At 60.2% G+C, this 68183-nt stretch overlaps 3 protein-coding genes across 5 annotated transcripts in view; 1 reads left to right on the forward strand and 2 right to left on the reverse strand.

Moving 5' to 3' along the window:
* Positions 1-16596: 16596 nt before the first annotated feature.
* On the reverse strand, positions 16597-33482 carry YTHDF1 (YTH N6-methyladenosine RNA binding protein 1). 3 transcript variants are annotated; one of them, XM_037811797.1, is made up of 5 exons: positions 33149-33481; positions 32960-32984; positions 31827-31906; positions 21940-23460; positions 16597-17880 (listed from the first exon to the last, which is right to left on the reverse strand). In XM_037811797.1, the coding sequence occupies exons 1-5, from the start codon at positions 33173-33175 to the stop codon at positions 17854-17856; spliced, it is 1680 nt and encodes a 559-aa protein (XP_037667725.1). In that variant the 5' UTR covers positions 33176-33481; the 3' UTR covers positions 16597-17853. The 3 variants fall into 3 exon arrangements, with proteins under 3 accessions (XP_037667725.1, XP_037667724.1, XP_037667726.1); XM_037811796.1 differs by having other exon boundaries at positions 32960-33482; XM_037811798.1 differs by lacking the exons at positions 31827-31906; positions 32960-32984; positions 33149-33481 and adding an exon at positions 24544-24878.
* Positions 33483-43339: 9857 nt separating this feature from the next.
* On the forward strand, positions 43340-49863 carry BIRC7 (baculoviral IAP repeat containing 7). Its single transcript, XM_037811181.1, has 9 exons — positions 43340-43690; positions 43803-43867; positions 44825-45819; positions 47209-47308; positions 47664-47733; positions 47846-47891; positions 49007-49078; positions 49319-49512; positions 49649-49863. Exons 1-8 carry the CDS (start codon positions 43340-43342, stop codon positions 49507-49509), a joined length of 1890 nt encoding a protein of 629 aa, XP_037667109.1. The 3' UTR covers positions 49510-49512; positions 49649-49863.
* Positions 49864-51848: 1985 nt separating this feature from the next.
* The window catches only part of NKAIN4 (sodium/potassium transporting ATPase interacting 4), a 16511-nt gene continuing 176 nt past the window's right edge, over positions 51849-68183 (reverse strand). The window contains exons 2-6 of the mRNA XM_037811910.1: positions 59876-60013; positions 58383-58463; positions 57902-58069; positions 53216-53276; positions 51849-51934 (exon numbers count right to left, since the gene is read on the reverse strand). Of these exons, the coding sequence (XP_037667838.1) occupies positions 51849-51934; positions 53216-53276; positions 57902-58069; positions 58383-58463; positions 59876-60013 (534 nt within the window). The remainder of the gene's footprint in view (positions 51935-53215; positions 53277-57901; positions 58070-58382; positions 58464-59875; positions 60014-68183) is intronic.

Here is a 68183-nt window from a genome sequence, read left to right on the forward strand (position 1 = left end):
CTCTGAGCTTAGAGGGTGAGGGGCTGCCCTGTTCTCACACCCACCCCCTAGTTATACTAGGCAAAGCAGCCAGGTAAAGCCTCGTGGGGCTGGAAGGGGGCCCCAAGAGGAAGGTTGCACGGCTCCTGGGCCTATACAGTTCCTGGGGCACCCCACTTGGCATCAGGCACAGACCCTGGAGTCTTCGTCCCACCATCAGAAGAGCTGGGCAGGGAACCCTGGCGGAGCTCGCCAGGCCACCACCACTGTCTGCTGAGGGGGCTCTAAGCTCCCTCCTCCGCCCACCAGCACTCAGAGGCTGAGGCCCAGAGGCCCGACGGGACCCCCGCCCCTCCACCCACGTCCAGAAAACTGTCTCCTCCACCCTTAGGCTGGCAGCCCCTTCTCCCCTGGCACATATCTGCACTGCCGCACCCGACCCCCAGCCTTCTGCGAGAGTGTCGGGGAGTCCCGGCGGCTGAAGACCCCCACCCCAGCTGTTCCAGCTGCGAGCCGCGGCCCCGCCCCTTTCTGGAGGAATGACAGCCGCGCTCGGGAGGGCGGCGCGGAGTGACGGAGGAAGCGCGAGCGGAAAGGGAGGGGGTTCTCCGCGGGTTTCTGTTGATTTGTTTAATCCCGCGCTGTTCGCAGCTTTCACCCAGCGCCGAGGGGAGGGAAGGGGGGCGGGGGTCCCAGCCGGTCCCCTCCCTTCCCCTTCCCCCGCTCCCGCCGAGGCCACCTGACCCGCCTCGAAGTTGCCGGCCCGCGTCGCGCGGGTCCTTTGTGCGCCCCGAGGCTGCCGCCTGGAAACCGGGGACCTGAGTGGGGTCCGCGGGGCTGCGCCCCTCACTCGGAGCCGCCCCCGCGCCCCCCGCGCCCTGCCTTCCCCTCCCCCAGTTCTCCGCAGACCTGGCAAATAAATAAATCCACAAACAAATTCTCCAAGTGCTCGAGCGAGGCGGCGGCGGGCAGCGGCGGAGAGAAGGAGCGCGGAAGGCGAGCCCGGCCCGCGCCCGCCCAGGCGGAGCTGAGGCTGGAGGCAGCAACCTAAGCTGACTTTTATGAATCCCCCCGAGCCTCTGGGGTCGCCGAAGGGAGGCCCGGCCAGGCTGGGGCGAGCTCCCTTTCCCACCGGGCTCCTACTGGCCAACTCCCCCTACCCCAGGACAGGCCCTTAACCCCCCAAGGCCCGGGCGCCGGACGCTGGGGTGAGCGGAACCCGGTGGGTGCGCCGGCCAGAGGAGGCGCACAGCAGGAGGAACCGCGCCGGCTGCGCTGGAAAGGCTGGTCCACATGCTGGCCCGCCTGGGGGAAGGGGTGCGACCTCCACCTCCCTCTGCAGCCCACCCGTACCTGCCCCAGGGACCTCCAGCCGACGGTAAGAGACAGATGGAGGGAGCCAGCCTGTGAGGGGCAGTGGTCCTCCCCCAGCCTCGGGGGGAGGCCGCCTTGTTCAGAAAAGAGGTGCTCACCAAAAAAAGATTCAGGGTCCCTAAAGCTGAGGTGCTGAGGCAGGGATTGCTGAGGGGTCCTCACCCTTAGAATGCAAATGAGGTCTGGGGAGGTGGTAGTGAGGTGACTGGGGTAGGGGCTGGGAGTCCGCCCTCGGTGACCCACGTCCCCGGGCACCTCGAGTGGGAAGAGGGAGGGGAGAGTCTAGAGGCCGGTACACGGGGAAGGGGGTGAGTCGTGGGTTCAGGGGTTGGTTTCAACACCATGGACAGCGCACACCGCGCCACGGAGCCCCAGCACCCCCGCCCCCCCCACCCCCGCTGTAGAGTGAGGGCGGCCCCTCACCCGGACCCAGCTGGGTCTCTGACGAAGCCGAAACTGAAGCTGCCAGAGGTCCTCTGCCCTCCACACTGCCAGGGCCTGCGGGCTTGGGGCAGCTTCCCGAGCTCCCAGCTGGGGGTCTCAGGAAGGTGTGTGTTTGGGGGTGGGGGGTGGCTATGGGTGCAACATGAGAGAGAAGGGCCATCTTTGACACCTGCAAAGGGTGAGAGGGTGGCTGGGGAGAATCGGCTGGAGCCGCAGGGCAGGGGGAGGGCACCCTGCCATGGGTGGGGACTGGCCTGGGGAGCGGAGCGGGCAGGGCCGACAGGGCTCCTGCGCTGGGGCAGGAAGGAGGGCCGGGCTCCAGGGCAGGGAGGGTCGGCCCGGCCTGGCTCTGAGGGCAGATGGCGCAGGGCCTGGGTGAGTGGCGAGGAAGGAGAGTGGACAGGGGCTGGGTGGCAGGGCCTGGGCCTGGGCCTGGGCCGGAGGCTGGCAGCGTCTTTGGAGTCTGCACTGGGAACAAAGGCCTGCGAGGAGGAGTGTGGTGGCGGAGCTGCCAGTCCCTGGCCCTAGAGGACGGGTCAGGGTCCGCCTTCTGGAGGGCTCTGAGGAGCAGGCACTGGCTCTGCCGTTGGGTCGTGGAGTGTCACCGAGGCTTCCATGCTCCCTGCAGGCAGGAGTTGCCCCTCCCAGTGGGAGACCGTGACAGGGAAGCAGTCCTGGCTGCAACTCCCTCCTCTATCCCCTCCTGCACGTGAAGAGCCCAGCGGCGCAGGGAGCGGCCAGGCCGGTGGCCCATGGGCCACACTCTCCCGGAGCCCTTTCCTTCCTCCAGGAGTGAGTCTAGAGGCCGCTGGGGGGTGAGCTGAGCCGGGGAGTGTGTGGATGGGAGGGCGGGGGTGCAGGGGCTGGTAATCGCCCGGAGGTGTCTGAGGGAGCGCCGGGCGGGCGTGGTGAGATGACAAGGCACAAGGTGGGGCTGCTGCGTGCGAATGCGGCCAGAGGGGCTGTGTGCGCCTCCCCAGGAACCAGTGGCGGGTGGGCTGCGGGAGGGGAGCAGCGTGGGTTCCGGGGAGGGTGAGGGGTTTGTGCGTGTGAGAGACATTTTCGTGGGCGTATTTGTGGCCGCAGGGCCCCAGGTACGGTCGAGGGCGCTTGAGGGCGGCGTCCTTGTGCGTGGAAGAGCAGGCGGGCGGCACCATGCGTGTGTGCGTGTGTGCGCGTGTGCGCGGCGCGCGTGCCCCGCAGTTCTCAAGGACACCTCGGGGAGGCGGTGGCGGAGCCGGTGTCCAGGTGACGTCACCGCGCGTCCCAGTGATAATCGCCCGGTGCCCGAGCCCAGCGCGGATACGCGCAGAGGCGGCGGCGGGCGCTGGGACAGTCGCGCCAAGGCCAGACCGGGTGAGCCGGAGCTAGGATCCCTCATCCCGGACCCCAAGGAACCTTGGCTCCCAGCCCGCCAGGGTTGCCAGGGTATTTGGCCCCTTTTGCAGCGCCCCCCACTTGCCAGCCTCTGGCACTCGCCCTGCGGTCCGGCGCCCTCCTCGGCGCTCGTCCGGGCTTCTCCGTCCAGGGCAGCGGCGTGTAGGGCCCGTGGGCACCGAGGAGAAGGCGGGAAAGGGCAGCGCGGGGAGCAGAGGCGTCGGCGGCCGAGGAGCACCAGGTGGCAGCGGCGGCTCCCGCTTGGGACGGGTAACTGCACTCTGGGCCGGGCTGGGGCAGCTCCGGGGCGCGCCGGGGAGCGGCATCTCCAGGTCTCCAGTCCTTCCCTCTGGCAGCGGCTCGCGCGCGGGCAGGACGTGCTCGCTGGGTTGTAAAAGAGACTGGATTTCGTCTCCGAACATCGAGATTCTTTATTTTAATCGGACTCGGTGCGTTCTCGTGGGTCGGGTGGGGGAGGGGAGCGCAGCAGGGGGAGGGCTGCCGCGGAGACGCTCCCGCTGCCCCGTCGCAGCAGGCTCTGAGCCCCTCGGCAGCCGACGAGAGGCGGCACACACGCGCACACAGTCGCTCCCTCGCCCACTCGGCTCCTGCGCCTCCCTCGCCGCTAATCCACGGGGCTCCAGGCTCCGAGGGCGCCCCGAGGGGCTGGCTTGTGCTCCCCTCCCTGCTGCGGTTGGGAAGAGTAGAGTGGGCTCCTCGGAGTTGGGGGCGGACCGGGTCTGGAGCCCGAGGAAGCACGGTCTGCTTAGCGCAGCGCCTCCAGCTCGCCGGCACCGCGAAGACGTCGGAGCGTTCCCGCCCCCTCGGAGAGGACCCCCCGCAAGCGGGAGCCGCGGAGCGGACCCCGACTCGGCCGTCCGCCGCCCGCTGCAGCCCTGAGGGCCCCTCTGCGTGTTCACAGCGGACCTTGATTTAATGTCTATACAATTAAGGCACGCGGTGAATGCCAAGAGAGGCGCCTCCGCCGCGCCTTTCTCATGGAAATCTCCCGCGGACGGAAGGCGAGTCCGGCCCCGGCGGGCCCTGGCCGCCCCTAGCGCCGCGGACAAATCCAGCGAACAATGCGCCCTCCCAGAGGGCGGCCCAGCTGCCGGCCGGGGATCTGGCCCGCGGGACACAAAGGGGCCCCCATGCCTCCGGCGTCGCGGGGCGGGGGGGCGCCGAAGAGGGGGCTACCGCCAGGGGGTGGTTGCGGCCACAGGCCCGGGCCCCGGCCACGTGTGTCCCCGGCACAGAGCGCCGCCGGGCCCGGAGAGGGCGCCGGGGACCGGGAGGGCGTCCGAGGAAGCGCGGAGGTTGGGAGACAAAGGAGGGTCCGCGGGGAGTGGCGGGGGCGGGGGAGCCCTGCGGGGAGGGACGCGCCCGCGGAAATTCGGCGGCGGCGCGGCGGGCAGGTCGGGCGCTGTCCGCGGTGCTGGCGGCGGGGGCGCCCCCGCGGGACAAGACCGCCGCGGCGCACGGAGCCGTCTGTCCCGGGTGTCACTCTCGCCCAACCGCCGCGCGCTGGGCAGTCGCCATGGCAACGAGGGAGGGGTGGACGGGGTCTGGGGTTCCTGCAAATCTGCCCCCATCAGTCCGCCTCGCCTCGCGGTGCGGGGTGGGGATGGCGCCCCCGAGGGCCCGGAACGGCCCCCGCGCCGCCGGCCTGCGCCTGGGATTAGGGGCTGGCCACGTCTGCACCCGCGTCCACGGTCCACACCAGGACAGGTGGGTGTTTCGGCATGCATCTCGCCCCCGAACCTGGCGCTTGGCTGTGCGGGTCTGGAGGCACAAGTGGCTTTGCAGCCGAGAGAAAAAATGACCAATCCCTCCCCCTCGCCGCCATCTGCAGCCGCAGTGACACCCACTCGGGTTTGCGGCAGGGATTTTTTCCCTGCTCTCGGAGGCTGCGCCACCTGCCGTCGTCCTGGCCGGCCCTCCGCGGGGCCCCCTGGCCTTCCCTTCCACTGTCCGAGTGACCCATCCCCAAGAAGGGTCACGCAGCTGCAACGCTATGTGGCCTCGGGGCAGAGGGGGCGCGCAGGGTGAGGGCTCGGTGGGGTAGGGCACCCCCCAAGCACCCCTCCTCCCCTGCCGGCAAGGCCCAACCCTGTGTTTGCGGCTGCGCAGTTTTACCTCTTAACTGGGTCAAGGATGGGAGCCCCTTTGCCAGACTCCAAGCCTGGGCAGGGGCCTTGGACTCCCCGCAATTCTCCCGGCCTCGGGCCCAGGGCAGAAAGTAGAAAACCAGGACAAAAGGAATCACTTCACCCCTGGGGAACCCACGTCCCTGCCTCCTCTTCCAGCTGGGGCCCGGCTGGGGTGGAAATGGCTACTTCCAGACCCTCCATCCTGAGGCACAAGCAGAAGCCCTGTGGGGCTTCCATCTTCACACCCCATCACTAAATCGGTTCACTGTAGGACCAAAGGCAGCCCCTCCAATCTCCTGGCCCTGGCAGGATGGGTGGGGGGCAGCTAGGGCTGCCCCAGAGAGCCCAAAGAGCATGGCAGAGCTGGCCACAGCCCTGACCCTGGGGTGGGGTCCCCTTCTCCTTTCCTACCAGGGGCCGGCATCAGCATAGCCCCCAAGGGCTGCTCCGATCCTGGGGAAGGGGGAGGAGCCCATCGGCGTCCCCAGGCCACTCCAGGACCCTGCGCAAGGGTGTGGAGAGCGTGGCCTTATCCAGCCTGAGCTTTTGCTTGGGCCGCTCAGACCCTCCTCAGAACCCACAGCCCAGGCCTCCCCTCGGGAAGGAGCCCCTTATCCTCCACTCTCTGGGCTGGGGACTGGGGAATGGGCTCCATTCTGGCACCACTTCCCTCCTGGCGCCCAGAACTTCCCGTCGCTGTGGAGCCTCCTGGCAGGCAGTCGGGAGAGGAAGGGAGAGGCTGCAGTGGAGGAATGGCCCAGCCCACTGCGTGTGTCCAGGCTCCGTGGGTCTCCCATGGGGAGGCCCCTGGGAAGAGCTCCTGCACTCGGCAGCATGGAGAGCCTTGTCCTCTGGGAGCCTCCCCGCAAGCACCCCTGGACCTGAGGTCACAGTGCCCCAAAGGCCCCTGGGCAGGGCTGTGATTCGGGCCTAACTCCTGACTGGGAGGAGGGTGCTGTCAGGGCCTGGGCTGGATCTCTGGGGCTCCCAGCCAGCAGGGCACTCACAGGGAGCTCATCCAGGGCCTGGAAGCCCAAGGGTGCGCGCAGACCTCGGGGTGGCTGCGGACAGCTGGGGGCCACTGCGCGGGGCGGGGACACAGGGCTGGCAGGCCAGGAGCGGTGGCTGCTGTGCTTGGCATCCCGCAGGGCTCCACGTCGGTGCCCAGCCTCCCCTCCTCCACAAACATGCACATTCACAACACATTCACACCCACTCACCCTCCTGCTTGCTCACACTCACACTCACCTATTCATACACACTTGTATACACAGACATGCGCTCACTCATTTGCACTTACACCCACCTGTGCACACTTGCATGCCCTCACACACAGCCCTGCCTCCTCCAGGGAAGAAGCTGGCTCGGCTGCACCCAGCTGGGACCTGAGCCTTACCGAAGGCAGGTACATCAGCGCGCAGAAGGAAAGGGAGATGCACCACTTTGATGGGGTGCACCCAGCCCCCAGGAACTCCTGAAGGAGAAGCCTGAAACCATCTTGCTGGAGCCCTCCGGCAAGGGGGCAGCTCCCCATGAGGAGAGCAACAAGGGAGAGTGCTGTAGGCTGCGAAGAGACAGCCCCGCCTTGGCCTCCCCAGGAGCCTCCCCTGTGGTGAGCTCTGAACAAACCTGTAGAAGCTCCCCTGGCTAGTGCCGCCTGCCCCAGGCCCTGTGGAGCCCCCTGCCTGCAGCCCCCACGGGCCCACCTGGGATGGGGCCCAGAGGAGGGAGGAGCTGCAGGTGCCAGGCAGTGTCAGCAGACCTTGGCCCCCCGACCTCACCTGCCCGCAGGGCCGCTCTGTGGTGGGCTCCCAGAAGCCCCTGCATCCCTGTCCTCCGCTCCAGACCCCGCATTGGTCTCCAGCCAGGACACAGTTGAAGAGCTGGGCCCCCCGCTCCCAGCCACCTCTGGCCGGGCCCACTGCATGGGCAGTGACGGTGGGCGACCCCGCAGAGCGCAGATCCTCAGCAGTCCCGGCCTTAGCTCTGGTGCCCAGAGCTCTCCGCAAGGGGGGGATTTGGGGGAAAGAATTAAAAATCAAAAATGAAAACGGGGAAGTGCTACTCCCCCAAATTGTTAGAGGACTGAGAGAAAAGACAGAGGGACCCCACCTCACGCAGTGACGAGTGGTGGAGGAGGGGTCTGCATCTACCAGGTGACAGAAAGTGAGGGGCCTGCATGCACACATCTCCTGGAACCTCACTGTCCCCCAGGAGTGCCTCGAAGGAAAAGCCAATGGAGCCTGAAAGCAGGAGCCTCCAGGCACCTGGACCCAAGGTGTGCCCCTCACCCCACCCGGGACTCTGGCCTGGCCAGATGGGGACTCAAGATGCCCCTCGGTCTGTCCCTCCCCGCACAGTGTCAGCCCCCCTAGACCCCACTCCAATCTGTTTCGCCTTCTGCGAAATGGAAGAATAAAACCCGAGTGTCTTCCGGTGCCTGGGATTTCCTGGTGGGCACTGGGGTAGACGCAGAGGGGCCCGAGGGAAGGGGGGTGCCCTGTGAGGACCCAGAGAGGCTCCCCTGGGAAGCCGAGGCCAGGGCAGACCCCAGCCCAGCCCCGGGAGCAGGGTTCACAGGGACCCGAGAAGGACCCCAGGCAGCCCCTCCCACTCACTCTTGGGGCCTGTTGTTGCAGAACTGGGGTGCCTAGTGTCCTGGCTCCTGTTTAGGGGCTCAGCATTGGCCAAGACGTAACTATAGCCACAGAGACGGCCACGCACCTACACTTCCAAGCTCCACACATGCGGGACACTGATTACGTGCTTCAACTTGGCGGGCCTGGGCTGGGGGACCTAATCAGCCCCTGGGGAGGGTGGTGGGCACGGGCGACAGCGCCCTCCGCAGCCCCCCGGGCCTGGGAAAGTGAGGCCGGAGGCAGGCCCCATTTCCTCACCCAAAATACCACTGTTAGGGGAGGCTTGCCGGAGGGAACCGCCTTTTCCCCACCCCCTTATCTTGCCCGGACACTCCCCGTTGCCAGTGCAACTCCCATTACCACCAGTGCGCATACATTGTTGCCAGACACCGTTACCGGAGCAACTCTCGCCCCTTTTCAATCAACCTCCGCGCCCTCTCAGAACCAATCCAAGCCTTTAACCTCTACAGCTACCCCGCCCTCTAAACGCCCGATATAAGCTTGTACTCTCCCCTAATAAACTCTCTCTCTCTTGGTTTCTTCACCCTAAAAAGAACCGTGTCCCGCCTGTTCCTTTCTCGCCGCCCTCCATACTTTGCACGCCACCCCGCCGGGGACCTGGCCAAGTCCCCCGCCTCGCCCTCGCCTCCGGGAAAGAGCCCCCGCCGCCGGTACCCTCCGAGCAATCCTGGGAGCCTAGGATTTAGCAACCGGCCGCCACCCCCCCCCCCAGACGAATCAACTGCGACCGCACACACGCACCCATCCCATCTGAGCTGGCCGGGCCTGAGCCCCGCAGTCTGCCTTGCGGCTGATGGAAGCCTCCCCAGGCCCCACCTCCAGAAGCTTGCACTGGGGAACAGGGAGCCGACTCCACAGGCGCCCTGATGGGGTGGGGGCCAGCTGAGCCGACCTGGGCCAGGGCAGGGGCAGGGAGGTGGGCCAGGTGAGTAGGTGTTGCCTGTGGGGGAGCTGGGCTTTTCAGCTCCTCTGCCGCTCCCAGAAGACCCATTCCAGCTGTTCCCCAAATGCCCACGGACCCCCTGCAGCTGCTCCCCTCGCCGGCTCCCCTCCCCAGGGCCCAGGGCAGCTGGCACTCCAGCCTGGTGCCTGGGGCTGCTCCTCCACCCGATTAAGCCAGGAGCTCCGAACCCTCTGGGGGGACACCTGGGCTGTTCTGAGCCGTGACCACTCTGGATACCCCTACTGAAGACCCAAGCTTGGGCCAAGACCCTCAATCAACCCCACGGGAGTCCAGCCACTGTGAGCCCCTACACCCAAATACCCAACAGGGGCTGGGGACACTGCAAGGCTGGGTCCATCCGGGGTCAAGAGATCAGCCTGGTCAGTGCTCCCCAGTATCCACCCAGACACTCCCAGGCAGTCTCGGGGCACAGCCAGGCGGCACCAACCACGGCTCCGCGGCACACACTGCTGGCCCCTCCACCAGGGTCCTTGCCCACCACACGAGGGCAGCGGACAGCGATGTGGAGGGTCCTCGCGGCCAAACCAGGCCTCTAACCCCAAGGCCATCGGCATGAGCAGGGACAGGAGAGGCAGTCCCTCCCATCAAGGAGACTTACAGGCTCAAGGGCGAAGCCATGGCCCCCATCCCAAGGTGCCTCCAGCCATGCGGTGAAGCCTTAGCACAGCTGGATGCCCTTTGTTCATCCACTCATCCATCCACTACATTCAACAAGCATTTCTGAGCCCCTCCTAGGGGCCTCACCCAAGTCTTGCCGAGGTCTAGGTGGGCCTGAGGGGAAGGAACCCTGATGGGTGGAGAGGGCAACACGGCTCCTGCACTCCACTCGGGAATCTAACTGGAAGAGTCTGAAACTGAGCAGGAGCCTCCCGAGGACAGCTGAGCAGGAAGGAGAAGCCCACCTCAGCCACAGGCATCCCCACGTGGTCTCGGGCTCCCAAGTCAGGGCTCACCCAGATGATGAACACAGACATGCTCACGCTCAATAAATGTGAGCAGTTATCACCACCACATCACCATCACCATCATCATCGTCTTCATCACCATCACCATCATCACATCACCACCATCACCACCACCACCATCAGTGTTCTCACCATCACCACCACCACCAGTTACCACCACCATCACCATTATCACCACTACCACCGCGACCATCACCATTATCACCACTGTTATCAACACCACCACCACCACCACCTTCACCACCACCACCATCATCATCAACCCAACAGGCTAGGACCATGTGAACTCCCTCAAACTGGTCCTATTTTCAGTTCTTTTAAGCAGTAGAGGTGGCAGGCCACCAAAGGTCTGCAAGTGCAGCCACCACAGGTCACTCAAAAAAAACCATTTGCTCCAAGAAAGGGTGACTGTGTGCCGAGGGCACAGGGGTGGGGGTGGGGAAAGTCATGGACCTGGGCCGAGCATTTATGTCTAGAAGCATGGGGCCCAGGGACAGATCAGCTGGGTGGTTGACACCCAGGTCCCTGACCCCTGAGGCTTGCCCCAAGCAGGGCCAGTCCTCTCCATGCCACAGAGGCCCCCAGCCATCACTGCCCAAACAGCCCTTAACCCAGCTGGTCCTTCTAGGGCATTCTCCAATGTCCTTTCTCCACAGTCTTCCAAAATGTCCAGAGAAGACCCCTGTTTGACATTCAAATTGCATTTCTCCATCACTTCACACCCAGGGAGGTGCAGAACCCACTGGGGTTCTGGGGACAAGCAGTCCTGCATCCTGGTGACAGCCCCCCTTGGAGCCCATCTGCCCAAAGTTTAGGGACATTGTCCCAAGAGCCCGAGGCCCAGAAAGAGGCCACAGGAAGGCCTGTTTCCAGGTGAATCCCACCTGTCCCTGCTTGTAGCTTCATCTCTGTGTCCAGAGGGAGAGGAAAACCAGATTCTCCCCCAAGGGGTTCCTGTTGCCATGGGCCTCTACCAGTTCTACCGAGGCCCATGTATGCATGTGCGTGCATGGGAACATGTGTGCTTAGTGCATGTGTGTGCATGTGTGCATGACCGGTGGGAGCATTCATGGGCAGTGTGTGTTTATATGTGCCCTATGTGTTATGTGTGCACTTTCATGCATGTGTGCTTACCTTTATGTGTACACACACACATGCATATGAGTGTCCATGTGTTTTCATGCATGTACACAAGTGCATGTACATGTGTGCATGAGTGAGTATGTTTGCACATCCATGGATGCAGTTATGCATATGCACATGTGGGCCTGTGTGTGTCCATGTGCACGTGTTCATGTGCATTCATGCATGTGTGCACATTTATGCAATGCATGCGGTGTGTGTGGATGTGTGCATTTGTGTCCTTATGCATGTACACTTGTGCATTTGAATATGTCTGTGTGCATGTGTGCATTTGCATTATGTGTGTTTGTGTTGGCACATATAGTGTGCATGTGTGCAGGGAACAGAGGGTAGCTCAGAGAGGAAAGTGCCACTGAGCCCTCTGGCCTTTTCACTCCCAAAATGCTCCATGCTCTGCCTGCTAGTCTTTTTCTTCTCCGGATCCTGGCTCTCCAAGGCTCTCCTCCCACCCACCCCTCCTGCCTCACCGACTCCCCCTCCAGGCCTCTGCCTGTTGTCCGTCTCCCAGGAGGCCTCCCTGAACCTCACAAGGGCAGGGATCAAAACCCAGTGTTCCAGGCACGGTTCTCCGTGGGGTCATACCCCCACCGCCAAGGCTCTCACACCCCCTGGAGGGCAGGTACCCCACTGGTCACCCAAGGTGTGGGCCATCCGGGGGCCCCTGGTGGCCATGGCAGGTGGCCGGGAAGCCTGGCGGAGGGCCAGCCCGCTGCTCCCGGGACAGGGCAGCTGCAGCGGCCAACCAGGCCAGCAGGTTGTCTCCTGGGCCACTTGCATGTTTTCTCCATCCTCCTGGTGATCGGCCCCCGGGCCCCATGCCCTTTGCGGCCCCTTGGAGGCTGGGCGCCTGCCTGCTCCGCAGAGACGTGCATGGCCAAGGGGGGGGGGGCAGCGCAGACCCTTGCCTTCCCACCCCAGGCCCTGGCAGCCCTTGGCCGGGCTCCCCTGAGCCCTCCCTGCCCAGCACCCTCCCTTGCCTTCTCCCAGCTCACCCTGGAAGGGAGTCCATGAGTGCTGCGTGTGGTGGGGTGCCTTTTTTCCTGTGAAGGCCACATGGGGCTGGAGCCCCAGGAGGCCGGTGAGAGCTCAGGTTCCTTGCGGACTTGGGACCTGGGGGAGGAGGGCAGGGAGAAAGGCCTGCGGGACTTGCTTGAGGACAAGTCTCTGCTGACGCGTTCCATGCAGGGGGCAGGCTTCAAAACCGCACCAGGGTACCCTGGGGTCCTACACCCCAGGCCTGTGCAGGAGGAAAGGGCTCGGGCAGCTCCCAGCCTCCAGTCCCAGCCTCCCCAAGAAGCCCACACGGCGGCCAGGATGGGGGTGGGAAGAGGCCAGTGATGCAGCCGGAGGGGCTGTGCTGCGGGTGCTGGGGATGCAGGGCAGCCGGCGGCATTTCTCAGGGCTCTGGGTGGAGCTCAGCGACCCCAACCACCCAACCGGCCATGGGGGACCTTGGCCTACGGCGGCTTTAATATCGGGTCGGAGTGAGGAGGTGCCGCGCTAGTCCCCACTTTCCAGGCGGTCAGGGCAGGGCCACTCCCCAGCACCACCACCCCCCAGCTGTGGGCGGGCTCCCGGGGCGGGGGGCCGGTGACAGCTGCTGCCCCCTCAGGGCAGCCGGCAGACCAGCCCAGGCCAGTGTCACCGCGGGCTGCCAAGCAGCCACCCAGGCGTCCCGGACCAGCCCCGAGCCCCCCTCTGCTGGGGGAGCAACGTGAGCGCCTCTCCCTTCCCTCTGCGGAGCCCGGGGCCATTGGCCAGGCGGCCCAGGGCCTCCCCGACCAGCCACAAGCACAGCGCCTGGGACAGCCGCCCGCCAGACCGGAAAGCCCCTCGCAGCCAAGGGGGCTGACCCCGGCTCCCACCCCAGCCCTGACCCCGTGGCCACCCGCAGCATCCCCTCGCCCTCTCTTCCCACACTTCAGGCACCTTCTGAGGGCCCCCCAGGCACCGCCCTGCACCCGGGCTTCACCCTCCCCCACAGACTGCTGTCGAGGCAGCCTTGGGTGACAAGACAGAAGGGTGTCCCAAGTTGCCCCTGGTGGGGCCCCCCCTGGCCCAGCAGCCCTGGTCTCAGGCCCCTTGTCTGAAAGGGGAAAGTCCAGGGCCTTTAGTGGGGGTCTTGGCCAGAAACAGTGGGCACCTTTGATTAGGGCAATAGAGCCTTTATGAAGGGATAGGAGCAGGTGGGGAACCCACGGAGGGTGCCAGGAGGGCGGCTCTGGCCTGGCCCCGGAGAGCGAGGAGGGGCCCAAGCAGGACCTGGGAAAGTGCCAAGGGTTCAGGCCCAGAGCCTGCGTGGAAGGGGCAGGAGAGCTCGGCAAATCCCAGGGCAGCACCCCAAGCCGGTGGGAGGACAGAGGGGCCTGGCCCGGTGCCTTTCCCATGTTTGCACCGTGTTGCCCCCAAAGGAAAAGGCAAACATGCTCGCCTCCCCCTGCCGGGAGCTGCCGCCCCACAAAGCCTGACTCAGTCCCAGACGGAACAGGGCCTGAGCGGCAGGACAGGGCGCAGATCCCCACCCCAAATTCTGTGAGGACATTGCTGCACCACCTGGCCGACCTGGAAGCAGACGGACAGGGTGCAAGTGCTTTCGGGTTCATGTTTACAGAATGCAGAACTGCTGGTGGGCATCTCGGGAAAACGCACGCGGGCAGGTACATGCAGCTGCTCCCGAATGACACGCTTGTATGCTCACATGCGCGCACGCACACTCCTCTCGTGTTCTCACACACGTGTGCACCCACACTTTCATAGGCAGTCACCTGCTCACAATTTGCACATGCTCAGTTTCACCAACATAGGTGTTCACACATGCACGCTCACATGTCCATTCACACGCTCACACTTACACACAGGGTCTCACACACAGAGCAAATGATCAAGCAAATGGGGCACAATGTTAAAATCTGGGCAAGGGCATTCTCTGTACATTTATTCTGGCAACTTTTCCATAGGTCTGATGTTATTTCCAAATAAAAGTGCTGTTTTTTGTGTGAGCTGCGATGTCCCGTGTACCTGAGCCCCGGCCTGGGGGCAGCTGCCTGTCTGCTGTCCCCGAACCTCCAGGTGCTCCCAAAGTGGTACAGGAAGGGAGGGGCTTCCCCCCAACACGGGCCTGGCACAGAGCCCGGCTCGGCCTGGGTGTCCTGGGGCCTCGTCAAGCCCCTCCTGCTGACCTGCTCTGTCTGGGCTGGTCAGGGCGTCCCTCTCATCCCTGCTCTCAATCTCTCCCGCTGAGGTATGAGCGCGAAGCCCTTCCTTCCACACCCCAGCATGGCTGTGGCGGAAGCTGCTGGCAAACTGTCCTACCTGGAGAGGGTGGCACACGTGAGGCCTGCATCAGCCAGCACAGCAGGCGAGGGGACCAGCAGCATGAGGCTCCCCTCGCTCCTGCCAGGGCCGGCTGCTGCCTCCAGACTTCTCGCCAGAAGTACCTGCTGCATGGCACTGCTCCCCGGACGCCCAGCTTCGCCAGCCTGGGGCCCCCGTGGACATGAGCGCGGCACGCGGGCTGGGGACAAAGCTGCCGGCTGCTCTCCACCCCAGAGGAGCCCATCCTTCAAGACTCCCAGCCCCTCAACTCCAGCAATCCACCTGCGTCCCTGTCTCCAAACTCCCACATCCAGCTGTGCTCATCCATTCCGGGCCCCACCAGACAGGGTGCGTGGGCAGGGCAGGGGCTGGGCTAGAGGTGCAGGGCTCCTTCCTCACAGTAACTGTCAGAGCCGCAGCAGGAAGCAATTGCGTGGGCCTGAAGCTGGCGCTTCCGTACTAAATCCAGCCTCAACTGTCCGTGCGCGACGTGTAACACCCCTCTGACCTTCAGCCCTCAGGAACGAGGGGCTGTCACTGCTTCAAGCGGCCTCAGCACAAACCACCGCACCAGGAGGCAGCCCTCCTAACCTTACCCGGCCCCCACGCCTGGTAACCCCTTTCAGACCCCTCTGAAGGGCACTGAAGACTCGCGACTTCCACTGAAGTCTTTAAACTTAAGGAATTTTGTACATGTGGCTGTTACCCATAAATAAAATAATTACATTAAGAATGTGGAGGATAACTGTTCAAATATTCTTTCTGACACACTGGCTTGGGGAGGGATAAAAACGGCAATCTCAAAAGCGGCTCCAGGCCGCAGGAAGGCGGCAGCAAGCCTGAGAACTCAGCAGCAGCGAGCGCAGGGTCCCGACCCACGGGGCTGGGGTGGGAAATGCTGCTCACGTCTCTTTACAAAACAGAACGGATGCATGTTTAAAGCTGTCTTCTGTCCCCTCAAATTCTCTCCACCACCACCGAGGCCTCTCAGGACCCTGGCCTGTGCCCGGCGTGGGCTCTGCCCCGAGGGGACAGACGGCAGGGGAGGGGCTGCTGAGCCCCCTCGTCCGGAGGGTGCCTCGTGCAGGTGCGACTCGGGGATGGCTGTTCCTGACACACGGGCCTGTCAGCACTCGATGCCCAGACACAACGGGCCCGTCGTTCGCTCGCGAGCGGCTCTGCTGCACGTTACTCCAACGCTGACTGACATCCCGCCCTCCCTGCTGCGCAGACTCAAACTGAGAGCACAACGCCCTGCTGGAGAACACTACCCGAGTGCCTCTCTCACCCAGTCACCTTCAGCTGGAAATTACTCATCCTTAAAGCAGCCCAACAATCAAACACATAAAATGGCCTGCAAACACAAGGAATATTCACCACTCAAGGATTACAACTTTCCAAAATAATAATCTGGAGCAAATTTGGAGCTACTTTTTAATTGCAGAATACTCACCAGGCTGGAGAACACCCCACCTTCATCTAACCTGTCAATACAACGAGCTTTCCTGTGCTCTCATTTTCTTCATTTTTCTTATACTAATTATTAAACTCTAAGTGGGGATAGTGATCGCCTAGGAAAGGGTTTGTGAGCATTTCCTGGGATGATGGTAATATTCTATTTATTTTGCCTTCATCTCACCTCATACTTGTCAAAACCATGGTAATGTACACTTATGATGTGTGCAATTCACTGTATGTAAATTTTACCGCAAAAGGAAAAACTGTCCATGAATAGCCAAACTCTCACTGCTCTGTGTAAACTACTTAGAGGGACTGTGTACTGCCGTCTCCAGTGAGAACAGAAGATAAGAAGGACTGAGGCTCAGAAGAGGGGTGGCCAGGAGAGACGCCCGCAGGACAACGAGTGGAGGCGCCTGGGGGGCGGGGCCAGTGCCCACGCGGATGCACTTCACCGTATGCATGAAGATTCCTATGATAAAATGTTGGGGGGGGTGGGTGGCACTATAAATTCTGCGATCTAACTTTAGATCTTTTTAAAATTCCTCTATCTTCTCAACAGGACAAAAAGAGGGACAAGTGACAATCTGAAGTGACTGCTGGTCATCCATCCCCCCACAAATGACCTTCTACCAAAGCCAAGAGGGCGAGACCCTCAGACGTTAAGAAACAGACAATGGCTTTTCTAACAGCACTCCTTTTACTGGCCTTCCAGTTAAAAGAAGATAACTGCGCAGTAAGGATAAAGAATGAACTGACGCCGCACCTGCTAAATAGGTATTGTTTATTAAGGCTTGTATTCTCCTAGAGGAAGTTATCTGATGTTGTCCATTACTCCACACAGGCTCAGAGAGTGACACGTTCTAAATACAAGTCTAAATAACACAGCTTAAACTGAACCGGAGGGTCTCCTGGAGTCCCCAGTTTCAGAAGACCCCTGCTCCGGGGCGGGAGACCCTCGACAGCAGACGCGTGCAGGCTGCGTGCCAGGCAGCAGGCGTGAGCACCATTTTCATGCGTGAACGCAACTCCAGGCAGTGGCGAGTTCAACGGTTCCCTCATGCCACAAAACAGGACGGCAAATTCAGTTTTTACGTCTTTTTTGTTTCTGTTTTGCTTTTTTCACCCATTCAACAGGAAAAAAAAATTGGACACATGGTCAAATGTACACACCAGAGGCATTATCTGTCACACTGCCCAGCGGTTCTGACATTTAAAGCTCAGCATTATTGGTATAAAAACTAAGATGGCATTAGGATTTGCAAGTGAAAAAAAAGGGAAATTAAAATGATCGGCAAAAAACGAAGAACACCTCAGCACCAAACCCGATTCAAAACGCTTCCGAAGCCTCTGCGAGTCTCTCACTCACTACCTAGCTGTGTCACAGCCCTGAGCAAGCAGGGACTGCAGACACCTGCAGACCAGGCCCCCGGGGGGAGGGGGACTCCAAGAAACACTTCACCAAAGCGTAAAAATTAAAAAGCAGATGAGCATTTCAGATAAATGGCAAACTAGCCAACCAAGGTGATTTTTAGCCTTTTGATTTCAGTATTCTGAAGAGAAGCATTTTAACAGAAAACTCTAAATGACTACACAATTCATGGTTTCTTCTGTGTGCTCTAAAGTAATAAGGGGGCAAGAAATAAGAAGTCATATAGAGATAGCCAATGAATGAATATCAGAATCAGAACATAATTTCTGCCAAAATTAAAAATAATCTTTGGGATGTATTAAGCTTTTTGTTTTAAGGATATTTATATTTTGTATTAGGTCAGTCTGAATGATAAGCTGACGAAAAATAACAACCTTTATTAGTGAATTCTACAGTATCATAACACACAGAAAAATACAAACAAATGCCGATCCATCGGGGCAAAATCAAACGGCAAAGAACTAACAGACGCAACACCTCAACCCCTGCACAGACAACATGTGGCCTGATGCCCAAAGACTGCACCAAGCATGTATTTTTTTAAACTGTTTTCAAAGTCTAATATTAGAACACATAAGACACCCTCTTGTTCTTATTGTTTGTTTCGATTCTGTCGTTCCTGTAAAAGAAAGAGAAAAAGAAGTTTAGCACTGAGTAAATGGGCCACACAGATGAATTCCCTCAAAAGTGACCCCTGGGGACGGCAGGGGGACGGCGGGCGCCCGCCCTGAGCTCCAAGTGCCCACGCCACTGGCGCCATCTGCAGCCTCAGGGGCCCCGGCCAGCCCCGTCTTCAGAACGCCCATCGGGGCAAACCCCACCCCTCCAATGGCCTGGAACTTCAAGAGCTTTTCTTTCAGCCAACAACCAACAACCATTACAACCAGAGAGCCTGCAAGCCGGGAGCTGGAACTCCCTCTGCCAGCGGCTTTTCAAGCCCTTCCCACATGGAACTGAAATTCCAGACATTCCAGGAAGCATTTTAGAAATAAAAAATTAGTTGTGTCCAGAGGAAGGACCTGGCACGTACTGGGCACTGACTCGTGCAGGCACACGCTGCCAGAGGAGCTGCTGGGCCCTGTGTCGCTGAAAGCCCGCGACAGCCCAGGGAGTGCGGCGCTCTGCCCGCCGGGCTACAACAGAGCTCCCACCAGGGGCCGAATGAAATGTGGACCCAGGCCTCGGAGATGCCACAGCAAACGTGGCCTCTGTCAGCATCTGCTTTCTCTACACGAGGCCCCTCCAGCCAGGCTGATTTCCTGGTACTACCAGGAAAATTCCCTCTTCCAGAGCAGGCTGACATGGAAGGATGGCTCCACCTCAGAGACGCTTCCCAAGCCTGCCTGTTGGGCTCTAACGAGCTGCGTCTACAAGCACCTCGGCCTCTCCCCGACAGGGGACGCCTGAATCCAGTCCAGACAGGGGTTGCCCGCTCCAGACACCACCCTTCCCATCCCCGCCCCCTTTCTACTAAAATGCCAACTAGTAAACGGCTGTGGGAGGAGCTTATCTATGACCCTCACCTTGTAACACCCGGAGACAGGATTACATTTCAAGTATGACTTAAGTAACACGCCGAGTCTTTCTCTTTTGCTAAAACTGAGCTGCCTTCCGGTTAGTAAAACACACCAGGCCTGCCCAACCACACCCTCCCCTGCTGCACACTGCAACACGCCCGCGGCTCAGTGCCCAGGGCACGGGCACCCACCCCGGCTGCCCCTGGGAAACAGGAGGGTGCCGTTTACATCGGCTCCCTGTCCTTAAAACGCTGGAGTGTATTCGGATTAACAGGCTAGGTCGGCAGCCCTAATCCAATAAACATTTCCTTGAGCTCTCAAGCTGGAAAAATTAAGAACTCTTTATGTTGCATTTCCTTAAACAAAATCCCAGGTATCGATCCTCCTAGAAAGCTGATGCCAACATCTCCTTTGAGGTCAAAATGGCTCTTCTTAAAGTAATTCAGAGTAAAACCCTGTACTTCTCCCTTCATCTACTAAAAAGACTGCAACGTTCGCCATTTTAAAGTATCTTTTAAAAAAAAAATGTCTTTACTCATAAAATTGGGAGCATCCTTTTGCAAAAAAAAAAAAGTGACAAAAGAAGTGTAGCTGTCCTTCAGGACATTCCAGCACAAGCTCCTTCGATGGTCTCTCGTCTCTCCCAGAACCCAGAGTCACAAGAGGTTGCTGAGAACCTCAGCAGAGGCGGGCGCTAGCAGCCAGGGCTGGGGCAGAAACGCACACACCACTGCCATCTTACTCTCAGGAAACGATCTATAGAGTAAAAGCAAGCAAACAAAAACAGTACTTGTCAAATCTAGGACCTAACCTGACATAGCTACCATAAAAGTTAGTGCTTTTCTCAGAAATCAGTGTTTTAAAATTTAAAGTTGAGGTGTAAGTACAGTAATCCTAAAAAACATTGAGTACATTTTAGTTTCTGAACATTAACACTTTAAAAATTCTGATCTTTTGGACACACTGGATTCTAACTCTAAAATGATCAACTCCTGGAAATCTTGAGTGCGGGGGGGCCTGGGCAGCCTCACAATCGCACTCAGAGTTCCAGCAGGGAGTTGTTTCAGTTCACTTTGTTGTTAAGATGCTAAACCCCTCTGTGGAAGTGTCTGGAAATCCAGAGGGACAGAGTATTAGAGATCCACAGTCCCGCTCCATACCGGCCAGAGGTCTGACTTCTGAACGAGCCGAGTGCCCCTTCTGATAATCCCCGAGTGCTGCCTCCACTCCGACTGGGTGGGATCTGGGGTGCTGTTCCAACACACATCCCGTCAGCCTGAGACACCTGAGATTCCACCAGAACTAACAGACAGGGGTTCTTACTTGTCAGTTTCAACAGTGTGAACTAATGCCACATGGTGCACAGGGCCGAGAACCCTCCGGCCTGGCTAACAACAGGGTGGGGGCTCACCTGAGCCATCCACTGAGTGGGAAGAGCACATCGGTGGGTGGGCAGGTGGGGGTCCGGACCGGCAGTCAGGATGCAGCATGGCCACGAGGGGTCCCTCATCAAGCTGGCGTGACACCATCTCAGAATACCCAACACACAAATCATGTAGTTTTCCTTAGCAGTCGTTGGAAGGCAAGTTTTAGGACACCAGGATTTTAAAAACACCAGCAAGATAACAGGTGAGCATTTATCCCCAAGCTCATCATGAAACTTGAGGGCTACAGGAAACAACCCAAGTATCAGTCTTTAAGAAAATAAACTATAGACACAAAACGCTAAGTGCTGGTTTAAAGCCCGCTGAGGAACTGAAGTTTCATTAGCAATTATCCCTATAAATTCAGGAAGTCAACATTTTATTGTACCTTTTTAAAAAGCTGAAATACAAAATTTCAATAATTAGAAATAAATGACAGCCCCTTTTCTTCTCATCACAAAAGTGAAATATGGACCAATGCTTTTTCAGTTTTGCAAACCATGAGTTGTTTACAAATTTTAAAAATTGCTATTATTGCTATATATCCCAATTTACATGCCTTTCTGCTAAAAATGCTCCAAGGCATTTGGAGTTCACGGAGAAAGGGATACTTTTTTTTAATATGGAGGACTGGTAAAGAATAAAAAACCCATCTATTACCAACGGACACTTCAGGAAGTGAAAACTCTGAGGACACTCTCTGAACTAGGCGAGCGTTAGGGCAGCACATCACAACGCCCAGCCTCGGGGCCGCACTATGGATGGCCGGGCACCAACCTTCTAAGGAGCAGACTAGCCCCGCAGGGTCAAATCTCTAACAACTCAGACCAGGCCCTAGAAGTTTCTCCACAAATACAGCAGGAAACGAGGACTAGCACAGAGGCGCAGCCCAAAGCTTTTCACTATTGGTTCTAAACGTATACACACACACACACACACACACACACACACACACACGCACATATATACATATGTCATCACAAAATATCTAGACCCCAAATCCCCAATTTTCTCACTTATTATTAAACACCCCCCCCCCGCCCCACTCCCTGTATTACCTAGACAGAACAAGTTTAAGTTTCCAAAGCTGCCGGATACTGGGAAATGACCGCAGGCCCGAGCACCCTGACTGCTGAGTGCAGAGCCTGGGAAGCCCCCCGTGGGCTACGAGGGGCAGGCGCCCTCAAGTTGGGGGGGTCTCGGAGCCCCAGGCCGGGGCCTCTGGCCCTGGGTAGCCTCACCTGTGCACCCCAGAGCTGCTGACTCTCATTTCTATGTATTCCTGACTTGACAAACATCAGGAAATACTGTTCTAAAATCGAAGAACATTATTCAGAGAGAAAAAAAGAGAAACAGAAAAGAGAGTGAATTATCCTCCAATCCTTTATAACAGAGGCTGTACACTGTGATCCTGATTACCTCGCCCAAAAACTAAAAAAAGATCAGAAGTCACAGCAGCTTTCACTGAAAGGTCACCGCCGGCCACTCCTCGGAAAAAGCCCAGGCGGGGTGGCCCCGGGACCTCTGCCCTGCCCCCCCCCCCGAGGCCAGATGGGGGTCCCACTGGCTGCAGCCCTCCGCTGGGCCCAGTGGCCCTGGCCTCAAGCAGCCGGACCGCCAGCACCCGCTCGCTGCCCTGAGGGTCGAGCCCCAGGGGCCATTCTGCCCAAGTGCCAACAGGCCCCCGCCCGTGCAGCCCGACGCCCCTGCTCTGGCGGCCGCCTGGGCTCCACTCACCTTGCGCACCACCTCCTCCTCCTCCTGGCGCTTCTCGTAGTGAGAGAAGTCGTCGAAGATGGAGGTCGTGTGCTTGTAGGAAGCGATGATCTTTAGCACTTGCTTGGCCTTTTCCAGGGGCACCTCCTGGGTGTCACGGGAGTTTGTGACTGGCTTGTTGTCGTTGTTCTCCAGCCGGATGTGCCGGAGCTGGTTGTTGGGCACGTCCTTGACAAATACCCACTGGACATCAAACTTGCCCTTCCACTTGTCCTGAGACCAGACCCCCGCGCTGGTGCCGTAGTCCACGGGCGACTTCATCTCCGCCGCGCCGCAGAAGTGCCCGCTCCCGTTGACGCTGAAGAGCAGGTAGACGGGCCCCTTGCCGTTCAGGGCGCGGAACGCACCGTCCAGGCGCTTGTTGCCGTGCTCCGTGCTGCACCAGATGGAGTACTTGATGGAGCGGTGGATGTCGTCCTCCGAGTAGCTCTTGATGATGAACACACGCCCGTGCTTGAGGTTCCAGTCAAAGTCCTTAGGGTTGTAGCTGTGGGCGGCTTTCAGTTTCTCCAGCACGGGGTGGGCGTCCAGGCTTGGGGCAGGACTGGGCTGGCCGCCCCCAGCAGAGCTGCTATCGCCGCTGGAGCCTCCGCTCTGCCCAAAAGCCGCGTTCCGGTTGCGAGGGGCTGCCCAGCGGGGCTGGGGGGGCTGCTGAGGGTTCTGGTACTGCGGCTGGGCCAGAGGAGGGGGCTGAGCTGCGGCAGGCGGGACAATCTGTTGCGGCAGTGGGGCAGGCTGGGGAGGGGGTGTCTGCTGAGGAGCTGGGGCCTTCGTCACGGGCCCCTTATTATCCCAAGTGCCAATGTCCATGTTATGTTTTATAGGCGGTGGGGGCAAGGCACCTCCCATCACAGGCCCACTTTTTGCTTTCATTTTAGGCTGTGGTTTTGCGGGTTTGCTGGCAATGGCAGCCCAAGAGGTTGGTTTTGAGACTGGCATGTTTACGTTTGCTCCACCGTTCCCAGCAAGGAGGCCAGTCATCGCCACACTGCTAACCACGGACCCCACTGTCTTGACTGCAGATGTCGTGACGTCCCCGATCTTCAGGCCCACCATGCCCTGCTCCAGGCTGTTCATGCCGGGGGCCTTGCTGAGGGAGTCGCTGTGGAAGCCTGTCTGTCCGTCAACAATGGTGCCGCCCAGGGAGCTGGGCGGGTACGTGTAGCTGCTCCCGTAAGCTGAGCTCTGAGTCTGCTGCCCTTGAGAGCCACCTGTTCCCCACGCTGAGAAGGCAGGATTTTCGGGGAAAAAATTGAACCTATGCTGGTAGATGTTGTTCCCCAGACCCCCAGGCTGCCCGAAAACAGCATCGTGCATGAAATGGTGGTCTCCGTTGCTGAGCTGCCCATAGGTGGTGAGGTACGGGATGGGGGGGTCGCCCCCAGTGGACCACGGGGCTTCGCTGAGGGAGTACGGGAACCCAATGGACGGCGGGTAGTAACTGGACAGGTAGGGGTCAGTCATCGAGGGGTAGCTGCTACTCTGTGAAAACAGAAACACGAAGAGTGAGGCTACTTCGGCCAAACAGAAATGACCACTTAAAATGACAGTCACCTACTGCCGTGCTGCGTTAAGCACAGACTGTTTGCAAACAAGATTTGGACAGCACTAGGCTCTAGCTTCTAAAAGGGAAGCTACGAGAACAAAGTAAAGACAAAAAGAAATTAAGAAACACACAATCCAGGTTGTCATCTCAAAATACAGAGCCCCACGTGAATGGTGTGAACCCCAGTAAGCGACTGAACCCAGCACGGGGCTTCACTGAGGGAGTAAGGAGATCTGACGGAGGGCGGGTCACAGCCCCCGGGGCCGTGGCTCAGGTGCGCCCTGCCAACCTCCTTTCCCACACCTCCAGCCCAGGAGTCCTCCCCACCCTCTTCGAGGGCCGCCTCAGAGGCCTCTTCCACCTCCACACACCCTTGTTCTGACAGCCCCTCACCTCTGACTGCGAGGTCCCCTCACACCCTCATGGTTTCCCAGGCACATCCTTGGGGGTCTCAGGGTATCTGGCAGCACAGAGGTCAGTGGGCTGCCCCGTGCCCCAGCACGAGCAAGTGGCCTGGGCGGAGGGGCCTCTGCGCCCTCAGTTTGGACTCCATCCCCCAGGGGCCGCCTTACCAGCAGCACGCCTAGGTGATGGCCAGAACCTTAGAGAGGGACTTAGGCTGGAACACGAGGCAGTAGGTGTGGCCGAGAACAGCATGTTTCAGAGCCTCAGCCTGGGACCTGCTGAAAAGCTGTCCAGGGTGCAGGTTTAGGCCTGGGGTTAGCACATCTGGGAAGGCCATCTCCCTGGAGATGCTCATCCAAAGGTCTGCTTGGAATTGGACTTCCCACCCCCACGGCGCTGTCTGAAGCTGGGAGAGGTGTCAGGGGAGGGCCTGTCTGAGTGGAAATGCCATCAGGAAACAGTGGTGACTGGGAGGTCAGAGTAGAGCCCCCAACCCGTAACACTCACTTTCTTATTCCTCTTTCTCTTGTCCCCCAAGTAACCAGACACAGCTGTCTGTACAGAGGGCACTGGCTAGAGACCCCCTTTACGTGGGAATCTGCTATTTCACCTACCTCTAGCAGGGGCTTCGGGTGGGAGATGTGGCCTGAGGATACGGAGGTGTGGGATACCCGACAATAGAGCAGAACTAGCGTCACTTAAAGGAAAATCAGAGCAACTCTCTGGATCCTTTCCTGAAGACCTGCGGAGAAGGGGCCACCCCCTGTTCTTCTACGCCTCCAGCCCCGGGCAGCTCCATCCCAGCCCAAGGCCAGCACGGGAGGCCAGCAGGCCGGCAGACTCAGCCACCTGGCCGCCAGTCTCCCCTGCCATCTCCTGCTTCTCCAGCCCCACTCGCAGGACTCTCAGAATCAGATTTCTTCCTAATTTCCTTCCTGCTGGTTGCTCCATCTGTCAGCAGAATATTCCAGAATCATCTTTTAAAATGCAGTAACTGCTTCTCCATAATAAAAATTCTTGAGGAAAAAAAAAAAAATGGTGGACAGTATTAACATTCTCTACAAGCACTGGAACAGGGAGCAACTGAGGCTTCTCTCCCCTTGAAAGTACTCATGATTCCGGCTCCACTCACCGTCTCTCCCTCAAGCTGCCCCCACTGTCCCACATCCTCCCTCCAGGCAGCCTCGGCCAGCGAGGAGCCCAGGAGCCCAGGCCGCCCTCCTCTGACCTCAGCCTCCACAAGACAGAGGACAGTCCTTCCATGGGGGGCTGGCCTGCCCCCCCCCCCCACGGGCACACTCTTCTCAGCAGCCCTGTGTTCACACGCCCACGGCCTCCCTCACACAGAAGAGTGGAGGAAAGGAGCTGCGTGGTATCCTGACCCACCTGGCCACGGACTTGCCGGAAGCCACCAGAAGCTGCACTCTACAGAAAAGACCCCAAGCAGCCAACACCATCACTCCTGACGTGTGCAACTCTCAAGTCGCGACCAAGGCAGGATCTAACAGGACACGAGACTGGGCACATGGTGTTGGGCCCATCACCTCCTGTGAAGTCCATCTGACGAGTCACCGTTAAAGGACAAACCAAACACACCGGTCGCACAGACACGGAGCAGCACAAAAAATGCCGTGTGTGGCATCCCGCCTCGGTGTAGGGAAGGCCGTCCTCACCTGCTCCCAGGTGAGGGAGGACATCACCCGCCCAGCACCTCCAGCCAGGCAGGCTCTGGTCAAATGTCACAAGAAAGCCCCAAAGAATTCCCGCTCCTTCGTTACACTAACTCAAAGACTTTATCTATCCTTTTCTCGCTGCAAAAACCACCACAGCCCAGGACAAGGGTAGCACAGGTTCAATAAGGAGCATGCACACCCCCACAGAGGAGAAACAAGGCCCTCTGGGCCTCTTCCTGATTTGTCAAATGGGGACGGGTGTGAAGTAGGCAACAGTAAAGCTGCAGCTGACCCAAAACTCCACGAGTTATTCATTTCACCATCCTTTTATGGACACTGAATCCATACAATAAAAGGAGAACAAGATCCTTGGTTTCTAGCTCCCAGATAAAAAAAAAATTGGAGCTTTACAATTTCCCGAGAACACAGCTGCAGACCACCAGCAGCTGCCCCATCCTGACGCTGCACTGCCAGTCCTCCTGCTCCCACCACACCCCTGAGGTTCCCCCTCAGCGTGCAGCCGACTAGAAGTACAAGATCCAAACGGGACCGTAAGTCAGCTCAGCCAACAGCTCCCCAAACTCTTATTGACAAAATCAGAACGGTTATGTCTGTATATGTTACCACCATAAAAAAAACAAAAACAAGCAAAGCACCTCCGGAGGCTGCAAGGCTGCAGGGGCCAGCTGTGTGCCAGGGACCTTACTTCCATTTCCACTGCAGCCCTGCCAAGAACCCACAGTCTGGTACCATCCGGCATATTCCCTTCAAAACTCTGAAAGCAAAGCCGCAAACTAATTTCCAAGGTGAGATGAAATAAGCCCTCTGGACCGTAAGAGAACCGGAGGCTGTTCTTGCCCGCATTCTTTTCATTCAAGCTAAACGCAGGCTGCATTTCACCAGGATTCCTTCCCCCCACTGTGAGGGAGAGGAAGCTGCTCCTGACCAGTTTGCAATACGTGGGGTCAACTGAACTGGCCCACGTGTCCACGGAACCAAAACCACACTTACGGTAAGTGTCGCGTGAAACTTGCCCCCCACCACGGGAAACGCACGCTCGTGGCTACCTGTGAAACACGCTGAGCCCCTCCTGGCCCTCGATGGGCTGTGGAAAACCAGCCCTGCCCTGCCTTCTGCAGGGCTGTGCCCAAGCCCGGCTGGCTGCCACTCGCCAGGAAGTTCTCTGGAGACGAGCGGTTTGCCATCGAGTCAGTCCTTAGCTCAGTGCGGCTCCCAGCCAACACCCAACAGCGACCTCATAAGCCGGAACAGGATCGCGCTGCTGTGAGGGCACAGGCACATCCACTGAAGTTACAGAAGCACACCCCAGACTCTGTCAGTACCTCTGCCTTTTTTAGAGCAAGAATATTTCTGTGCTAGCAGGAGGAGCAATAGGGAGCAGATCCTTTCAAGGACAGAACAGGGAAACAACAACCCTGCCTTCCAACTCTCCAGACGACCTGTTCTCCTCCAAAGACATGAACAGCTTTCACATCTGGGACACTCCAGTTACAGCCTGTGGGGTAAGAAGGGGATGCTGACACAGCTTCAAGGCAAAATTAGAGTCCACTGACATAGGAAAGCACACCCCCAACCTCTGGAGTCTTAAGGCTCCTCCAGTGACCACGTTCAGGGGGTTGATGGGGCTGTGATGACACCGGGAGCCAGCAACCGGCATCCAGCAGCTTCTACGCTGTGTGACTCTCTCTCAATAAAACCACATTAAAGAAAAAATGATTGTGAGGGGGTTGGCAGGTCAAAACAAACAAATTTAAAAGGATCAGTGTCTATTTTCCTTTGAATTAAGAGCAGATATTCTCCATACTTCTCATCTTCTCTTTATTGCAGAAGCAGTGGGTTTAGAGAACCATCATGCATAAAATACTCAAATTGAACCACGTTAAGAAAAAAAACACTCACTCTCAACAACCAGACCATTTAAGTTCAAGTTGAAAGGTCTACTTCCTATCTCCAGTTTTCTGAGAAGGCAGGAATTCCAAAATTACTCAAATACTTTAAGCTACATAAACAATAAAGTGACTCAGCCATCAGTTGAGGGGAAACAGAAGGGAGCCACCGCCAAAGCCCAAGACAACAGGACATTCAGAGTGTGTCAAGGAGTGTTTACTACTACTAATAATAACAAGCTTCAATAAATTGTGAACGGAAAACTACCAAGGGCAAAGATGAAAACAGTGACAAAGTGACTGGAGCCCTTTCACGTGAATCCACTCGGGGCCCAGGGCCAGCAGCAGGGACCCCGAGTCCTCAGGAGAAGCCCTAGGAGGTGCGTAATAGAGACACCCCAAACCCGGAACCTTACTTGGCTGGAACTTCTCATACACCGTTTCAAGGCTGGTCTTTGCACCCCCACTCCCACCCAGGTCGGGCAGCACAATTCGCAGAGACAGCAATTTCTGCACTGGTTTCAGGCCCCAAATATGCATTTAGTTTTGAGAAACTTGCCAGCAAGAATTATGTTAAAATGCAACTGTAACCTTCCAGCTGCATTTCTGATAAAGCAGTCATGGTAGTGAATTCCTAGTAAACGTGTACTCAAGGAAGTCCCTATTTTTTAGAGATCCACACGTACAAATGCCCACAATGAGCAAGGGCGCGTCTTCTGAACTCATGGGTCTCCCCGGCCAGCCAGAGCCGCGGGCGCATCTGCAGGTGCCGTGCCTGCCCTCCTGACCTGGAATGTCGTGGGGTAACAGTCACCGCAGGCAGCCTGATGGAGCACGGCATCTATTTGGCCTGGCTTTGTGCTGCTGGGTGAAAAAATGGCCCAAAACAATAATTGTAACATAAATCCTGGGTAACATGGTGACCTCAACTGTCAAGATGACGTTGTCTGTTTTAAAACTGAAATATCCCTCAGGGTCAGAAGCTTCTTGCAAAGAAAAATACATAGGTACAAATGCCGACATTTAAGGGATGGCATAGAAAAAGGGCTTTAAGAGACACCACACTGAAAGCCCCACAACATCCTATTAAACCTGAAAACACACTGCCACCCCTAGCATTTCAGTCTCTAAATCCACTCCTTAGAGAAGAGAACTTGCTAAACAGTGTGGCTTTCTAGAGTTCAGAATAGACTAACTACAAATTACCAGCAGTTGAATTTAAAACTTTGACAGGAACTTCTGAATCAGCTGTGCCTTTCCTAACCTTTCAGATAACAACAGATCCGAGAAACCAGGAAGTGCCTGGGCAGGCAAAGCATCCAGCACCCAGAGAGACAGCCCCTTCCCTTCTCCACAGCCCTAGAAGCTTACTAATATACACCTCAAGCCTTGGAGCAGGAAGGGGGTACAGAGAGGGGGTCGGAGCTTCTAACTCAGGAAACTCCCCAGGGGCAGCTAGGAAGGAAGACTGAAACACCATCAGCAGCACCGTGAGGTCCTTCCCGAGGGCCCCAGTCCCATTCCAGTGCCTCAGGAGTTAAACTGTGCTTATGGTAACCTCAAGTCTCTATCAGAACGATTAAAAATCAAAAGGTTGGTATTTAGAGCAAAATAGGGATTCTGAAAGGTTAAAACCTTATATACATACAGAAGACAATGAGATCTTCAAAGTACCCAATTTTTAAAAGTTCTTTTTTTAGGTTGGTAGAATCCCATTTGCAAGAAACAAAGGCCTTACCTTCTCACTTTCCTGCAACATAACGTCAAAATAACTTTTGAAAAAAGGAAGCTTGTCTAGAGATCTATACGCAACTGCCTTACAAAAAATGTAAAAGGCCTGCTCTTAAATAGTTTCCAAATCACCCTAGGCTTTAAGGTTTCACAAAGCAGAGGACCTTGGTAACTTCCAGCTGGCTACTGCGCCCTGTCTGTTTTCTAGAGTATTCCAGGCCTGACGGACATGCTCATGATCACAACTGTCGCGGTGATTTCATCAGTTTAAACGTGCAGATTTATCACATACCAATAACACCTCAATAAAGCTGCTAAACCCAACACCCCCCGCGGCTCCACCTACTGCCTCTGGGTCCTGCCCAGGGCTGGCTTTCAGTGCAACAGCCACAGCTTTCCGTCATTGGGCCCCAAAGGGAACCTGGGCCCGCTGGTGGAAGCAGGCGTAGAAGGAAAGGACAACGCATCAGGGAAGCCGTCATCTTCATTCAACCCCATGTTAAACCAGATCAACTCCTGTCTGGACCCCTCTCTGTACCCACCTCCAGGGTCTCCGGGGGCCCTGACCAGGCCCCAGCCCTGCCTCCCCATCTGGCTTAGGCACCCCCGTAAGGGCTGGCCCACAGGTCCCCTGGTGGGTCTGCCTGCCTCAGTCATCCTCTGGCTCTCCCCTTGGCCTGCGTGAGCCAGCAACCCACCCACCCGCCTGCCCGACTTCTGGACGCTTCCACCCGCCCAAGCCTTGGGGGTCCACATTAAATGGGTTACTTAAAGAAAAAAAAAAAGCACACACACCACAAAAACAAACAACACGAGGTCCCTGAAAACATCAACAATAACAGCGAGTGGACTGCTATCGGCCAAGCAACCAGCTTCTCTGACACTCACTGGCGACTAACTGGATGGGCAACACAGCACATCCTTAACCTAGAACCAGGGAACCAAATGTAAGAGAGCTTTTCTAAACCATAGGAACTCTAGACACAATAATTTCCAAATAACTCGGTGCTGAAATAGTCTAAGGCAGATCTAGGAAAGGAGGCAAAAACTGTATAACTGCTCCATCTTTAGTGAGGAGCAACACATTATAAGATAAAAAGGTTGGAACTGCTCAAAGCTTCAGAGAAAAACACCCAGTTGATCAATCAGGAGGCCCTGGTTCTGCACAGACTGGCTCCATGACTTTGAGCAAACCATAGGACCTCTCTGGCCCTCAGTTTCCTTGTCTGTAAAATAAAGGGACCAGAAAAAAATTATGATTATAGAGCTCTACCATATTACATCCTACCTACATTCTATAAATTATGTAATTCCAGAAAACCTTATATCAGTTGATTGAGAGCATCTATTTACTCTTAAATAACATGCTGATCAATCACCTTGGTGAAAAGTGCACATGAAGGATGAAGGAGCCACTTTAAGGTCCTTCACTGGGAGCAACCTCTGCAGGGGTCTTTCCACATGGCCTCCCCAAGGGCAAAACAGAGCTACGATGATGCTGTTGAAAATAATCCATTCCATTTTTAAAGAAATCCACCCACATAACACAAAAGCTCCTCGTTTATAACAATGTATTTCAAGTACAGTAAAACCCCAAGACCCTCCTTGGTTAACGTGTGGTATACAATACTCCTACAGTTTATATTAAAAATCGTAAGACATTCAAAGAATAAGTCCACCTAATTTCTTGGAGCCATTAACTGCAGCCAAAGCCCAACACCAAGGGCAGCTCAGCTCTGCTCTGCGGCAGCCTCCTGCTGGGTGGATGGGTCCCAAAGGGCAGAGGAGCCCATGCAGTCTGGGCACAGGGCCTCTCCGCCCCTTGGCTGCCAACCACCGAGCGCAGGAGGGAAGAGGATGGAGAAAAGTTCTAAGAAGCTTTAGAGAAGGGGAGAGAAGCAGGACCAGGAGTGGACTAGTTTCACTCCACCATAGGGAAGAGCGAAGCCCGGTTTTAGACCAAGGCAACACGCTTGGTGCGTTTTAAAGGCAGCAGGTATCAGGGCTCACAGGGCCCTGGATCACAGGCTGCCTCAGCACTCTGTACACACTCTGTGACGTCATCCTCCCAACAATTACCACCATCTCCAGTTCACGGAAAGGGAAAATGAGGCACAGAGGGGGTAAGCCCCTGGTAAGGCCACACAACTAGTCACGGGTGGAGTCTAGTTCCAAAGTCCAGTTCCGAACCACTCTACCAGACCACAATCCCAACTATCCAGAGCTAAAAAAAACCGAAAACTTCAGAGATCTAAGCACAACATGACTCTTTGTCAAGGGCACCACATCACTGACCCACAAATGCTAGTGCCAACTAGACTTCTGTTTGTATCCCAGGACCGGGGAGTATATTATTTCCTTGAGAGAAAACTGAGACCACCATCTTCATTTCACTCTGACCCATGTTTAACACCAGGCAAGTTTTCAGAGTAAAATGTTCATTAGCTTTTTTTTGTTACTCCTAGTGCTTTACAAGCTGCTTCTCTGTTGTTTAGAATAAGAAAATAAAAAATATGACCATAAATTTGAATTCGTTCAATTAAAACAAACCCTAAAAAACAATATATATTAACAAAACCAACTTACCTGATTTGACTGTCCAGGAAGGTAGGGCTCAAAGTCATTGTCGTGAACTGTATCCTTCTGATGCAATGAACCATTTTGTACTAGAACAAGAAGTTGCAAAATATTACCTTTGCATTTTAAATAATTACATTTAAGTAAGGAAATCAAAGGCAGCAAAGTATCTTCCCATCAACTTCTAAAAGAAATTATACTTTTATTCTTAAATGTACGTAATATACATGCAACTGATGCTTACATAACTCAAAATGGCAATGCACTTTCAATAACGAAGTTTGCATTTTTAATAAAAATTTAATCATAATTTGGAAGATGCTGACAAACTTCAAGCACAAACGATATAACGTAAGGAAAGCATAACCAGGGTTTGGTGAAAGCGCATGCCAAACACAGGATAGACCCTGAAGAAGGGACAGCTCACGTAGAGAAGAGTGTACCAGGCCGCTTTCAGAGCCATGTAGTGGGAAAGGGGTTGTAACTGAACAGTGTTTCCAAAGCTCATTGTTATTTAACCCCATTACTTTCCAATGTTACAATGTTCAGCCAGAAAAGGAAAGCAAAGGTAAATAAAGTGCTGGATCTTTTCCAGTCTCAAAATACGATGACCCATATTTGGTCACACCCGGTAACACACACACTGGTGGAAAAAGCCTCCAAAGAAAACACGAAATGTTGCTCAGTGGTTCTCGACCAGGGAGCTGTGGGGGTTTACCCCAAGCCAGGGTATCATAAGAGAATGTACAGGCTTGGAAAGCAAGGGGCGTAACTTCCCTGGGTGGAAACCAGCTTACAGGGCCAGCACGGGGCAAGGGCCAGGGCCGGCGGCTGCCCTGAAGCGAGCCCCTAGCGCCTGGACGGCTGGGCCCTTCAGCTCCTCCGGGTCATTCCGTGCTCCTTCTGCTGCCCCGGCCCGATCGGTTGCGGTGAGGGAGGAAGGGAAGGACCGCACGACCCACGTAATTACTCCCCCTCGGAAAGCCCCCAGGCACCGCACAGCCTCAGTTCTGGCTCCACGCCGCTGACGAAGGAGGAAGTCTCCGGCTCCCGGCACAGCTTCCTGGACCGCTTCTCCCCCATGCGCCGGGTCCTCCCCTCCGCGCGCCCGGCCCGCCAAGGACAGCCCGGAACTCCCCTACCTTTATTATCTTGTCCTTTTGTTCTCTGCGTGGCCGCAGGCCGGGACGTGCGCGCAGACGGACCCCGGGGGAAAGGGAGATAAAAGTTATTCACCAGGAAACTCGGCCCCGGCGGCGGCGAGCCCGGGAGGCCCCGGCCCGCGACCGCGACCCCGCGACCCCGGCCCGCGACCCCGGCCGGCCCGCTACCTGGGGGTCCACGCTGGTGGCCGACATGCTTCATGAACGGCGCGGCGCGGCGCGGGGCCGGAGCGACCCCGGCTCGGGCCTCCCCGCGAGGCCCGGCACCAGGCGCCGGGCCTGTCACTCCGCGCTCGCGCGGTCCCGGGCCCGCCGCTCCTGCCCGGGCTGCGGCGGCAGGGGCGGCCGCTCGGGCGCACTGGCCGCGGCGACGTCGGCGGGCGAGGTGCAGCGGCGGGGCCGGGACGCGGACGCACCGAGGGGGCACCGACTCCGATGGCGGCACCGGTGGCGGCGGCAGCGGCGGGGACGAGGCAGCGGGGACGTCAGGGCGCGCGCGCGGGGCAGGCCGGGAACGCCCTCGACGGCGGCCGTGCGCCGCGCCTGCGCGCTATCGCTCTGCGGGATGCATTTCGCGCCCGGGTCCCCTTTTCCCGCGAGGGGGCGGGGAGGGGGCGGGGCGAGCCCCGGAAGTCACGTGGGGCGAGTCCGGCTGCTCCGCGGAGGCCGAGCGGGAGGCGGCGGGGTGGGTGGGGGCGCCGGGCGTGCACCTGCTGCTCGGCCTCGCGCTCCGGCTCACAGCAGCGAGCCAAGTGACAGGAGTGTTGAGGCAGCCAGTGTGCATTCGGGGCTTAGGGTCTGCAGGCGCCGCTCTTTTTGTGAGTTCCTGACAGCAACCCTGTTAGGCTCCCCAAGATCTGAAGAAGAGACGGAGCGCTCGTCTGAGACTCCGAGCCAGCGAGTGTGGCCACCAAACCTTGGGCATTTCCAATGGGTTAGACTGCTTCTCTGCTCCTTGGAGCTGCCCTCCCAAGCTGTCCCCTACCGACCCCTCCCACCGGGGACACTGCTGGATGCCCTGGGAGGTTCTCAGATCCCTCCAGCTGTAAATCCCCTTCCGCGTTCCACCAGCCCCAGGGTGTGAACTCCCCTGTTTTCCTGGTGCCTTCCTCCTGGGATTTGTAAGTTTTGTCTGTGGCCTGGTCCTCAGCAGCAGCTGTCCTTCTGCGGGAGCCCAGCGGGTCTGCCTGCTGAGAGTGGTTGTGTCCGTTTGGATGTATTATGTCCTGCCAAAAGCCATGTTCTTTAATGCAATCTTGTCGGGGCACGTATATTAGACTCTCGATTCGTGTGGAAACTTTTGATTGAGTGTTTCCATGGAGATGTGACTCACCCAACTGTGGGTGATACTTCTGATTAGATTATTTCCATGGAGGTGTGGCCCTACCCACTCAGGGTGGGTCCTGATTAGTTCACTGGAGTATTTAAGAGAAGCTGAGAGCTGACACAGACCTGGATGCTTTTGACAATTAGAGATGTTTGGAGATGCTAAGCTAAGAGATGAAGCCCAGAGATTGCCCCAGAAAAGCTAAGAGAGGACTCCTGGAGGCTTAGAAAGCCACTGGAATCAAAAGCTGAAAGCAACACAACCCAGGAGCAAAGGACCAGCAGATGCCAGCCATGTGCCTTCCCGCTGACAGAGGTGTTCCAGATGCCATCAGCCTTTCTTCAGTGCAGGTATTCTCTTGTTGATGCCTTAGTTTGGACACTTTTATGGCCTTAGGACTATAAGTTTGTAACCTAATAAATCCCCTTTATAAAAGCCAACCCATAATTCTGTAGATCCAGAAATAAACAGCATAATACTGTGTGATGGTAGTACAATCTGAACAAAGATGTCTGTGAGTAAGGCTGAAAGAGGTGGGATAGGGGAATGTATGACACCAGAGGTAAAGAGAGACGATGTAGACTGGGACTGTATAACTTCGCAAAACCTGGAGTGGCCAATGACTGTTACTAAATGTACAAATATAAAAATGTTTTCGCATGTGGGAGAACAAATGAATGTCAACCATGCAGAGTGTTGAAAAAGGGATGGTATTTGGGAAAAAACATAATCAAAGGAAACTGGAGTCTATGGTCAACAGTAACATTGTAATATGCTTCCATTAAATGTAACAAAGGCGATATACCAAAGCCAAATGTGTATGAGAGGGGAATATAAGGGACATACGGGATTCTTGGTAGTGCTGTTGTTTTCTGTCCTTACTAATTTTTGTATTGTATGACACTTTATTTTTCTTTTTGTTATTATCTTTTTTATTATTCACCAAAAAAATCCTTTTTCATAGTAATCAATATGTTCAAGTGCTGGCTGTGATAATAAATGTACAACTGTATGATGATACTGTGAACAACTGTACACTGTGGGTATTTGTATGTTATATGAATGTATCTCTATAAAATTGTAGGAAAAAATATAAATGGGGTAAAAGTGCTGAAGAAAACATGGAGAGAGGGATGTATGTATTTACTGTGGATGAGGAGGCAGAATGGTGTAGCCTTTCTGGAGGTCACTGTGGTGGTTCTACAAGAAGCTAACAATGTGGGGGCCATAAGGTCCTGCAACCTCATTATGGGGTATGTGTTTGGAAGATTTGAGAGCAGGGACATGAATGGACATTTGCACACTGGCATTCATGGAGGCAGTATTCATGATTTGCAGTGGGTGGAGGTGGCCTAAGTGTACACTGACTGAGGAACAGAATGGTGAACTGTGGTGTGTGCGTGCAATGGAATATTGAGCAGCTACAAGAAGGAGTGAAGCTGTGAGACACGCAAGGAGGTAAATGGATCCTGTAGACAGCATGTTGAGTGAAGTATACCAGAAACAAAGGCAAACACTATAAGGCCTCACCGATATAGACTACAATGTGTAAACTCAGAATTGAATCTTAGAGCACAGCCTATCAGGGAAATTATTATTGTAATGGTCCCTAGATTGTAAGCTCTTTCAGCAGTCAAATCTATTCCTGAATTGTGATGAATTGTGATGGGTGTCTCCAAAATCTGAGATGTTGATCCCTTAATGTATAACCTGATTGGTCTCTGGAACATTGGGTATCTGCGTGACACCTGAAACTCAGAGCTAGAGCTCGGCAGATATGAATGTCGGTATTAATGCATACAACTGTTAAAAAAAAAAAAAATAGCTGAAATAGAGCCCAGAGTTCAGTTAGAGATATTAATGGAGCAGATCTGGTTAAGACTAGGGCAAATCAGGCCAAAGGGTAAAGGTTGAAACTAACTGTGTTAAAACTTCAACTCCCATGTGAGACCAAGGGAAGAAATATTTGGTGTAGGATCTATCTTTTCTAGACAATATAACTTCTATAGTCAGTTTGTTCAAACACCATAATTACATGGAACTTTGAATAGGAAGTGAGATATGGTAGGTCTGTATAGGTTAGAGTGAAATAGCAACACATCCCAAAGTAATTTGAGCAGAGAATAAAAATATATATTTGGGGACCCCCTGAGGAGCTGGGGGAGGATGTGGAGGTGTTGGACTTCCTCCCCTGGATTGTTGCTGATGTTCTCACAAACACTAGGGACTGACAGCTTGACATGCTGAGCCCTCTGTCTTGGGGCTTGCCCCTATGAAGCTTGTTACTGCAAAGGAGAGGCTAATCCAGCTTATAATTGTGCCTAAGTCTCCCCCGAGTGCCTCTTTGTTGCTCAGATGTGGCCCTCTCTCTCTCTAACTAAGCCACCTTGGCGGGTGATCTCACTTCCCTCCCCGCTGCGTGCAATCTGACTCCCATGGAGTGTAAATCTCCTTGGCAACGCAGGATATGACTCCCAGGGATGAATCTGGACCCAGCATTGTGGGATTGAGAACATCTTCTTGACCAAAAGGGGGATGTGAAATGAAACGAAATAAAGCTTCAGTGGCTGAGAGATTTCAAAAGGAGCTGAGAGGTCACTCTGGTGGACATTCTTATGCACTATATAGATAATAGTTGTTAGGTTTTAATGTATTGGAATAGCTAGAAGTAAATACCTGAAACTACCAAACTCCAGCCCAGTAGCCTTGACTCTTGAAGATGATTGTGTAACAATGTAGATTACAAGGGGTGACAGTGTGATTGTGAAAACCCCGTGGATCGCATTCCCTTTATCCAGTGTATGGATGGATGGATGAGTAGATAATTGGGGACAAAAATTAAATGAAAAATAGGGTGGGATGGGGGGGGGTGATTTAGGTGTTCTTTTTTATTTTTTTTTTTATTTTTTATTCTTATTCTGATTATTTCTGGTATAAGGGAAATGTTCAAAAATAGATTGGGGCAATGAATGCACAACTATATGATGGTACTGTGAACAGTTGATTGTACACCATGGATGATTGTATTGTATGTGAATATATCTCAATAAAACTGAGTTTTAAAAAAAAGCCAATCCGCTTCTGGTCTTTTGCACAATGGCAGCCTTAGCACTGGAACAGTTGTCTTGGGGTTCTCTGCTGGGTCTCGATGGGGCTTGGTTTATAACCAGTTGGCACATGAGATTCCTGGCCCAGGATCTTACCACAGACAGGAAATAGGATTCAGCTTGCTCTGGGCCTGGCCCCGGACTGACAGGGAGGCTTTTTGGTGTTTGTTCAAGGATGGACAGCCCTTTCTTGGCTCCAGTGCCAGGAAGAGAGCCCACTTCTTTCTCAGTCCCCCGCAGGGCCCCAGCCTGGATGCTCCTCCAATCCCGTCACCCCACTGTGGCTTCGAGGAAGGTCTTTTTCTTCCTTTCTAGCTCTGGGAGACATAACGTCTTCATGTGGCCTGGATCTGGGTCTGTCCTTGAGGAACTTGCCTCAGAGACTCTCCTGTGGAAGGAGAGTGACATGGAAAAAACCTGGAATGCTGGCTCAGGGTGGGGGGCCACACAGCCAGCATCCCAGGAGCATCCCCCAGACCAGGGCCCAGCGTGAGCCGTGACTGCTGCGAGCCAGAGCGCAGCCCCTTTGGCAAGGCCAAAGCCCCGAGCCAGCAGGGGTCGTGGGCACAGGACATCCCTCAACTCCGTGGGAGGAGGTGGAGACTGTAGGAGGGCTCGGGGGCGATGGGTGGGACCACTGCAGAAAAGTTGCCTATCAGCTCTTCCTGGAGCCCTGCCTAGTCTGAAGAGGTGGAAGGGAGGCCGGGCGTGTTTCCATGGGAGGATGCCCCCGAGGATGAATCCGGCAGGACGTTGATACGCTTGGACAGTGGGTGGCTTGTGCCAAAGTGAAATCTGTGCGTTTGGGGAGGGGTCCAAAAACGAACAGTATGTGTCCAGAACAGTGGCCAACGCGGGGAGGCCATGTGATCTTGCAGTGGCTGCCAGCGAGAGGACGAGAGGCGGGAGGGTGTGGCAAACCCCCCATGCTAACCACACACTGTGAGCCCGCAAAGAATTGGCCTGAGTTGATCGGTCCACAGGCTTTATCTCATTGGAGTCTCTACCCAGGGACCTATTAGTCCATTCTGCAGAGGGGGAAACTGAGGCTGAGAGGCTAGGTCACATGCCCAAGGGGTGCAGGCCTGGGGCCTTGTCCCAGGTGAGTGGACTGAAGCGGCTCTAGGACACAGGGGAGGCCTCTGTGAAAAGAAGGAGCTTGGCAGGGGCCTGGAGGGCACCGTGGTCACCTTGCTTAATTTAACCCTGCTCCCGGCACCCCTGGCCGTGCCCTGTCCTCGGCTGGCACCCTCGGAGTTTAAATGTGGCCCCCGCAGAGCAGCCAGCCCATGGCATCAGTCATGGCTCATCCCTGCACTGCCCGGGTGCTGCCCCCGCGCCACCCGCTCCACTTTGCCGAGGGCATCCTGTGCGGCTGCAGCCTGACGCTGGGCAGTCCTCAAAGGCAGAGCCGGGGGGTGCGGCAGGGGGGTGGGGCGGGGGTCGCCCCGGGGTCCCAGTACAGCCACGAGGACTCTGGGTCCCGCCAGAGGTTCATGAAGAGGGGTGGCAGGGAGGGACCGTGGCTAGGAAACAGGCTGGGGGCCAACGTGCTGGGGCCACACAGAGGGGACGCACCTGCGGGCCTGGATGCCAGAGTGCAGCCCAGGGCCAGGCGAGGGAGGGGCAGCCACGCTGGGTCTACCTGGCCAGGTGCCCGGGGAAGGCTGCACGTGGGGTGGGAGAGAGTGAGCAGGGCTAGCCCTGGAGAGGGGTCAGGGACCCGGCCAGACCAGGCAGGGTGCAGGGAGGCATCGGACACCCGGAGGGCGCTTGGGGGCCGGCGGGAGAAACCCCAGACCTTAACTCTGCCCTTGCAAACAGTGCCCCCCCCCCGAAGTGACCATGACCCGGCAAGTGGGGGCAGCCCAGCCCCTCCCCACCTCGTCAACCTGCCCTGACATGAGGCCGCTCACCCGGGGGTGCTGCGCTGACCTGCTCTCTCTCAAGCTCCGTTCAGTCCAGTGACCCCACCCTGCTATTCCCTTGGGGGCCCGCTCAGTCCCGATCAGAGCCTGTGGGCGCCGGGAGGGGGCTGGTGTCTGGGCAGCAGGGGCTTTCTTCCTGGTGTTGCTAAGCTGCGGGCACGTGGGCGGGCAGTGGTCACCTTCATCTGGAAACAATGCCGGAGGAGAACAGTGAGGGAGGCTGATGACGCGTGGTCTGAGCCCCTGGGGCCCGGCCAGCCTGCAGCACCCACCTGCGTGCTTTCAGTCACCTGAGCCAATGCGCTTCCTCCCCCTCCCTCCCACCTCCCTCTCTCCCTCCTTTTTGCTGAAGCTTTCAGTCTCTGTCACCTACAAAACCCCCGGCTGAAGTGACGGCGTACCCCATGCAAACCTCAGGCCAAACCTAAGTTCCACGGAGGGGCATCTACAGTGGGCCGGGGTTGTGGGGAGCGGCGCTGCCGACCCAGCTCAGCCGGATGCCCCCTCACCCCCGGCCGGATGGCCCTTGCCTCCCCAGCCCCGCTCCGTCCAGGGAAGGCCCCAGGACCTGGCCCCGCGCCCCTGCAGCCTCCTGGGCCGCACGTCCCCCACGACGGCACCCACTCAGCACCTACGCAAGCCCCCACCGCACTGCTGTTTTGCCTGTGCCCTGCCCTCTGTCTGGCACACAGCTCCTCCGCCACCTCTGGGCCCTCTGTGGAGCGGAGCCTCTACCTACCCCCTGGCACTCGCGCACGGGGCAGGTCCTGGGGGAGCCCCCGCCACCCCTCACTGCCGGGAAAGCTCAGCCAAAGTCATGGCAGTGACAACCCAGATGAGGCCCTGGCTTCTAGCTACCTGCTGTCACCTCCTTTTGGAGTGCTGAGTCAGGGGTCAGAAGTCCTGCTCACTCACACCCCAGCCCTGCTAACCACCAGCCTCGGTTTCCCCCCCAGGAGGCAGTCTGTGGACAGCCGAGCCGGAGGAGGTCACCCCACCAGTGGGGGAAGTCACCTGCTGGGCACATCATAAATTCTGAGTTGTGCCACCCAGTACTGGAACCATTGAGCACTAGAAATTGAGGATCTGAATTTTCTAGTCAATTTAATTTTAATTAAATTTGAGTGGCCACTCTCCCTAAGCCAACTCCGTGGGTGAACTCGCTGCCCTCCCCCCTACATGGGATGTGACTCCTAGGGGTGTAGATCTCCCTGGTAACGTGGGACGTGACTCCCAGGGATGAGCCTGGACCCGGCATCGTGATTGAGAAAATCTCCTTGACCAAAAAGGAAAAGAGAAGTGAAACAAAGTAAAGTTTCAGTGGCTAAGAGATTTCAACTGGAGTTGAGAGGTCACTCTGGAAGATATTCTTACAAGCGCTATATAGATATCCCTTTTTAGTTTTCAGTGTATTGGATTAGCTAGAAGGAAATGCCCGAAACTGTTGAACTGCAACCCAGCAACCTTGATTCTTGAAGATGATTGTATAACTATGCAGCTTACACACTGCAACTGTATGATTGTAAAAACTTTGTGGCTCACGTCCCCTTTATCCAGCGTATGGACAGATGAGTAGAAAAATGGGGACAAAAACTAAATGAAAAATAGGGTAGGATGGGGGGTGGAATGCTTTGGGTGCTCTTTTTTTACTTTTATTTTTATTCTTATTTTTTTTTCTTTTTGGAGTAAGGAAATGTTCAAAAATTGATTGTGGTGATGAATGCACAACTATGATGGTACTTTGAACAGCTGATTGTTACACCAGATGATTGTATGGTATGTGAATATAGCTCAAAAAAACTGAAGTTTATAAAAATTTGATGTGGTGAGAGGCTCCTTTATGGGACACGCGGACTCAGCCCCCTGGAGTGAGGCTCAAAGCAGGTCCCAGGTGTCCTGGGAGCTCCAGCTAAAGGTAAAAGTCCAACCCACCCCAGCCCAGAGGAACTTGAGGCCCCTGGGGGGTGGGGACCTGCATGTTCAATAGCCTGCAGGTTAGCCTGACATCTCCAGGTGGCCCCTATGCCTCCAGGTGAGCCTGATGCTCAGCCCTCGAGCTCCGCTGCCTGTGCATCACCTCGTTTTTACCCTGCAGCCTGTTGGTTCCCCTCCCTGTGGTCAGAGAACTCCCTGAGACTGAGCCAAGTATCCCTGGATTCCTCTGCTGGAAACTGGCGCCAGGAATGGGACCTCTCAAGTTTCCAAAGGGTGCCCAGGAGCTCGGAGAGAGCAGGGCCAGCGGGCAGGTGTGTGGGCTCTGCAGGTCAGGGAACAGAAGGCTGCTGCCTGCGTCCCCGCAGTGACCCCTGCCTCGGGAGGCCTCCCAGCGCAGCCCCGGGGCACCTGGGCTCGGGGCAGGGCAGGTAGGAGCCAGACCCAGCTGTGGGATGCTGTCTGCAGGAAGCAGCAGGAACCTAGCCCAGGTCAGCAGCGATCTTATCAGTCCCACAGGAGCAGAATTCAAGCCTCGAGCTGGTGCTGTGAGCCCTGCCCTTGCTGCTGCGCTGGAGCTGTGCAGGCCGCCACCCTCCAGGGCAGCGATTGTCCCATCCGGAGGCACACGCTGGGGCACGTCCGCACTGGCACTGTCCGGCTGTGGGGCTGGGCAGGTCACACCTCCCATCTGAGCCCAGGTCTCCCCATCCGGAAAGTGGGGCTCAGAGGACACGGTGGGGCCCCACTCTCCCCTGGCGCCCCCCTTTCCCGCGCCCCCCGCTGGCGGCTCACGGCAGGTGCTCTCTCCAGCGCCTGGCCCTGCCGGGCAGCGGACGCCCCGGGGTGGCCTCAGCCCAGGTGCGTGGAGGGATGGAGCGATGTCCAGCTGTTGCCCCTCGGCAGGACAACTCGGGGGGCCCCCAGCCTCCGGGAGCCCCACAGCAAGGGGGTGCCCACAGGGGGATCCCTGAAGACTCACAGGGACTCGAAGTCATCAGACTGAGCCTCGGAGGCCTGAAATGTGGTTAAGAGTTTTAAAAACCTGATGTACCTGGTGGAATGAGAAACTATGAATAAAGGTATTTGGAGTGTGCCCGGAGGAAACACACCAGAATAGCAACCAGGTGCTTACTCCCCGGCAGCGAGAAGGCTGGCAATGGGCTCCAGCTCGGCATATTGAAAAAGCGTAGGTCACAGGAAGTTGCAAAGCAACGCAGCCGGCGTCCACCCCCCGGCCAGCAGTGGCGACAACTGGGGCAGCTGCCGCGCAGGCCGACTGCAGAGCCCCTGCAGATGGACGCTCTGTTTCTTTATATTTGGAGAAATCCCCCACATTTCCGGAATGAGCCTGCGATGGTTATTTTTAGCCCCTTTCTTTTTCTCTATCTGAGCAACACCCAAATAATTCCTTGTCTCAAAAAATCCCAGCCTGACCTCCGGGCCGCGCCCCTTCCTTCTCTGGGGGGCCACTGCTCCCGGCTCGCGGCTTCTCTCCTGCAGTCCACCCACCATCGAACTCGGGGACCCACCTTCCAGGGAGGGACCCCATTCCAGGGGTGTTAGAACCACGTGACTGCATAGCCGGGGCCCTCCCTACCACGGGTGCTTTCTGTTATTTTCTAATTTAAAACACGACGCGCAGTTGGCATCTCCAGGAGCGGCAGCGGATCCGAGGGAATAAACCGCAGGGCGCCCGCAGCTTCCTCTAACGTCGGGGTCCCGGAGTAGGGGCTTCAGTGCAAGCCCAGACGCTTCCCTGCCTCGCCCCCTCCCACCGCCAGCTCCGTCGGGCAGAGAGACCTCACCCCCCGCCCCGCCGTCCCCGTCCCCATCCCCAGCCGCGGAGCTCGTCCCCAGAGGGCCCTGCGGGCGGCGCAGCGGGGCTTGCTGGAGCTGCCGGACAACCGACGTCCGAGTCCCGGACTGTGCTGGGCGAGACACTGAATGGAGGGGTGGACGGGGCCCAGGCGTCCCGAGACCAAGGCCTGCCCCTGCCCCTGCCCTTGCCCTTGCTCCCAGGGCGTCCCCCGCACGTGGCCCTCCCCTCCCACCATTCGCCGAGATGCCGCGGCCCCGCGTCGGGACTCAGCCTTGCAGCCGTCCCTGGACGCCGGGAGGCAGCGGCTGCAGGGGGCCTGGCGCAGCTGAGCCGGCTGATGGCTACCTGCTCTCCAGCCCGCCGTTCACCTGGAACCCGCAGGAAACCAGGTGGCTTTTGGCATCTGATAAGAGGACCCTGGCAGCCTCGGGGCGCCCGGCGGGGCAGGGAGCCGGGAGCAGGTGTGGGCCGGGTCCGGGTGCGCGGGGCGGGATCCGGCGTGACCAGCTGCATATAGGCGGGCGCAGGGCGTGGGGGCGTGATGAGCAGCGGCCGCAGAGAACCTGGGCCGGCGTGGGCGTCTCCCTGAGGGAGGTGAGCTAGCGGCCTGGGGAGGGCTGGGCAGGTGTGGGGTCAGGTAGAGGAGGGGGTGTCAGGGGACAGGGTTAGGGCACAGGTCAGGACCTGCGCTCTCCCCTCTGCCCAGCTCCTCTTTGCAACCCTGGCTGAGTGCCAGCTCCCCCGCCCCTGTGCCCAGCTGCTGAGCTGGCAGTGGGAAGGCTTAACCCTGCCCTGCCCCCCCCACCCTGTGCCCTTTCAACAAAAATGCCCTGCAGGGCTCGGCAACTCTTTTATTTGTGATGCACTTTGTTTCTAAAAGGCTAAACACGCCGTAAGAGGCTTATGCCCAAACCAGGCGGAAGCAGGAGCAGGGAGCGGGGTTTGGAGCAGGCAGAGCCCACAGCCTCTGCTCCGGGAAGGAGGGGGGTGCTGGGTCCCTGGGGAGGAGACTGGCAGCAGAGGGGCTGGGGGCAGACCTCGTGATTTCCCAGTCCAAGGCCAAGGGACTTCATGTCCTTGGGACCCCTTTCTGCCCACCAGGGGCCTTCCTGCCTGCCTGGGGAACAGCCCTTCTCCTGTGCCCACGCCCCTGCCTGGTGGGGCCCCGGGGGGACCAGGCAGCCCACATGGGGGTGCCTCCAGGGGTCAGCTTTGACCTGGGCCCCAGCAAGAGCAGTCCTGACCCCTGGGCTCCCCCAGGATCAAGGGGCTCCCTGGAGGGCCCAGGCGCAGGGCACCCTAGACTGGTTGGGACCCCAGGCTATAGCCAGCAGGGAGGGACCGGGTCTAGGAGAAGGGTGGTGGATGGGTGGTGGGTGTCCAGCAGACGACTGGCCTGGCGGGCACTCTACGGTGGCTAGAATGGCGGACGCTCCCCAAAGTCCTGGGTGTCTGGGCCACAGCTGGCTGCAGGGGTTGCTAGTTAACACGAAAGCCCAGAACTCGGAGGCTGAAGCCAGGGTGGGGGGGCGGGTTGGCAGGGCTGGGGGCTCAGGCTCAGCTCCCTCCCTGGAACCTGGGGCAGGGACAGTCCTAGCGGCTGAGATCAGAGCCCGGCCCTGCAGCGGGCAGGGGCAGCACGATGTTTCCGGCTCCTCTCGGCTCCAGGATTCAGAGGGGGCAGGCACGCAGGTGAGCTCATCCCCCTTACTCCCGGCCCCGAACCAGGCCCAAGCACCTGCATGTCCTTGGACATGGCTCCCTCCTGCCCCCGTTTTGTCACCCATGGGGTGGGGTGCTGGCTGTCCCCTCTGTGGTCCTCACTGAGGGTGTTCGGATAAACCTGCTCTCCCCGACATCACCGGAGGGCACTGAGCCTTCATTTGTTTCCAGAAGCTGCGCCTGGCTGCCAGTCCAACTTGGGGCTGCACACCGGCTGCCCTGCTGTCCCCCACCCCGAGGTCCCAGAGCCGCCCAGCCTTGGGAGGGGTCCCCACAATCCGGCCCCTCCCCCACAGTCCCCAGAGGCAGTCCCTGCTCCTGTGGATTGGAGCGGGATCTGCCAGGGAGCCCCGTGACTCGGCCCCCCTGCAGAGAGCACGTGAGGCCGGCCGGCCCACCAGCCCCTTCCAGAAGGAAGCGGGCCCCAGCTGTCCTCCCGGACTCCTGGGCACTCCCCCATCTCGGGCATCTGGTGGGCAGGACGCTGGTGCCCACCCTCATCTTCCAGCTGTTTGGGGCAGAGGCTGCCACTACCCCCAGGGAGGGCCAGGGGCTCAGGAGCCCTGAAGCCAGCAGGCCGGGCACATTCCAGAGCTGGCTGTCCGGGGCCCCCGTCCCTGCTGTGGACCCCGCCAGGGCTGCTGCCTTCTTCATGGGACCCAAGGACAGGGGACGGTGCTCGTGCCAGGGGCCGGGGCACAGCTGCTGTGCAGAGATCCGTGGCGCCCCTCGGGGCACACCTGCCCCAGGGACACGTGTGGGCAGCCCCCTGGCCAGGGGCGGCCGGGACACCGTGGACGGGCAGATCTTGGGGTGGCTGCGCCCCCTGGCCGAGGAGGGGGAGGAGCAGCGGGAGGAGGGGGCTGCGGCTATGTGGCCCCTGGGGCCCGCCCTCCCCGAGATGGGCTCCCCGGAGCGGCGCCTGGCCTCCTTCTCTGCCTGGCCGCCGACCGCCGCGGTGCCCCCCGCGCAGCTGGCTGCGGCTGGCTTCTTCCACACGGGTGAGTAGTAGGACTGCCGGGCCTGGGCGGCCTCCTGGCCATGGGCCGGGGTCTCTGCTTCCTGCATGGGGCATCCAGCCTGATGAAGGGTGGCTGGGGTCCGGCAGCCCCTCCCGGGGCCCTTGTCCTCCTGTCCTCGTGCCCCCTCTCCTGGAGTCTCCCAGGCACCAGTGGAGGGAGATCACTGTGGCAGGCGGGACGTCTGCCCAGGGACTCCAGTGGGAAGGGGTGCAGGCGTGGACCGTCTGCCCTCACCCCAGGGCCGAGCCTGTCGTGTTGTAGGTTTAGGGGCACCGTCGTGGGAGCCTAACTCAGGCAGGGCTTGTGCCAAGTCCCGAGCTCTCTGCCTGTGGGAAGTGTTCTAGAGCCTTCCACCCCACAGGCTGGCTGGCATCTGGTCTGCCCCTGTGGCTGCTTTGTTTAAGCATGGGTGCTCGTGAGCCTGCCCTCATCCCAGCTCGGGTGCCGGGGGGGCCTGTCTGCCTGCCCTGTGGCTGGGGGAGGAGGTTCATGTGTGGGGCAGGCTGGAGGGCCATACTGGGGGCTTTGTAAATGCTAGGACAGCTGTCATTTATACAGGTGAGCCCCTGGGGAGTCTCAGGCTGCATCAGAAGTGGGGTGTTTGGGCCTGGGGGGGCCCGGAGTCAGGTGGCTCCGTGGGGACTAGCTCATGGAGAAGGGGCAGGCCTGGCCCACCTGCCCCGAGATCGGAGGTGCAGCCCGCGCAGAGGCCAGGAGGGAGGGCAGGAAGCCGGGGGTGTGGGCCTGAGGGGGCTGGCGTGATTCTTGCCAGAGCAGCCCCTAATCTGCAGTCTCTGCCTGGGGTGAAGCACTGCACCTCTGCAGTGGAGGTGGAGAGCTGAGAGGTCCCCCCGAAAAGTGAGCCTCCATCTCCCAAGCAGCCCGTGAGGCCCCAGAACCAAGTCTGGCAGCAGACTGGCCTGGGAGGGCACCCCCCACCCCATTCTCTCTCTGGGAGTCCATCCTGGGGTGGGCTGTGGTAGAGGGGACCCAGGTGTCCCAAAACTCCAGGGTTCTGAGCCCTCGGCCTCCCCTTCCCCAGCAGTCCCCCTTGAACAACCAGAGCGCACACCCCAGACATTCACGAACATTCCGGTTTCCCTGGTCAGCGCCCAGCATCCCTGTCCACCGTCCACCTTGGAGAAACTGGGCTGCACGTGCACGGCATCCCTGGCCGACCGCCGAGGGGCAGGGCGAAGGGCGGCAGAGCCTGGCTGCTCGGCTTGCGTGTGACCCCAGCGAGAGACAGTGGGAAAGACCACTGGAGCCCCCACCCCATGCCCTCGCAGCCTCGGGGGGCTCAGCGGGGTCAGTGGGGCAGGCTGGGGCTCTGGGCAGGGCCAGGGCAAACGTCTCTGCTCACCCCAGGCCAGCAGGACAAGGTGCGGTGCTTCTTCTGCTACGGGGGCCTGCAGAGCTGGGAGCAGGGGGACGACCCCTGGGCGGAGCACGCCACGTGGTTCCCCAGGTAACCCGCCGACAGACCCGGCCATCCCCAGTCCCGTGGGATGACGGTCAGGAGCAGGGGCTGTGGGTGGCAAACCAGGTTGTTCAAGCGGGAGCCCCTCCGGAAGACTGCGGGGAACGGCTGTCCCACTGCGGGTTCTTCCTTGGTGCTCGGCAGGGGCCGTCTCCTCGACCCCCGCCCCACAGGCGCCTGGTTCTTGGGGAGCCCCGGCAGCGAGCGCCCTGCAGGCTGGGGACTAGCCGGGAGGAGACGCGTTCGCCAGCCCGAGGGGCTCCCGGGGCTCTTGCCACCAGAGGTGGGGAGCTTCTTGGAGGTTCCAAACCCCCTGTGTTTGGGTCTCTGGCTCACTCTCCAGGTGTGAATTCCTGCTTCGGTCCAAAGGCAGGGACTTTGTCCGCAGTGTCCAGGATTCGCTCAGCTGCTGGGTGAGTCTGCCCCCCACTCCAGGCCTGAGGGGTCAGAGCTGGGGGTCGGGGGTCCCTCCCACCATGGCAGCCGCATCTGCTCAAGGCCCAGATGTTCTCTGGCTCCTTCCAGGGCCCAGTGGAAGAACCAGAAGGCGCAGCCCCTGCCGCCCCCTCAGGTGAGCTGTGACGTGTGCTCTGTCCCCTTGGCACCTGCACCCTGTGCCGTGGCCAAAGCCACAGTGTGTCCCTACCTGCTGGGCGGCAGGAGGACAGAAGGCTGCTTGACCTGGGGTGACGGTGAGGCCTGGGGTGTGTGCTCTGTGTGAGCTCAGGGCCAGCCTTGCCCGGGGTGAGGCCCAAGCACTGCGGTGAGCACGTGGGGCGGCAGCTGTGTCGGGGTGACAGGACCGCCAGTGGGAGCCCACGAGTGGAGTTGGCTGCCTGTCCCACCAGGTTGGGGGGCAGCCTCCAGGGGTCCCAGCAGCCTGGGCCATGCTGGGCCTTGTGAAGCAGGTGGACTGAGCGGTCCGGAGCCACTCTGCTGCCCACCAGCTCTGGGCCGTGGAACTGCCTTTCCCGTGAGCCTCGGTGCCCTGAGCTGTGAAGTGGGGTGCTCCCAGCACCCAGTCCTGGGGCAATGACCCCTGGCACAGTGCCTGGGCCTGGGCTCCACCGGCTGTGGCTGGAAGTTTCATGGTTTTTCCCCGGGACGGTGCACCACCACGTGGGCTCTGGGGATGCAGCCCCCTCAGTTGCAAGGGTCTGTCCCTTCCCTTGGCCTTAGTGGTCATCAGTGGGGTGGCTGTGATGGCCACACAGGCCCCCGGTGCTGAGCAGCCACAGCACATCCCCCCAGCCAGCCTGTCCCGCCCGCCTCGCAGATGCTGGGGGTGGCTGGGAGTGGCCGGCGTGGACGGGGGCCGGGCGGAGGGGCCCGAGGTACACCTGCCACGCTGGACACAGCTGCCTCCCACCTGCGTTCCTGTTGTTCGTCCCGTTGTTCATCCCTGGCCTTGCTGCCCCCAGCACCCAGCACCCAGCCCCCAGCACCCAGCACCCAGCCCCCAGCCCCCAGCCCCCAGCACCCAGTGCCCACAGGTGTGGGGGAGGCTGGGCCAGGGGCACCCTGGCCGCTGGAGGGGTACCTCGGGGGCTCCCCAGGAAGGCTCGTCTTCTCTGGGAGCAGAAGGATGCAGGAGCGGGAGCGTGGCACCCTGTGGGACAGGACCGCTGGGCTGGGCCACACCTCCCTCTGGGGCCCAGGCCTCAACCTGTCCCAACCTGCCCACAGCTCCTGTCCACGGTGGCTCCGCACTGCGCCCACCCAGAGGAGAGACCCAGCCTGAACGGCCCGGGGAGCCAGGTGCGGGGAGGGGAGGGGCTCACAGGGCCGTTGGGGGCCGCGGGTCATCTCCCACCCTAGGCCACTCCCCTCCGGCCACGGACAGAGGCGTGGAATCCAGTGTGGGAGGGCTGGTGTCATAGCCCACCCCTAGGAGGAGACCCAGGCCCGGAGAGGGGCTGGTGGGTTCTCAACACCCCAGCCGGGCTTGTCCCCTACCAGTGGAGCCTACCCCCAGCCTGTCCCCCATCCCACCCGCAGGAGTGGACGCGGAGGAGCAGCTGCGGCGCCTGCGGGAGGAGCGGATGTGCAGGGTGTGCCTGGACCGCACGGTGTCCATTGTCTTCGTGCCCTGCGGCCACCTGGCCTGTGCTGACTGTGCCCCCAGCCTGCGGCCGTGCCCCCTCTGCCGGGCCCCCATCGGCAGCCGCGTCCGCACCTTCCTGTCCTAGCGGGTGAGCAGGGTCCGCAGCCCCCCCCACTCCATGGCAGCCCCCCCACGCCCCTCCCCACCCCACCCCCTCCCCCTCCTCACCCCCCTTCCCCAGCGCTCAGCTTCTAGCTCTGAATCCTTCTCAACGCGGCGCCCAGGAGGCCACACCGTCCCGCGTCGGCCAGTGAGAATCGTCATGCTGCCCCCCAGCTGGCCTAAGCCCCCGTTGCCCAGTGAGGGTGGGCACGCGTGAGGACCACCGCCTGCTGCCCAGCAGACCTCTGCATTGACTGTCCTGGGGGGCGTCTCCTCAGTGCCGCCTGGCCCCGGAGTGCGCTGAGAAACACGGGGTGGCCTGGCCTGGGGACCGTGTTCCCACCCCACTGCTGAGGCTGCTGAGGACAAGGAGCCACGGGGCGGGGCGGGGTGCTTTTATTGCCTGTGTGTTTGCCTTTGAAGTTTTAAATAAAGTGGCACTTTTTCCCTGGATGGTGCCGAGCGGACCCTTAGTTCCCGGACCCCCAGGCGGCCGCCCAGCTGCCTTCCCCTTCCCCAGCGCCCTCCCCCTGGTCCCTCCCCGCCAACCCTGTTTCCCAACCCCACACAAGGTTTTCTAACCCCACTCTTTCCCCAGCCCCCGCTTCCCCCACTCCATCCACCCGGCTCCCTCCCTCCTCCCGCCCCCCACCCCGATCCCCCCCAGCTCCCGGGCCAGCCCTCCTCACCAGCAGGGGCAGCACCCGCCCAGGGTCCGCCCAATTCCAGGCGCTTTTCCCCCAAGTCACCATCGGTTTTGAGGGCATTTGGGCTCCGGCTCTCTCACCCCCTCCCCTTGCTTTTATCCTTCTGGGAGGTCAGGGGCTTTCAGAACCGAGAGGCCTGGCCACTCCGACGCTGTACGTGTGGCTGTCCCCCGAGTCCACCTGGCGGCCGTCCGCAAGCCCCCCGTCCCTGTCTGTGGGGCCTCCTGGTGGCCCTTGGAGCCCCTGGCCAGGCCCTGCAATGGACCCACCGCCCGTCACCAGGCCCTGGGCTGGAGGGACCCGCACGAGAGCCGAGCAGGTGTGGGGCCATGGCCCGGGCAGCCCCCGCCCGGCAGGCAGGCAGGGAGCGGGCTCGGACAGCGTCCCAGGCCTGGGGTCCGCCTCAGAGGAGACGGATGGACGCGTCTTTCTGGTTTACTCTGATTTTCCTTTTGTGGCTTTTTTTAATAGATAAAAACAATTAACAAAATCTTTTAGAGTCGCCACTCTGCCCTGCCGCCCCGCGACGTCTGGTCCGTGGAAGCCGGCTGGGGGGCAGAGGTGGGCCAGCTGCGGGGGGAAGGGGAGTCCGCTTTAGGCACCATCTGTCCCTCGCGGCAGCTGGGAGCCCGCTCACCTACGCCGGCCTGCGAGGGCAGGAGCGGTCAGAGCACACCAGGGCAGAGCGGCTGCGGGGCCAGGGGTGGGGAAGGCTGGGGATGCCACAGGCTGAAACCTCAGAAGCCGGGGCTTCCTGGCCTTTGGCAAAATGGGGCCAGGGGGCAAGGGGCAGGGGCTGGGCGTTCTGGAAGACCCCACGCAGCTCAGGCTGTGGGCTCCCCGCCCCAGGCCGGCCAGGCTCCCCGGGAGCCAGCTCTGTCCGCAGCCACCTCTGTGGGGTTCAGGTCCAGGTGGCCGTCACCCCAGGCCACTGTCCTTCATGGCCAGGCCTTGACCGTCATGGCCTTGACTCACAGAGCAGAAGGCTGAGTCCCCGGGGCTGGCCTCAGGCACGGGCCCCATGGGCAGGCTGGCCTCTGAGGGCCTGGGCAGGCTGGAGAAAGCGCAGCTGTACGTGGGGAGGGCACCAGGCACCAGAGTTCAGAGTGCACAGGGCAGGGCCGAGAGGCAAAGGCCAGCCTCAACGGGGGTGGGCTGGCAGCCCAGGCCCCGTGCCCTGTGCCCGGGAAGGAGGTCGGATCTCAAGGACAAAAGGTCCTGCCACCGGGAGACCCTGGAGAACCACGTCTTCGTCCTGGGTGGTGCCTCTCGCTGCTGCCCCTGCCCTCTGCCAGACCGGCCTAGAACTGACCCCGTTGGTCCAACCCCCAGGGACTCACCTGCGGGGGTGGAGCCAAGTCTCAGAGCCCCCTGCCCCCCTTCCCAGCCCAAAGCCGGGCACAGGAGAGGTCTCGGAAAAGGGGCTGGGGGGTGGATGGACGGATGCTGTGTGGACAAATGGATGAACAGACGGATGGATGGATGGACGGATGGACGGACGGATGGACAGATGCGGGGCTGAACCCCGGCCGGCCTGACTGAGGCTCTCCCGAGGAGGAGGCCTGGGGCCGGGCCCCCTGGGTCAGCCCTCGGCCGAGCAGGCTGCTGGACATACTCACAAGTGCGCCTGCTTGGACAAGTTAGAAGGTTTTTCATTGATATGGTAGAGAGGAAATGGATCAAATCCACCAAAGAAATCAACTGAAAGAAATCAAGACCCAAATGAAACAAAATCCAGACAATGGAAAGGATGGGAGGATGGAAAACAAAACCCAGTCGCACAACACTTCATGCAGAGAAGACAGAAACACGAGCAAGCCAGAGGGGCCTCTGCGGGAAGGGCAAGCACCCCCAGACCCCGATCCGGTTCAGACACCCAGGCCCCACCCGAGGCCTGAGGGACCTCTCTGGAGAGTAAATAATACGTGTGACCCCACCATAAAATGTTTAAATGCATCACAACAAAGGGAGCGGAGCCCCCCACTTCATCCTCAGCACAGGGAACGTGGGCAGTGGCACGGGGCAGGGACGCAGCTGTCCAGCCCTCCTGAGACCCGGGGGTGGGCAGGGGCTGCACCGCACCCCCATCACGCTCACAAACATCGACCGCCCACGCGGGCGGAGCTGGTGGGTGGCCGGGGCTGCTGGGCACACCGAATATTTCTACACCAGGGCTGGTTCCTGCCCTAAGATGATTTCAGTGTAATCAAAACACAAAGCCCTCGTTTCCTCCCCAAACAGCCGGCTGGGGGCTGAGCGGTGATCTCCCCTCACCCAGCACCTGGGGCCCAGCGGCAGCTGGGGGCAAGCCAGGTCTCCGAGCGGGGGACGACACCTGGACACACAATCACCCACCGCATGGCAAGCTGACCCGATCACCCCCCACCCCGCTGGGTGCCCCCACCCCGCTGCGCCCCCCACCCAGCTGCGCCCCCCCACCCCACCAGGCCGTCTGCCTTCCTAGCCCTGCCCTGGGGCCACCTTGGAGCCAGGGAGCTTGGCGAGGGTGCCCAAGGGCTCACTGCTCTTGCCACAGTCGGGACTCAGGTGGGGCCAGGCGGGAGCTGAGGGCCCGGGGCTCGTGCACGGGGTCCACAGCCCCCCTCTCAGCCACAGCGGCCCGAGCGCCCAGAAGCTCTGTGGGCTCCAAACTGCCACCTGCACAACGTTGGGGAGTGAGGGGGCCCCGCCCAGCAGCACCCGGACCTTGGCTCTGGGAGGGGTGGGGTGGGGTGCGGGCGGGCCCAGCAGCTGGGACCCCTCTCCTCTGGACGCGGCCTGCCCGGGCCTGTCCGCTCTTCACCCTGCAGTAGCAGGCAAGGACCCCACCCGGCGCGGGGGAGCAGGTCTGAGGGGGCCTCGGGCCTGCCCAGAGGGACAGAGAACGAGCAGACCGACCCCGCTCCCGGCCCCTGCCCCCTCCTCCTCGTCTCCTTGGGGGCACTGCCCTATGGGCACACAGGAGGCGCGGCGGCCACTTACAGCTGTCCTCTTCCTCTGTGAACACACTGACCACATGGCAGGCATAGACAAACCCCAGGAGCTGAAAGACACGGAGGCGCCCAGGTGAGAAGACACAGGTGGGGAGTGTGGGGTCCAGGCCTCCCATCCCGGGCCTCAGTCTCCTTGTCTGCAAAATGGACCCAGAAGGGCTGACCTCCAGCTCTGAAACCACAGCCTGTGCCTCAGCCTGCTCAGCCCTGCTTGGGGAGGGGATGCGCTTGTGGGGTCAGTGAGGCAGGAAGTGGCCATGCCCAGGCAGGTCCTCGGAGGGGAGTTGGGGAGGCAGAGGCTGCCCCGGAGGAGGTCTGCAGGCTGCTCGTGGCCCAGAGGCTCCCGCCGCCCTCTGCAGGCCTCTCGCCACACGCGGGGGCTCTGAGCCAGCCGAGGTGCGGCTTGAATAGGAACGTGGAGGGGCCCGGAGGCGGCCCTGTGCATGGTCCTGGGCAGACGGGAGCTACTGGCGCTGCCACGGCCCTGGCACTCCCCCAGCCGGGCCCAGAGCAGGACGCACAGAGGTCGGGACAGGACGAGGAGCCCATGTCGCAGCCCTGGATGCCCCTTGTCAACGGGGCAAAGAGGGAGCAGCCCACCCACGCCAGCCTGGGCTCCCCGGATGGGCTCCGGCCCTTCCCCAGGGAACCACATCCCCTTTAAGGAGAGTTAGGGCGGCACAGCCTGATTCCCAGCTGGGAACAGAATCCTGTTTTTAAAAGGACAGAAGATACACCCCAACGCCACAGAGGCAGCCGTTGAGGTGTCTGAAGGGCCCCAGCCGCCATGCCCAGCCCAGCTCTCCAGAGGGGCCGTCTGGCTCAGGCCCAGCCGAGGAGCACGTTTGGGACGTCGTCTTTGCCATGTGCTTCCTGCAAGCCTGAGAGGTACCCAGGATGCATGAGGTCGTGCCCTCTGGCCTCTGAGCCCCAGGTCAGGCTCTGTCTTCCAGGGCACCCACCTTCAACCCTGCACAAAAGTTCTTTGAGCATCTCCTCCCATGTGTCCACAGAGCGGGCAGGTGAGGCCCGTGCACAGAGCGGGCAGGTGCCCTGAGTCCCAGGTAGTACGAGAGCCGTGTGTCCCCCAACCCTGGCCACACCTGTGTAGCCTTGAGTTCCCCGCAGGAGTCACCCTCCCCCAGAGCCCCTTCTTTGTCTTACTCAGAGGAACAAACAGAAAAGATGCTTTCCTAGGGTTGTAAGTGCTGCGGGGGAAACACAACGGGGTCTTCTGGAAGCGCTGGTGTCTGTGCAAGCAGCCTGGGCAGCAAGGGGACCCTCCAAGGGAGTGACCTGACCCCCCACGACCCTGGGTGGCCGGACACCAGTGCCAAGGCAAGGACAGGCAGGCCGGGGGCTGCGGAGCCAGGAGCGAGGGGCACAGAGGAGGGGCCGGACAAGCCTTGGCAGATGGCGGTGCCTCTCCTGGAAGCCCCAGCCCGTCCCGCGCCTCCTCCATGCCAGCGAAGGCAGACGTGGCCTCGCTATTCGCACAGGCTGACCCTCTGCGTGGGGGAGGCCGAGCGTGGGTTCCCGCCACCACGAAGGGCCCCGGGAGCTGGCCGTGGTGCTGAAGGGGCCGCGCTGGAGCCCCAGGCTCACCTGTCTTCCCACCGCCTCTGCCGCCCCGCGCCCCCGGCCCCCCACCAGTGCTGCCTCCTTCCCCGGCCAACAGCGGGGTTGGGGCTCCCGGCAGAGGCAGAGTGGACGCCTGCCGGCCGGCAGTTACACTCCCACATGGCACAAAAGAAGCGCGTCCCGGGTAGAACGGCCCGACCCGGCACAAGGCAGCTTCTGTCTCCCCGTCTTCCTGCTTCTGTTCCTTCCGGAGCCCAGGGAGACGCCTCTGTGGGGCCTCGCTTACTCCCTTCCAGTGTCCCTCCTCTCTGTGGCCTTTACACAAGGCTGGGGGCAGAGCCCTGGTGCCAGGCCCCCCCAGGGGGGCCTCTGGGCTCCTGCGTGTCTTCGGGCCGGGGCCCCTCACTCAGGCAGCCGGGGGCGGGGGGAGGTTTTCCAGCAGAGGAGCACGGTCACCCAGGGTCCAGCCTCCTAGACGTCTGGGTGTAGGGCGAGCGCGGGAGGCCATGAGGCCCCCGCCACGGGTATCCCTGGGTCTAGAGTTCGTTCTCTGTCATCAGCTGCTGGGCACAGAGGCTCCTGCCCGCACATCCAGGAGGGATGCTTTGGTGTTGACCCCACTGTGTGCACCAGGGAAAGTCAGGAAACCCCAGGGTCTGGCTGCCCCCGATGCGCCCGGGGAGGACGCCTGGCTTCCGGGCTCCCCAGGACGATGGCAGCTGCACCAGCACCGCCCCTCGCCGGCCTAATCTTGACCATCTGCCTCCTCTTCCCTGTTAGCGCTCGCAGCCATGCCTTAGGGAAGGGCCCGGCGCCACCTCCATTTTCTGGATGGGGAGACCGAGGCACAGCGAGGCCGGGTGTGGCCCCCTGAGGCTGAACCCAGACCTGCACCCCACTCAGAGCCCAGCCTTCTGTCTGGAGGGGTGGGGAGTGCAGCCCCCACTTCTGGTCAGAACCCCAGCTCCTGGATCGCCTCTGCTTTTCAGTGGCTGCATGAGTTGGGGACCCCTGGAGGAAGTGAGACCAGGACACAAGGGAGAGGGTCCCGGGACCAACTTCTGCTGAAAGACAGCGTCCCTCCTCCTCAGGGCGGCCTGACTGTGCCTGTTCCCCCACCACGGGCAGCCTTTGTCCTCCATCATCCGGGGCCACAACCTACGTGCAGAACCTTGAGGGGCTCTGGGTGGCTGCGAAGCCAGAAGTTTGCCGAGAGCCAAGGTTGGACTCTGGAGCCTCCTCCCCGCATGGAGACCCCACACGCTGCTGCCAGGACCAGCTTCACCAGCTGCATTTGGTCGGACCCCCACTGTTCACAAGGGCAGGCCCCCGTCTTCCTCCAGGACCTCCGGCTGCCACGGGCCCCCTTTGACAGCCGTGGGTGGGTTCCTTCCACCGAGCACGGCACCAAGTCTCATGCAGAGATGGGGACAGCGGCCCTCAGGGGGGCTGCCAGCTGGGGCAGGTGGGACTTCCTCTCAGGCCACTCCGAGGACCACAAGGCTCCTCCTGGGGTCCCCACTGCCCAGTCGCTGCCCTGTAACACCGACCGATGGCAGGCGTTCATCCCTAATGCATCGCTATTCCCTCCGAGCCCGGGCAGGCCCCCAGCTGGAAGCAGGACGGGCCAGTCTTTGCCGACAGAGCACACTGGCCATCCCGGCGTCCTGGGCTGGGAGAGGACAGACACTCCCCGCGAGCCTGTGAGGAGCAGGGGTCAAGTCCAAGTCCAGTGCCTGCAGCCCGCGGGGTCTCAGATCCACCAGAGAGAGGCGACAAGAGAAAGAGCCAGTGCTCGAGGACCCGGGGTCTTCCTAAAGCCCGGCCGTGAGCATTCAGGGTCCACCTGTGTTCTCGGGCAGAGCAGCCGAGGGGTCCGAGCGCCAGCCGGGGACCTGTGGAGCCGCCTCTCGGACACCCCAGCGAGCCCGGGCCGTCCTCTCCCAATCCCGCGGGCGGGGCCGATGCGGGAGGCCGCCGGCTGCGGCGCCCAGGGCGGGTGTGGGACGCGCTCGGCTTCCCTCTCGCCCTCTTGGATCACTTGCTCTGGGGCGGTGAGGGTGCTCAGGCAGTGCCATGGGGAGGCCAAGGGTGCCACCCGGAGAGGGAACTCCAGTGGCCCCGCCCCACAGCCCCCCGAGCCCCCCGAGCCCAAGGAACTGCAAGGGAATAAGGATTACTGTTGGCAGCCAGGGCGCTCCGGGCTACAGCCACCTGCCGACTCCGTGGCCCTGCGCAGGGTCCCAGCCACCCCGTGCCGGTCTCCACCCTGCAGCCTGGGGACGCCAGGAGGGTTCCGACAGGCCTGGGGGGCTGAGCAGCCACGGAGCGCCGTGGGAAGTGCCCCTTCTGCCCGGGAGCGGCTGCTCTCGGAGGGCACGCACCCACCCTGAGGGCAGGTGCCCACCCTGAGGGCAGAGGCACCTGATGCTGAAGGGAGCCTCGGCGGCTGTCTCAGGTACAAGCAGTGGGGGCCTCGGGGAGGTTGAAGGAGCCGGGGGGAGAGGCAGCTGTGTCCCATTCACCCCCATTCCCACCCCCAGAGCTGGCGGCAGTGCCTGAGGACTCGGCATCTCCTGGGAGGAAGTGTGCTGGGCTCCAGGGAGGCCAGGAGGGCCAGCCCCTCCCCAAATCCTGGAGGGGCAGAGGTGTGCTGGGGTCCGGGGCGACAGGCAAGAGACGGCAGGCCCAGGAGCCCCCCACTGATGGGGGCTCCCCAGAGCTGCCTGTGGGCCCCCACCCTCTGGGATCCCCCTTCCCACCAGGCCTCTTTCATCCTGGGGGTCCCTGCCGTCTCACACCACGCAATGTTAGGAAACGGGGTGTCTCACTCAGCGACTCGGCAGGCTGGGAAAGGGGTGGGGCTGGAGCAGGGGATTCCATGGGTGGGGGGGAGGCCGCGGGCCGCAGGGGCGGGGTGTGCAGGGGTGTGGGGGGTGTGGGGCCCTGGCGCCTCGGCTCTAGAAGGGCTGTGGCCCCACATCACCTGACCCCTTCCCCCCGCCCCCAGGCCGCCTGGTGAGCAGAGAGGGAGCAGCCCCCACCCCCCCCACCCCGGGCTCTGCGGGGTCCCCGCCCCCCGGCCCCGGCTCACCGCCCCCAGGATCTGCAGGCCGCTGTGCAGCGCCTCCACGTGCTGGGGCCCCAGGCTGCAGCCCACTCCCTCCCGGGGCGCCGCGTCCCCATCGCACAGACAGCCCAGGCTGTGCTCGCGCCACCAGGAGCGGTGCCGGGAGGCGCTGAAGGTCAGGAGCGCGCTGTCCTGGGGGCCAGGAGGGACACGGTCAGCGCTGCCCCCCACAAGGGCTCCCCTACTTGCCCTTGGCCTTGGCTCAGACCCCCGCGGCTGCTGCTGGGGGTCTGAGGTCTACGTCCCGCTGCCCTCGCCGCAGCCTCGATGCCCCCAGCCCACCCTCCTCCCAGGCCGGCCTGAGCCTCGGGGGCTGCTCCCCCTGGAACCCCCGGGGGTGCTCCGGGGAGGTTGCTTACAGACAGAGCCCCTCTGGGGGAGGTCGGGACCCCACCCCGCAGTAGCACCCCTGTTGCCCACGGCCTCATTCCCTGGCCCCACTCACCTTCGAGAGGCCCCCCACTTCCCGGTGGAAGCAGACGATGCAGCCGTTCCAGACGATCCAGACGGCCGTCCACACGGCGTACTAGGGAGCGGGAGGGAGGAGGGGTTCAGCCTTTTGGGGGCCCCGTCCTGGGAGAGACTCACGCCCTCTGCTCCCCGAGTCTGGCGGCCCCAGGATGCTCAGTTTGGGGGGCTGGCCTGCCCAGGCTGCCAGCAGGTGTCAGGGCCCCTCTCCCCCAGGGCAGACCCCTGGCACGGGGACCCCCTAGGAGGTGGGGCCACTGGAGACAGTCCACTCTAGGGAGTCCGGCTGACCAGAGAAGTCTCCAGAAGCCATGGTCCTCACTCCCACCCACAGCTCCCAAGGGCTCCCTGCTGGGGATTGGAGGCCCCCGCCCTGGAAGTTGGGGGAGGGTCCCGGCCACCACCCACCCCACAGGGAACACGGCCCCCAGCCCCAAAGTCCCCAGGAGAAGCCGCTACAGGCTGGCAACGCCCCCAGCCCATGTCCCTGCCCTTTCCACTAAGGAGCAGGGATGGGTGGAGGTGGGGGGTGGAAGGGGCCCTGGGGGCAAGCGCAGAGGGGAGGGACCCCCAGGGGGCCTGGTCCCTTCAGGTCACGGGCCCGCTCCCCCTCTCTAAGGCCTCCCTCTGGGGCCCACAAAGGTGAGCCCTGGGGCCTCCCCAGCCAGGAAGCACCGAGTCTGCTCCTTCCCAGGGAAAATAGCCGAGAGCTGCGTGTGGACCCCGCGGCCCGGCCAGCCCCACCCAGCCGAGCTGGCCCTCGTGGCACCATCAGGAGCAGCAGCGAGTTTCCTTCCCGCTGGGCTGGGCAGTGTCCTGTGGGACCGACGGGGGCTCCGGGTGGGAGGGGGCCGGATGGGCTTTGCCATCCTAACCCCCCAAGGTTTGCTCTATCCGGCACAGCTCAAACGGGGCACCACTCGGCCTCTCCCAGGCCAGGGGCCACCAACCACAGCCTGGGCCCAGCACGGCCCCCGCCCGCGTTTGTAAATAAAGCTTTATTGGTACACAGACATGTCCAATGTTCACATATTGTCCGTGGCTGTGAAGGAGACCCACGGGGCACAAAGCCCTTCACAGAAAAGTTTGCCTTCCCTGGATCTGGACCAGTGACTTTGTCTCCATCAGACAAAAACGGCACACGCCCCAGAGCAAACTTCGGGACGTTTGGGCTCCCCCCGGGGAAAGAGGGTGGCGCGAGAGTGGCCAAGTCCCCCCCATGTCACGGGCAGCCCTCGGTGCCTCCGACCGTGACGGCCCCTGGGAGCCCCATCTCAGAGCCCCTCTGGGGGTCTCTGGCACCCGACTTGCAAATCGGAGTCCCAGGTGTCCATGCCACGGAAGGCTCTCATCTGGGAACTTGGGAAAGATGGCGTGGACCCAGTATGGGCACTTCTGGGGAGTGACAATGGGGCAGAAGCTGAGCTGAAGGCCGCCCCCACCTCGACCCCTAGCCAGGGCAGGACTCACCCCCACGACGAGGCGCGGCCGGTACTGGACAGTGCCGAAGAGCCCCAGGACGACGGCGACAACGTGCAGGAAGTTGGCCATGATGGGAACCCACTGGTAGCCCAGGAAGTCAAACACCTGCCTCTCCAGGGCTGTGACCTAGGGGTGAGGCAGAGGTAAGGGTGGGTGGGGGGCAGCAGGCCTGGGGGAGCCCTGAGACCCGCTGGGCACTGGGGTCCAGAGGGCAGGGGCTGGGCCCAGGACTGCCCCCTGCCCGGGAGCTGAGAGGCACCAGCTGGGCCAGGGTCCACCATCAAAAGTCCCCCATCAATCTGAGGGCCCCGGGGACATCCCCTTTGGGGCATACTTCCTTCTCGCAGCCCCCCCCCCATCCTCAGGCACCCCGTCCGTCTGCTGGGGTGCAGCGGGCAGCATTAGACTCTCCCGGCTCTGTGGGCTCCAGCCCCTCCAGGCGGGAAACAGCCGACAGGTGACCAACGGAGGGAAGTGGAGGAAAAGGAGCCACTGAGTTCACGTTTGGGGGAGACCGCTGACTTGCAAGTGCAGACCGCAGCCTGGTGCCACACGTGCACTCACTCGCTCATGCATGTGCCACGTGCGGCGAGGGCCCTGGGTGGTCACAGCCACGTGTGGGCAGCGGCACGGGAAAGACCAAGACGCTGCAGGAAGGACGGGCTTCGTGTTCAACTTGTCACCAGGGGGGTCACACGCGGGACAGAGGGCTCCCGGCAGCTGGGGTCTCTGGGGCCTGGGCGCACGGCTTGTGCGGACCAGGTGAGCTCGGCTGCCTGAGGGCTCGGGCCCCACCTGCCCTCCCGGTCCCGAAAATTATAGACGCTCAGGACTTGGTCACTACACCCTATTTTGGAGACCAAGTCTCTCAAAATGTGGGCTCTTAACCCGAGGATGGTGCCCAAGTTCCGTGGAGAACACAGCAGGGGTCCTGAGACCCCGGGGCCGGTGCAGGGGTCCCCCAGGGTTGATGGCCCCAGCGACCCCTCAGCCACGGCTGTCAGCTCCCCAGGGAGGATGCCCTCTTTGTCAATGCAGAGCTCCCATGGCTTTTTCTCTTCAGTCGATGGCCATCCGAACACCAGAGGACAGGGGGGGCAGCCCAGAGCCGGACAACCCGGCGTCATCACGGAGGCAGCGACGGGCTCGAGTCCACGCCCCAGTGGGCGTCCTCAGTGGGTGCAGCAGCCCCTGGACCTGGCCGTCGCTCAGCAGGAAGGACGAAAGCGGCCACCGTCTCAGGGCCCTCCAACAGGGAGGAGTGGGGTGGACGGCAGCCGCTGGGAGGAGGTCCCCACTCACGTCAGGGGGTCCCCGCTGGGGTGGGCTGTCCCTGAGGCAGGGTCCTGAGTCCTCTCAGCTGGAGGCCAAGCACAGTGCAGAGCCCCCAGCCGCCGTCAGCAGTGGGCCTCCAGCCAAGGAGGTGCCCAGTGCCGGCAAATGCTCCCCAGGGGGGTTCAGCCGCTGCCCCACAGAGAGCAAGAGGGCTTGGCGTCCACCATGGCCTCCCGGCTGGAGCCCCGAGCCACCACACCACCCCGGACGCACTTGCCAGCGTCCGCTCCCGAGACGGGGCCTCATGTTCTCCAGATGCAAATGGCCAAAGCCAAGTGCACCCACTGGGCTCAGAATGTTCAGGATTGACGCCGGGCTGCGCCGGGGAAGGTGGGTGGGGTCGCCCCGGACCCCAAACGCAGTTAAGGGGCTTCCTGCAACCCCACCCGAGCAGCTCCCGTCTGTCCTCGGCCGGGGGACATCTGTCTCCGGTACAGCTGGGGGCCCTTGGCAGTGATGGGACGTCCTCCCTGTTGCTCCCCAGGCTGTGAGCAGGCCCAGCTGCCCCGGGGAGGGGCGGCGGCTGCTCCCGTCAGACCCCAGCCAGGAGGCCGCCCCCAGGCCTCCGCCCTCCCAGCTGCCGCCCAGCACCCCTCCAATTAAGAGCAAAGCACCCCTCGACCTCATAGAACATCCCCACTGCAGCTTTGGGGGAGCCCCTGGGGTCTCCAGATGCCTCTCTTCTCCCCGCCCACAGGCCTGCTGGGGACGGTGACTGTCTGCCCCCTCGGGCTTCCTGCTGAGAGCAGCCAGGGCGGGCTGGGGTCGGCAGGAGCCGAGGTTCTGTCCTCCCCCAGCTTCCGGGCCCCATGTGCCCCGCACCCTGGCGCTCGGCCTGCCCACCGCTCGCGCCCACCCTGCCGTGCCCCAGCAGCGTCCTCCATGCACACGGGGCCACGTGGGTGCTGCCCAGCGTCCCCGCTGGCTCGGCTCTCTCGCGAGGAGGGGCCATCTCCCCAACGCCAGCACCGCGCTGACGTCCAACAGTGGCGCCCGGGCACAGCAGGGCGTGGAGACGCTCCTAGGGGAAAGAGGCACGACGTGTGCCAGTGATTCGGGGGAAAATAGTGAGAGGGAGTTTGGGTGATGGAGTGGACAGGGCACGATGCCCACGGCGGCAAACCGGGGGGCACAGTGGATCCTTCGAACAGCACCAGTTGCTTTTCTGTAAGCTTAAAGTCATTCCAAAACAAAAAGTGTAAAAAGAATGGAACAGGGCCAGTGCCAGGCCAGGCAGAGCGGTGGGGATTGGCCCTCGGCCCCAGCAGGACTTTCTCCCTGTGCAGCCATCCCCGGGCCCTGCCCAGGGGCTCGTCCCAGCCGGGCCTCGGCGTGAGTCAGGGCCAGCTCATGAGGAGCCCCCCACTCGCTGGCAGAGTGGGATGGGAGGGAGACAGCCCCCCTCGGCTTCCCCCAGCAGCTGCCTCAGTCCAGCGGGCATCGGGCGGCTCCGGCCCAGCTGACCAGCTGGAAGGGACAGGCAGAACGCGGACAGGCAGGTGAGCTGCGAGGGAGGGAGGCAGACACAGGGACCGGGCGGTGGGGGGCCCTGGCGGAAGCAGGACGAGCTGCCTGGGCTGCCGCTGGAACCAGGTACCGCCGCCCGGGCGGCTTGACACGGCGCACCCGCTCTCCCGCGGTTCCGGGGCCTGGAGTCCGAACTCGGGCGGGGGCAGGCCCTGCTGCCCCTCCAGCGGCCGTGCCCGTGCCCGTGTGCCCCTCTTCCACATGAGGACCCGGCACTGGAGTCAGGCTCACGCTGAGTCACAGCCCTGCACTCACCCCCGTCTCAGAGACCCTGTCCGGGCAGCCTTGGATGGACGCGTCTCTCGGGGCGTAAAGAACCGTGTCGGTCAATCATGACAGCCCCTCGCGGGAAACAGCCCCAGTGTCCACCAGCAAGCAAGCGATCAGCAAAACGTGGTGCCTGGATGTGGGGCAACACCATCCGGCAACAAGAGAAAAGGACCACCTTACGCTCAGACACATAAGGGCAAAAACTCTGCGACAGCACTTTTAAGAGGACACTAGAAGCAGCAGAGTCACAGAGATGGAAACAAATCAGAGGTTACGGGGCAGGAGGGCAATGGAGGAGGGGGAAGGGGCAGTGTGTCTGTAAAATTAAAAAAATTTAAAAAAATGTAGCATATGGTTTAAAAACATGGGATCAGATACACACACTGTGGTCAATTTTAAAAGCATCAGGAAAGTCTCTTTTTTATTTATTCTGTTTAGTCAATTAAAAAATATATAAGCTAATCAGCCAAAAGTAAAACAAAAAAATCAGTCCCAAAAAGGGCTTGTGATTTTTTTTTTAAAAAAAATGAAAGGAGGGGGTCTGGACTTGCTGTCTCATGACCTGTGGGGTGGAGCAGGGAGGGGGCAGGGAGGGCCCCCGTGGGGGAGGTTGAGGCACGGTGCCCCCTTCCTCGGCTTGCACTTGAGGTTGATGGAGAACCAGTCCTGCGAGCTCTGGGGGAAGCCAAGACGACTTGTGCGCCCCCTGGTTCAAGGGGAGCCGACCTGGGGCGGAGAGGTTCTGTCTGCAGGCAGGCCCCCGTCCTGCAATGCGTAGCCACTTCTCAACACACAGTTTGAGAAGAGATGGGGTCTCGGGGCAGCGGGCGGGCGGCTTCAGGAGAATTCCATTCCAGCCCGACTGGGGGGCTGCGTGGGGTGGCCTCTGAGGGGCAGGGAGGCTCCGGCCAGGCCCAGGGGATGGGTGCAGCTCCCACAGGCTTCCAGGGCAGAGGGTGCGTGCTGGGTGAGGAGGGCGGCAGTCCAGGGGCAGGACCCAACACCCCCGAAGAGCTGGGAAGGGACAGTCGGGGAGGGGAAGTGGGCGGCAGAGCCCAAGCACAGTGAGTGTCCCCTCGGGGCAGGAAGAAAGAAAAAGGCACACCCACATGTGTGCACACACACACTCACGTACACGCTCGCTCGTACATGTGCACACACATTCACACACATGCTCACACACACGCATGTGCACGCATATACACACTCACTTGTACATGTGCACACACATGCTCACACACACACAGTACACTCACACACGTGCTCACACACACTCACCTACACGGTCACTTGTACGTGTGCACACACGCTCACACACAGTACACTCACACACACACATGTGCACACACTCACCTACACGCTCGCTCGTACATGCGCACACACATTCACACACACGCTTACACACATGCATGCGCACACACGCTCACTCGTACATGTGCACACACACATGCTCACACACAGTACTCACACATGTATGTGCACACACTCACCTACACGCTCGCTTGTACATGCGCACACATTCACACATGCTCACACAGTACACTCACACATGCATGTGCACACACACACTCACACACGCATGTGCACACACATGCTCACTCGTACATGCGCACATTCACACACGCTCACACACAGTATGCTCACACGCACGTGCATGCGCACATGCTCACTCGTACATGTGCACACACACATGCTCACACACAGTACACTCACACACGCATGTGCACACACTCACCTACACGCTCTCTTGTACATGTGCACACACATTCACACACACATGCTCACACACAGTACACTCTCACACACATGCGCGCATGTGCACACACACTCACCTACACATATGTGCACACTGTCTTTGTTTCCTGGCTACTAAAACAAACGCCACGTGGTGGGTTGGCTTAAACGATGGGAATTCACCGGCCCACCATTGAGGCCAGGAGATGTCCAAGATCAAGGTGTCCTTGAGGTGACACTTTCTCCAGAAGACCATGGTGCTCGGGGGCTGCAGCCGGCGCTCCCGGGTCCTCGGCGTTTCTGTCACCAGGCGGTGCACGGGGGGGGGGGTCTTCTTTCTCTGCCGGGTCCCCTTGGTGACTGGCCTCGGGCTGCTCTGCAGCTCCTCTCTCCCGGCTCGGCGGGGGCCCCTCACCAGAGGCCACTCCCACAGGAATGGGTTCAGTTTCCAACACGCTTTTCCGGGGTACAGAGCTCCAAACCACCACACGTGCACACTCACACACACACACTCACACATTTACACACATGCACACACACCCTCACACGCACACACTCACATGTGTGCGATGCTCACACATGCACACACTTTCACTGACACGTGCGCACTCACCCTCACACACATGTACATACACAGCACACACACATATGCTCACAAATGCACGCACACACTCACATGCACAGTCTCCCACTCACACTCGTGTGCACACACACACACCCTCCTGGGCAGCCACCAACACGTCTCCGAGGCACAGACTAGAAGAAACCAAGTTGAATGCTTGTCACCAGGTGCCCCTTTACACCCAGAAGACGCTGATGGCCCTGGCCGTCTGCCCGGCTCAGCCCTGCCGCGCCCCAGGAACGGGGTGCGGAGGGAGGGTAGCACGAGGCTGGGCCCTGCCCAGGACCCCTCGAAGCAGGGGGCAGTTGTTCCCACCCTCGTGAGGAGTGGGCTTGCAGCTGAGCCACGTGCGGGTTTTGCTGAAGGCCCCAAGTCTGCGGCGCAGAAGGGAGAAGACCCCGTGGGCCTGGGGCGGAACGGCCGGGCGGGGGGGGTCCCTTAGTCTTCAGGCCGCGGCCCCGAAGGCTCGAGGCCCAGCACACCGTTCCCACGGTGATGCGGCAGTGGGCAACTGGGCGCCATGGGGGTGGGCATCAGCAGCCGGACTCAGCGAAGTCGCTCCTGCAGCCCTGCCAGCCCCAACCCCCCAGTCCCCTTCCTGGGCCCCTCGCTTCCCATCTTGCCCATTTCCTGGCGCGGCCGGGAAAACTCCCTCGGTGTCGCGTCCAGGCTCCTCCGGGCAGGCAAAGTTCACGCTGCTCTTCGGGGAGAAGGCTCCACGGAGAGCTGCACGGGCCCTCCGTCCCGTTGCTTAGAAACGAGAAAACTCTCATGCTTGTCAAAAAGAGAAAATAAAGGACCCAGGACCCCCCTCCGTGCCTCCCCTCCACTCCCTCACCCCAATGCAGAGACCAGAGTGTGGGGTGGGGCAGAGCCCGTCCCCCTTCATCCCTGGGCCAGGTGAGGGACAGTGGGTGGTCAGCCTCCGCCCTGGCCAGGACAAAAGGCCCTTCCCGGCTCTGGCCCCGCATCAGCCATGCCCCCCACCAGGCAAGGGACACAGCTCGGTGGCCCCTGGGCTCGCCCCACTCAGCCCACATCTGTGGGAAGCCCCAGTCCAGGGAACCCCTGCCGTCCCCCAGACAGGGCGAAACCCCCTCCGAGGAGGGGCCGGCCTGCCGGGCATCACGGAGGCTAAACGACGACTGGCCTGGCTGGACTCCTCCAAGCCCCAGGGTCTCATTGGACTGCCATCATGGTCCCCTCACCTGGCACATGTGACTTGTGTGTCAGTTTCTCCTGCCCATTTATCCCCCCAGTGCACACCTCACCCCACTCAGCACACCAAAACCAAAGTCACCACAACCCCAGAAGCAGCTCTGCTTCCTGCCACTCGCCGGATCCCAAACCTCAGAGTCAGCCTGGGCCCAGTCAGGCCCTTCACCCTGTCCCCTGCTGGAGGCTTAGCCACAGCCCTTCCCCGTTTCTGCCTCAGGCTCCCCCCACCCGCATCGACCTCCTAAGGGAGTCCTGCCACTGAAGGAGCCTCTCTCTGAAGATGGTGACACAACTGCTCCACAACTTGCAGTAGCTCCCTAGTGCCCATGGAACTTGGGCCTCAGGCCTTTGCAGAGGGCCTCAGACTATCTCTGCAGCCTTATTTGCCCACACACACACACCACACTAACCCTGCAGACCGCTCTGTCCCCCTCCCCACTTGGGGCCCCCTGCCCCTTTGCGTGTCCACAGCATGGAGCTGTGCCTCCCAGGGAAGCTTCCGGCAGCCCCTTCCATGGGCATGGCTGGGTCATTGAGGTAGAGCTCACCCTTCACCAGCTCGGCCGGCCCATGTCCCTAAGCAGAGGACAGGACACCAAGGCCTCACAGCTACAGATGCCCAAGGACTTGTCTAAAGAAAACTTCTTTTAAAACAGCCTCTCCTTACTTCCTGGGTCCTCTCGCTTCCAAGCACCCGCTGCCTGGCTCAGCCCTTGGCACTCCCAGTGGGAAACAACAAAGTGGCATTTCCTTTTTAAGACCAGAGACCCAGGAGCCCATTAGCATCACGGGCAAAGGAAGGTCCCAGGCTGAGCACAGCAGAGGACCTTTGTTTAGCTGGGGAGGGAGGTGGGCTCTGGCAACAGCCGTCCCCTCTGGGAGCCAGGACAGAATGGATATTTGGTGCAGGGGTGCCCAAGTTCTCTGACAAAGCCCCAGGGAGACCCCAGCTGGTCCCCAGACACAAAACACTCCGAGGTGCAGCCCTGGGCACCCCACTCCTTGGCGGGTGGGGGGCGCCTCCAGCTTCCAGGTGCTGGGGTGTGACCAGGGCAGGCACCCCTCACTCAGGCACGCACTCAAGCAGCTCCCTGCAAAGGGGGCGGGGGCAGGGGCGGGGGCAGGAGTAGGTCCCAGAAACAGCATCTCGGCCCCCAGGCGCCAGGTGTTGGCTCCGTGGAGCAACCACCCGACACAGAAGCAGACACGCCAAGACGCCTTGCCAAGCGCGGACACAGACTTGCTGCGCGCGGACGCGGCTCCAGGGACACCCAGAGCGCGAGGACCCGGTTCCCGGGAGCCGCCGGCGACAGCAGGGTCCCGGCGCCCCGCAGCGCCGCCACCCCACCGGAGGCTTTTGTTCCGCGCCCGACCCCTTTCAGCGGCTCCCGGCACCTGTCCCGCCGCTCGGGACCCCGCGGGCCACCCCCGCGCACACAGTGCGCACACACACGCACACCCGCCCAGGCACCCGCGTACCCCGGGGCCGAGGCCAACTTTGGCCGCGGAAGCCGGGGCTCCAGGCCACACCCCTCGAGAGAAGGCGGAGGGCCAGGGGCGCAGGGATGGCGCTGAGACCCCGGGGCCCCG

Source organism: Choloepus didactylus, chromosome 19 (assembly GCF_015220235.1).
Source record: "Choloepus didactylus isolate mChoDid1 chromosome 19, mChoDid1.pri, whole genome shotgun sequence".
NCBI lineage: Eukaryota > Metazoa > Chordata > Mammalia > Pilosa > Megalonychidae > Choloepus > Choloepus didactylus.

What these genes read in the sequence shown, in the direction of transcription:
- YTHDF1 (XM_037811796.1), bottom strand. Translation starts at nt 33,182, where the DNA reads ATGAAGCATGTCGGCCACCAGCGTGGACCCCCAGGTAGCGGGCCGGCC. An exon ending in AAAAGGACAAGATAATAAAG is followed by an intron (nt 31,907 to 32,959) that starts GTAGGGGAGTTC and finishes TTCTTGTTCTAG; the next exon opens with TACAAAATGGTTCATTGCAT. An exon ending in TTCCTGGACAGTCAAATCAG is followed by an intron (nt 23,461 to 31,826) that starts GTAAGTTGGTTT and finishes CTGTTTTCACAG; the next exon opens with AGTAGCAGCTACCCCTCGAT.
- BIRC7 (XM_037811181.1), top strand. Translation starts at nt 43,340, where the DNA reads ATGCCGCGGCCCCGCGTCGGGACTCAGCCTTGCAGCCGTCCCTGGACG. An exon ending in GCCCAGCTGCTGAGCTGGCA is followed by an intron (nt 43,868 to 44,824) that starts GTGGGAAGGCTT and finishes GCCCCGAACCAG; the next exon opens with GCCCAAGCACCTGCATGTCC. An exon ending in AGGATTCGCTCAGCTGCTGG is followed by an intron (nt 47,734 to 47,845) that starts GTGAGTCTGCCC and finishes GGCTCCTTCCAG; the next exon opens with GGCCCAGTGGAAGAACCAGA.